General features: G+C 45.0%; 1 protein-coding gene and 1 long non-coding RNA gene across 4 annotated transcripts; one reads left to right on the top strand and one right to left on the bottom strand.

Moving 5' to 3' along the window:
- The first annotated feature begins 18238 nt into the window (after positions 1 to 18238).
- LOC144767854 (uncharacterized) lies at positions 18239 to 47899 on the top strand. Of its 3 annotated transcripts, none has more exons than XR_013598361.1 (4): positions 18239 to 18279; positions 19113 to 19200; positions 22452 to 22509; positions 47527 to 47899. It is a non-coding gene; the product is annotated as an uncharacterized LOC144767854 (long non-coding RNA). The 3 variants fall into 3 exon arrangements; XR_013598359.1 differs by lacking the exon at positions 18239 to 18279 and adding an exon at positions 18801 to 19019 and having other exon boundaries at positions 22407 to 22509; XR_013598360.1 differs by lacking the exon at positions 18239 to 18279 and having other exon boundaries at positions 18801 to 19200.
- LOC144767853 (olfactory receptor 1G1-like) lies at positions 26075 to 27811 on the bottom strand. Its single transcript, XM_078651215.1, has one exon. It carries the CDS (start codon positions 27809 to 27811, stop codon positions 26888 to 26890), a length of 924 nt encoding a protein of 307 aa, XP_078507341.1. The 3' UTR covers positions 26075 to 26887.
- Positions 47900 to 72089: the final 24190 nt, after the last annotated feature.

The following is a 72089-nucleotide window of genomic DNA, read 5'->3' as shown; positions in this document are numbered from 1 at the left end:
GTGTGACAGAGTTCTAAAGTGAGCGGGCTTACTGGGTCAGTCGGCAGAAGTGTCTTCCAGGCAGTTGCATTGGCGTGCCGCTAAGGAAGTCGTATATAATGAATTGTAAGAAGGCTCACAATAGGCTAGGGCTAAGCACCTGTGGTAATAAAAATAAGCGTAGGACAACGTGGCGGCCATCTTGGGATGAGTTAGATCCATGCACTAGAGGTGTGTATTGGAGTGGTGATTATAGAGGCGCCAGTGACCAAGTGGACAAGACATAATGAAAGATTAAAAAGGAAAGTGGAAGGGAAGTAATAAAGGATTTAAAAAGGGCTGTGCATATAATTTACATCATAGTAGAGCACAAAACACTGGCATATGAAAACGACAATTAGTTTAACAGGAATTACATCAAATTAGTTCAATCCTCTTGCAGATTTAGCCCCAAATTCAGGCTGTCGGTTCTCAGGATCCTTTTCAGTTCCTCTTTATTTAGCATTTTAGTCTAATCCCCTCCTCTTGGGGGTATGATCACCTGGCTGATTATAGTCCATCTGATCTCGTTTTCAGTGTGTCCTTTTTCACTAAAGTGTTCAGCAAGTGAAGCGTTGATGGTTTTACATCTAATCCTGCTCCGATGCTGCGAAATCCGTAGTTTGATCTTTTGTTTGGTCTGGCCGACGTAGATCATGTCGCATGGGCACAAGATAGCATAGACCAAGTTACAGCTGTTACAATTTGTAAAGGTTTTGAGTACATTTCTCGTTTCTTTGAATACAAAATCTTTACCTTCAATGCAAAAATCACAAACCACACAAGAACCACATTTAGAATGTCCCCTTAGGGGAGGATGTGACCAGAGGTCGTTCAGTGTGGTGTTAGCTGTTTCTGGGAGGGGGAGAGCCGCCCTCACCAGTTGGTCTCTCAGGTTTTTGCTTTTTTTAAAGAAAACATAGGTGTTTCTAGATCTAGATTCCCTGAGTTGAGAATATGCCAGTTCTTTTTAATACTTTTACGGATTTTGTTTGACACGGGGAAAAAGTAGTGACACAGACTAATTTGTCAGATGGTTTCTTGGGTCTAGGTTCCAGCAAAGTCTCGCGTGGACAATACCACGCCCTTTTCATGGCATTCTTAACTAGGCGACGTGGGTAGCCCCTGAATCTCAGTTTGCTTGCAAGTATATTCGGTTCTGTAAAATAGTCTGTTTTTAAGAAACAGTTTCTCATCAATCTCAAAAATTGAGAGTAGGGTAGACTGTCCCTCAGGGCTCTGGGATGGCAGCTGCTATAGCTAAGCAATGTGTCTCTCTCAGTTGGTTTTCGGAATAAAGACGTGAACAGTAAACCATTCTTATGTTGGATACATAAATCCAAAAAGGGGATACTGGTTTTGCTGTGGGTAAAAAGTAAAGGTAAGCCCATTACAATTATTATTCAACCAATGTAAGAATAATGTAAGACTTTCAACAGTAATCTAGTCATAAAGCCTGCTGACAAAGGCGGTGGTATTGTGTTACAAAGTATTGACAACTATAAAACTGAACTGTCTCTGCAAGTCTCCAAAACAGACCACTACTGCAGACTTCAAACTAACCCCACCAAAGACTTACAAGGCTTGATCAAACAAATCACCACTGAGGCGCTTTAAATTGGTTTCCTTAGCAAACACGAATTTAATTTCTTGAATGTTACCCATCCCAGGACACCGGTTATCTATACCCTCCCCAAGATCCACAAACGGCTTGATAACCCCCCTGGCCGCCCAGTTGTCTCCGGTTGTGGGTCTGTGTTGGAACCTCTTGGCCACTATGTCAACTTTTTCCTTAAAGATTTTGTACCTATCACAAACTGCTATGTCAGGGACAGTATGTTTATGATAAACTTGACTGAGAATCATCCTTTTAACCCAGAAAGCAAAACTTTATGTACCTTAGACGTCGAGTTGCTTTATACAAACATCCCACAATGAGATTCTTTGCTTGTCATGGAGAACATTCTCAACAGCCGGCCCCGCCCCCATACAGTACCCACACTTTTCATTATTCAATTGCTTGAAATTTGTCTTACTCGAAACTTTTTTATGTTTAATAATGAGTACTTTCAACAAGTAAAAGGTACTTCCATGGGCGCAATTTTTGCTCCAACCTTGGCTATTCTGTATATGGATTGGCTCGAATGTGACACTATCCCCCCCTCCACTAACCCGTTCCATCAAGGGGTTCATATGAGGAAGAGGTATATAGACGATGTCTTTCTGATCTGGGGTGGCCCTGTTGAAAGTCTTACATTATTCTTACATTGGTTGAATAATAATTGTAATGGGCTTACCTTTACTTTGACCCACAGCAAAACCAGTATCCCCTTTTTGGATTTATGTATCCAACATAAGAATGGTTTACTGTTCACGTCTTTATTCCGAAAACCAACTGAGAGAGACAGATTGCATAGCTATAGCAGCTGCCATCCCAGAGCCCTGAGGGACAGTTTACCCTACTCTCAATTTTTGAGATTGAGGAGAAACTGTTTCTTAAAAACAGACTATTTTACAGAAGCGAATATACTTGCAAACAAACTGAGATTCAGGGTCTACCCATGTCGCCTAGTTAAGAATGCCATGAAAAGGGTGTGGTGTTGCCCATGCAAGACTTTGCTGGAACCTAGACCCAAAAAACCATCTGACAAATTAGTCTGTGTCACTACTTTTTCCCCCGTGTCAAACAAAATCCGTGAAAGTATTAAAAAGAACTGGCGTATTCTCAACTCAGGGAATCTAGATCTAGAAACACCTATGTTTGCTTTTGAAAAAAGCAAAAACCTGAGAGACAAACTGGTGAGGGCAGCTCTCCCCCTCCCAGAAACGGCTAACACCACACTGAACGACCTCTGGTCACTTCCTCCCCTAAGGGGACATTCTAAATGTGGTTCTTGTGTGGTTTGTTATTTTTGCAGTGAAGGTAAAGATTTTGTATTCAAAGAAACGAGAAATGTACTCAAAACCTTTACAAATTGTAACAGCTGTAACTTGGTCTTTGCTATCTTGTGCCCATGCGACATTATCTACGTCGGCCAGACCAAACAAAAGATCAAACTACGGATTTCGCAGCATCGGAGCAGGATTAGATGTAAAACCATTAACGCTCCACTTGTTGAACACTTTAGTGAAAAAGGACACACTGAAAACGAGATCAGATGGACTATAATCAGCCAGGTGATCATACACCCAAGAGGAGGGGATTTGACTAAAATGCTAAATAAAAAGGAACTGAAAAGGATCCTGAGAACCAACAGCCTGAATTTGGGGCTAAATCTGCAAGAGGATTGGACTAATTTGATGTCATTCCTGTCAAACTAATTGTCGTTTTCATATGCCAGTGTTTTGTGCTCTACTATGATGTAAATTATATGCACAGCCCTTTTTAAATCCTTTATTACTTCCCTTCCACTTTCCTTTTTAATCTTTCATTATGTCTTGTCCACTTGGTCACTGGCGCCTCTATAATCACCACTCCAATACACACCTCTAGTGCATGGATCTAACTCATCCCAAGATTGCCGCCACGTTGTCCTACGCTTATTTTTATTACCACAGTTGCTTAGCCCTAGCCTATTGTGAGCCTTCTTACAATTCATTATATACGACTTCCTTAGCGGCACGCCAATGCAACTGCCTGGAAGACACTTCTGCCGACTGACCCGGTAAGCCCGCTCCACGTTAGAACTCTGTCACATTGAGGACTTTCCCTTATGGATGCACAACTGACCCGTTTTTCTTCCCCCACTCGTCTCCTCTAGGCGGACTTTCCCTCCTTAAACGCGACCGAGCACCCTGCTGGCGCGTTGCCTCAAGGCTCCCTTATTGCGGGTAAGATCCCTTCCTGCGTATGGTTTTCACTGATAATGCATGTAGAGGTTGAAAGTATTACAAACTATTTTACCTATCCTTGTATCCACAGGATGTCGGGCTAATTAACCCTCTGCCTTCCGTCTTGCCCAAACCAATTGTTCGGGCTTAACCGGTAAGCCTTGTTGGATATTGACCCCATTGCAGCACTGAATTGTGTTCGCTCGCTCACATGGGGATTTAGTCACCCTTTTATTCTGCCTCTCACTATTGGCCATTTTTTCACAGAGCTCACTCACCAATTTACGCCACCCCGTCTGAGTCACAACATCTTATCTATGACCATAGCACTCCGCTTCACTTTTCATTGCGCCGTCCTGACTCCCTCACTCTCTCTTAAGTTCCGCACACATTCTGCCTCCCTGCGCCACCCGGCCATTTTCACTTATTACTCACCACAAATTCTTAGGTATCTGATTCTTGCACCACCAGTCAATCAATGTGGTTATCTCCACCTTGACTCCCCTAGCTATATCACCATCACGTGTACGAAAGTATTTCGCGGACTCTCACGGTCAACCGTGTGGCTATCTCCACCACTTGACCTTCTTGTACCTCATCACCATCACTGGTACAATATTATTTCACGTACTTTCACATTCCTTGATTACCTTGTTTTGTAATCATTTTCAGATCCACTAACCTGTTCCTTTTATTCCTTTCTCTCCATTCTTTTTCCCCCTAGGCTATAGAGGCTTATACTGTTTAGGCATTATTTTTGTCCTGATGATGATCCCCCTGATTTTATAATGGGATCGAAACGCCGTCGACTTTTCTAAGCACCATATACTTAAAACGTATACCTTGTGTTACATGCTTGTAATGGTGTGAATTGAATTTCTGTTACAGTTCTAATCACAGAAATCCATAGCTTTTGCCTGAAAGCCTTGTTCTGTTTGTCGGTGAATTCTTCACCATGCCAATCTATATGTGGTAGGGTACAGGCTTGTGCCCCACTACGAAGAATTGTTGAAGGTATTTTATGTGATTTTTTTCAAAAAGTAAAAGATTGGGACCTCTGTCCGGCTGGACATGTCATAACCAAATATAGTATCCAATGTGTCTATATTTATTGTTGTCTTTAAATTGCTTATGCATGGGACCACTGTTGTTTTCTACAATAGGGATAGCTGCAACATATTGCATACATTCACCTCGTTCTACAAGGATTTATATAAAACGCACCGCACTTTCCCACCATCGACCTTTTGAGGACGATGAGCTCAGGGAGGCTAATATGCAGATGAGTTCGGGCAGAGCCCCGGGCTCTGACGGCCTCCCTGTGGATTTTTATAAACTATACATCGGACAGTTACTCCCTGTGTTGAAAGAAGTCTTCCTTGAAGCCCAGGAAACCCAAATCCTTCCACCTTCCATGAGGGAAGCCCTAATCACCTAATTTTTAAAACCAGGTAAACCCCTGACCATTGTGAGTCCTATAGACCTCTGTCTTTGCTGAATACTGATACCAAAATTCTTGCTAAGCTTTATGGCGAACCAACTGTGTCGCCTGCTAGACAAATTGGTCCTTCCCGACCAAGTGGGTTTCATACCAGGCAGGGCGACGTCACACAATCTCCGCACCCTTTTTTCCATCTTGTAGACAGTTGATCCCAAGCAGGCACTGGTGGCGGTCTTTATGGCACCTCCAAGGCCTTTGATTCTATCGAATGGGATTATTTATTCGCTGTGCTTCAATGTGTGGGACTACCCGTCGGTTTCCTCTCCTGGATTCGCTTGCTATACACATCGCCCACAGCGAGAGTACCGATTAATGGGCAAGCTTCACCATCTTTCACCTTATCCCACGGCAGCCGCCAGGGATGTCCCCTCTCCCGCCTCCTTTTTGTCCTCATTATGGAGCCACTGGCAGCGAGAATTAGGCAGCACTGCCAACATGTAGGTCTTTGTTGCCTGTTGCGCCCCAACCTCATATCCCTATATGCGGATGGCGTCATCCTTTATATAAAAGACCCCACCAAAATTTGAATCCACTTATGCGTAAATTTGGACGATTTAGTGGCCTTTGAGGCTGTTAGAACTGGGGGTCTCTAGTGGAGGGGGTAGGTACCACTGTCCAAATAGGGACCCTTGCTTCTAGTCAGGGTAAGGAGGAAACCCTCTGAGATAACCCCTGCTCACCCTCTAGGTAGCTTGGCACGAGCAGTCTAGGCTAGCCAAAGCCAATGTGTAAAGTATTTGTACCAACACTCACAGTAACACAGTGAAAACCCCACAAATTGACTCCACAACAGTTTAGAAAAATAAAGGTATTTAATCTAAACTACACAAGACCAAAACGACAAAAATCCAACATACACAGTTCAAGAATATGGTTTCAAAAGAGTTCTTTAGGTTTGCGATAAAGTTATTTAGGTTGCGATAGAATAATCCACAGATGCGTGAAAAGTTCACAGTTGCGTCACGTTTACTCACAGTACCTTTTAGTTGCGACAAAGTTCCAAAAGCAGAAGCTGGTGCAGTGGAAAACAAGCGATGCATTGCTCCTGAGACCCTGGGGAGGCATTGGCGACAGCCCCGCTGCAGCAGCGGGCGTGTTGCGACGTATCCGGTCTGTATGGAGAGGAAGGCCACTTGTATGGATTCCGGTGCGGAGGTTCCGTAGGAAGTTTGTTCTCGCAAAGGCACGATGCGACGATCTCTGGAGTTGCGACGATCTCCGGGGCGACGATGCGCGGACCAGCGGTGATCTTCTCTCTCGCAGCTCCTCGACGCGATGGTTTCTGCAATGACACTCGCAGCGACGTGATGCGTTCCGCAAGCAAGCGGTGCGGCGATCTCACCCAGCGACGACAGGCTCTGCGACGACACTCGCAGCGATGTTCGACTTTCCCACACCGGTCTGGTGCGTCCCGCAAACGAAGGATGTGACGGCGCTGCGACGATCTCAACCTTCGTAGCGGCGGGAAACTTCTCGCACTGTCGGGGATGCGCTCCGCAAGCAAACGATGCGACACTTTTCAATTGCAAAAGTCTCTCAAGCTTAGTTTCAAGCTTCCCAGCACAGGTGCAACTTCCAGAGGCCCCACAACTGGATCAAGCACTCTAGGAAGGACAGAACTCTCTCAGCAGAGTTCATGGAAGCTGGGGGTGAAGTCCTTTTGTTCCTGGGACTTCAGAAAAGGGAGCCAGCTCTTCCCAGGCCCTTGGAGATTCCTTCAAGACAGGGGACACAGCTCAACAGCAAAGTCCTTCCCCTCTCCTTGGCAGCAAAGCAACAGCAGGTCAGTCCAACAGAGCAACAGCAGGACAGACTTCCTTCTTCAGTTTCAGCTTTCTCCTTGGCAGAGGTTCCTTCTTGATTCCAGGATGATCTAGTTTTCTGTTGTCAGGGGTCCTGTACTTATACCCCTAAAAGTCTTTGTTCTCTTTGTGCAAGTGGGCCCTGAGCCCGGTCTGAACCAGTTCTGGGTGTCTCCTGAGTACTTTGTTTTCCTGGCTTCTCCTTTCCTTTCAGAGTGAGGGGCAGGGTCGTCAGCCGCCCAGCAGGAGGTGGAGCCAGCATTGTGGAAGGCAGGCACAGCCCTATTCAGGCCCAGGTGCTAACTCCTCCCACCACTCCAGTAGCAGATGCAGTCATTCAGCCTAGGGCTGACTCAGCCAGTCTCCTGGGGCATCCCCAGCCCCTGTCACTCTCAAACCAGACAGTCAATCCACAAACAGGCCACGGCACACAGAAGGGTCAGACAAGAGAACAGCAACTTTCTAAAAGTGCTGTTCTCAAACACAGGATTTAAAAACAACCTTTCCCAAATGATGTGTTATTAAATTCTGAGTTCAGGGATACTAGATACTTATGTCCCATCTTGTTCCTATGAGAAGAAATGCTGGAAGCCACTGTAGCCAGCATCCCCCATGTTAATCTATGGAGCAAGATAGCCTTACAATAGTGAAAAACGAAAATGGCTGCCATTCACTATCAGAGCATGTCACCTGCACTAGTACATGCTCTTCCTTTTACATACAATGCACCCTGCCCAGGGGGGTACCTTGGGCCTTCAATGGGGGTGACTGATGTGCACAAAAAGGGAAGGGTTAGGCCTGGTCAGTGGGGACACTGACCAGGAGGACATGGCAGTTTCTAAACTGCACATAGGCACTGCAGTGGCAGGCCTGAGACATCATTTTAGGGCTACTCCTGTGGGTGGCACAATCAGTGCTGCAGGCCCACTAGTAGCATTTGCCATCACCAGCCCTGGCACACCCAGTGCACTTTACTAGGGACTTCATGGTGATACAAATATGCCAAACATGTATATCCAATCAGAATAACACTTTACATAGGGAGCACTTCCACTCTGGCACTGATCAGCAGTGGCAGAGTGTCCAAAGCATCTAAACCAGCAAAAACGAAATCCAGCACAGCATCAAAAATACAGGAGGTAGAGGCAAAAAGATAGGGGAAAACCACGCCAAAGATGGCAGGTCTAAAATTGGTCCAAATCGCAAATCTTCTCCTTGATGAGTGCTGCTGTTCCCTTTGAGATGGACTACCCAATATTGTGGTGCGAGGACGAGGTCAAATATCTTGGGATCAAGATCACGACAAATCACGAGGAATTCATGCGTCTCAATTATGGATGCGCCATGAAACACATTGCTAGTCACATCACCCGCTGGATAGCCTCAACCCTAACCAAGGTGGGTCACATTTACTTTATTAAAATGGTCACATTACCGAAATTCCTTTATCTATTCCTTAATATAAGGGATATTCCTCAATATCCCTTAAAATCCCGGGCGCCACTTCTTCTGTTCCCTTCGGTCGGAACTGACTAGACTAGTGTGGGGGGGCAAACAACCCCGAATCCAATGGGACATGCTTGTACGACCATACGAGCAGGGAGACCTGGACATCCCAAACTTTGAGCTGTATTATGTCAGGGTACAGGCACATTTTGCTCTCTATTTGTTCCACCCCCCGCTCCACTCCTCATGTAGCTGCTGAGCAATTGGTTATCAGATCCTATCCCGTTCGATGGTGTTATCTAGTGTGCTTCCTCGCGAGAAGGAGCCGACCTCAATTGATTGCACAAACGCAGCCTGGGCTCGTATTCTAGCACACACGTCTGCACCCTATCTTTATTCTCCTCGCCTTCCTTTGACTTACCACCCTGATGTGGCATTGCTGCAAGAAGACATTTTTAAAAACATGACACGTGCACGGAACATTCGCACATGGGGGGGATTTCTCTTTGCACTCTCCAGCAGTTATGTCATGACCCTCTACCGTGGACACATTTCTGTTTGCCTGCCTGAGGCATGGGGTACGAGCGTGCCACGCCACGTTCGCCTCAGAACCTTCCACCCTGCCGCCTCTGCATCGTGTGCTTCAAGCTGAGAGCGCTAGCCATCTGGTGTCTGTACTTTACCATTCTCTGTACGCCGATCATGACGATTCACCTTGTACTTCCCACGCTAAGTGGGGATTAGATCTGAGTCAAGAGCTCACTGATGAGCAATGGACATATTGCTGTCAACAGACAGAGGGAGTCTCCTTGAACAGCAGGCTACGCATTATCCATTACTGTTATCTTCAACGCTATTACCACAATCCAGTGCGGCTACACAGGTACGGGCTGCGCGACTCTGACAGCTGTGCTAGGTGCCAAGCGGGACAGGCAGATTTCCTTCATCTTGCCTGGGCGTGTCCTGGGGTGTATGACTACTGGCAGCTGGTATTTGATGCTCTTGATTCCATGATTACTGCACCCCTCCCTAGATCTCCACTCACTGTGCTCCTGGGCTACACTGCGCCCGTCCCTACCACATACAGAAAGTTTGTTTCTTTCAGCCTGGTTCTGGCAAAACGGCTTGTGGCCTGCAGGTGGGGCCGTAGCCGCGCGCCTAAATTCAAGGAATGGTTGAGAGATATGATCCTCTGGCAGGACCAAATTTGCATGTATGCTGACTTATTAAATCGTTCTTCCCGATCCCGGGATGTATGGGTCCCGCTACAGTCCTATTTGCTTGAACATGCTCTCACTGTTCATTCCTAAACTTGCGCACCTGGTATGTGGTCCAGAGATATTCTTGCCATTCTTGTGGTTTCTGGGGTGGGACACACAGCCCTGTAGTGTTACATATACCATCATACACTGAGCAATGCACCCTGTTTCCTCCATTGTCATCAAACGCCCAATATATATACTATGCAGCTCTATTGTTGACTTTGCATTCCATGCGTCGTAAATCTTCAAATGTATGCATCCTTGCACGATGATAATGTAATTTGCTGTACCTTATGACTAAATCACTTGTACTCTGCTGACGGTTGTTTAATAAAAAAAAAAACGTATTTCTGTCTCACACAAACTTTTACTCTGTGTTCTTATTATGTTTCCTTTTGTTTGTTGGCCCCATCAGGGGAGGGTGTAGTGACTATACGGTTCTGTTTGCATACATTGCTATGTTAGCATAAGTGAGTTAGTTGCTCAAACGCCATGTTGCCGCTTTTGCACTTAACACTACATGCCTCTGTTCTTATGAAGACAAACTGCTTGCTTTCCTTCACATGAGAACAGTCTGTTTTTCACATCTCTAGATTTACACCGTGACCTCAAGTCTGTACAGAGTGTTCAAGGTTAAATAACAATGTATGCTGTTGACTGAGGTGGATCGGCCCATGCTCTAGACATAACACGCACACAGCTGCACATTACTGAAACTCGGGTGCTTTTAATATTGCACTGCATGCAGGAGATAGGCACCTTTGTAGAAAACCTTTCCATTGGCAAAGAGCTGTGCTGATCTGGGATGTGATTCACTTCACCTGATTTTGGAGGTATGGGGTTCCCTGTTTTTACCTAGAGATCTTCTATTATTATAATAGCTAGCTCCTAGAAAGGGAAGGGTGGTACACAAGGCGCTATAGACCTGGTTCCACTATCATTATAATATGCTTTCTCCCTTTGTATTTTATGGAATTGTAACAATGCTGATTGTATTGATTGTATGCATCTTTTTACTTATGTTAGCAAAGATACTGCATCTTAGAGCATGTAGTTATAATACACATTTTATCTCTGATTACTTACGTTGTGGACATTTATGAGAATAAAAAGAGTATTTTTGATTCCCACTATTCCTTAGAAGTTCCAAAGTCACTTGTTCAGGGTTGTCTAATCATTGGTAGCTTCGCTGTAGCACGGAGAACAAATGAGACACTGATGCTAGTTGGAATGGGCTTCTAGGCACTGAGGTGATTTTTTGGTACACCACAATACACCGAGGTCCTGGTTTCCTGCGCATAGTTCTGTGAATTAGCAGAATCCCCACAACATCAGTCTACTTAAAGTAGGTGCTAAGCCACTCGTAAACAGGAAGGTGTACCCAGGGGACCCTTTCCCCTTTGTGAGTGTGTGCAAAAACATTTTTTAGCAGCAGGCATCGGTCCCATGGACCACTGCCTACTCTTAAAAAATGAAACAGAAATGTTTCATTTTTCTTTTCTAAATGCTGCATTAAAAAACAAAATTTATTGAAAAAGCAGTCACAGACATGGTGGTCACCATCCCTGGGAGTGCTAGCTATTCCTAATGGTGTCTGAGACACTGTTGTAACTTACATTTTGCGAGTCGCATTGCAATTTGTGACTCGCACATTATAAGACTCGTACATCTGTCCCAATGTCTCTGCACTTGTATTCAATCTAATATCTGATCGCCAACCTGAAAGGCAAAATTATGATCACAAGGAGATGGCTGGAACTGTTCTCCAATTAAATTTTCCACATAGCTTCGGACGGGGCCCTTTGACTATAATTGTGTTTGAACTCAAACCATTATGGCCGGAAACACAAAAAGCCTTATGGGACTTGAAGAAGCATGAGTGATTTCATCATGCCCAGTCAGTCTTGACACTGTGTAGAAGATCGAGAAGAAGATGGCACAGGCATCAGTAAGGAACGTTCTCATCAGGGCTCCGCATACCATGACGCAAGGCAGCAGACACAAGCACTCCCAGCAATGCACAAGAGAGGTGAGAGACGCATGAGGTGAGTCAATGGTGTGTGAGGAAGTAGCACTTGAACATCTTGTGAAATAGTGCAGAGAAGAAGCAAATGTCAGTTAAAGCAAGGGTCCGTTAAACACTTGTGGTCACTGTAAACTCCTCACATGGAAATTATCACTGTGCGGCCACCTTGCCATTAATCAATGTTACCTGTGCGCAAATAGTAATGAGCATAAAAGGGGAAAGGGTAAATATAAACCCCCCATGGAGTGCGTGAGAACAGTAAGCAGAAATTATTAGGTCAGGAAATTCGCACTAGCATTGCTTAGCCAGAGAAACTTGACAGAAACTAGTTTAGGGTAGTGCACCAAAGTACTTCGCACCTACCGCACATAAATAGTCCTGGACAGGTTAGCACTGGAGAACACAATCTAGCGGTTTTGGTGAATCTAGGGGCATATTACCAAGGGCCTTATCGCCGCTTTAGCGGGAATTTTTCCCACTAAAGCAGCGATAATTTGATCGCCCCATTACCTAGCTGTCGCTAACACCAGTTAGCGACTACTAATAGGCGATAGCGGGCATTTAGGGGCCCACTTTGCATGTCAGCGATAATTATCGCTAATGACATGCAAAGTGGGCGTGCCAAGATGTTAGCGACTGGAAACAGTCGCTAACATCGCTATCTCCTATTACCAACTTTTGGAAATAATCGCACTAAGCGCGATTATCTCCAAAAGCTAACGCCTGCCCAGAGCAGTTCTTAGCCATGTTATCCAATGGAAGGTGGATAACATGGCTAAGAGTATTGTCACGATAATGCATGAATATCGCTGATTTTTCAGCGATATTCATGCATTTCCCACGATTTTTACCGCTTTTAAGATGAACCTTGATAATATCAAGGTATCTCAGCGGTAAAAATCGTCGGAGTGCGGCGATATTACTATACCCGCTAACCAAGCTTAGCGATAATTATCGCTATAGCTTGGTAATATGCCCCCTAGACTCCATCTGGGTCCTCAAGCTTGTTGTCACTTGTAATGAGGAATCAGAGGGCACAGTTATATTGCAGACAAAAGACAGTTATATTGCAGACAAAAGATTTATTTCATTGTCCAGAATAAAATACCCCATCCAAGCAAGAGTGAGGCCTCTCTATTTCTCCCCACAGCAACACCTTTCCTCTCCTCTCAATAGAATGTTTACGCATGACTTCACTAAACATTCTATTACAGAGGATACCACAACTTTTTTGGGTGAGTTACAATGTACTCTTAGAAGGAACTGTGACTAAGGATTCCAGCACCCATTTTGTGAATTTGAGGCCATTTTTATTCCGGAGACTCTGGAACGTACTACCCATGTCCATTTTACCAACTTTTATGAGGGTTATTTATGGAAGGTCAGCCTGTTTCATGACTCCCTCTGCTATTTTTTTCTTAATGTCTTTATTATAACTGTTCTTACTCGGCATTGAATGGTGGTTATATCAAATGTAATCACCATTGTTTGCTCTTCTAACTAAAGCCCAAAACCGCTCGCCATTTTTGGACTGGCTAGCCAGCTTCTGCTCTTCCCAGTGGGAGTCATCCCAAGCCCTCTTTGCCGCCAATAGTGTTCGCCTGTACGCGACTCGGGCTAAGCGAACCTCGGCTGCATTTAGGGTTTTGATGGCACTTATCAATTTAGATTTAGCCCCTCTACATTCTTGATTATACCACTTGGTTGTGGGTTTCTTACTCTTCAATTGACTTGACCCGTGAGAGTCAAGAAAGAGAGCAGCCATCTTGTCAATTGTCTCCACATAGACCACATCAGCCTGGGCAAGACCTAGATCGTTAATACAAATTGCAGAGAGCTTCTCCGTCTGAGCTCTTGCGATCTCCCCCAGTGCGCTGGTCTTTTGTTCAGTAATGGCAAATTTTTGCCATTTAATGAATCTTTTGCAGTTTGAAGGTGCAATTTCTCTGGTCGCCAGCGTTGATCTATTAGTGGGCAGGGGCTTCCCCTCAGTTATGAAATTCCGCAAACTAAGAGATACGGGGGGAATGGAAACTATGGATAGATGGAGTGACTATCATGTCTGACACATATCTCCACAGTCCCCTGTCGACCAAAATGTAGTGTATTCTGCTGGGACAAGTGACCCTGTTATAGGTGCAAGCACCCGCAAAATCTGATGGCGTGCGTCCGTTCACAGCAACCAGTGCATGCTCCATTACCAAGGCATTTAGTTGAATGACAACTGGTGTCCATTTTTTAATTGGCACAGTCGTCAGTTGCAGAATTCCCCATCTCGCGTCCTCATCTGAGAAACCTACCTCGCCGTCGACTGCCAGCGGTTCAAAAGTACAATTAAAATCGCCAGCAATTATGGGCAAAGAGTCTGGGGGGCAAGAATGGAGTGAATCTGCAAGCAAGGAGATAGTTGGAGATTTGCCCCCCCCTTGCAGACCTCTGGCATAGATATTAAAGAGCTCCAGAATCACTGCAGCTTGAGGAACCCGGATCGTTAGCCTCATCATATCAGAAGAGGTACTATAATGATGGATAATTTTACAGTTTAAAGAGATATTGACCCAAATTAACAGGCCGCCAGACGGGCGACCCCTTCCAGAAGAGGTGGCTGGAACGTAGAAAGTGGAATAACCAGACTTGTACATTGGTTCAAGGCACCAAGTTTCTTGAAAAATGCACAGGTCATATTTTTCAATTAAATCATTCCAGTCGGGAAGTAATATTTTTTTCCCCAAACCCGCTTTGTTCCAAGAGATGATATTCAGATAACTATTTTGGCCATTGGTGTGTATTAGGACAGGGTCTTTGCCACTACCATCGGTAGGAACCAGATGGGATGGGTTGTCAGATACTATGAGTTTCTTTTGTCCGCATTGGCCAATTCCTGTCAGGGCAGAGTGGTCCTCATCAATCATCAAACACATGGTGGGGTTTAAGCGCTGGGCATTAGAATTATTATCCCCGCATAATGAGGGAGACAATATTAGAAGTGGGTTGTCAAGACATTCTGGCGACCTAGATCGACTTCTAACTGGGTTGTCTAATACAGGAGGTGGGACAGGGACGGCCTGAGAGACCTTTACCTGTGCCGGGAGTCAGTCGACAGCTTCCAATTCGCTGTACTGGTTATAACAGGGGATAAGGGGGGGAATGAATGAGGGCCAAACCATTTTCCACTGCACTGATTACCACCATGGTTGGTCCTCCCAGCTCTTCGTTGCATTAAATTCCAACCCTCATCATCACCCCCTCCCCAACTATAGAGATTCAAGTCCCTGTGCACCTCACGCCTCCTCCCTCCTCTAACCTGGTTAATATCCCTCGTCCAACTCCATCCGTTATCTGGTCGCTCCACAGGCATGTAGAAATTAGACAGAGGTCTGGCCATAATCGTGGTACCGTTATTTCGGGAGGCCCCCAAGCAAATATGCTCCACCGTTCGGGGGTCCTCAAAAGTTACTACTACACAATCCCCCTGTGTTCTTTTCCTGTTATGTCCCACCCAAGGGACTCTCTCGACCATTAAGATATTACTATGGGTATTTAGTGGTAGAGGATAATTGTTGTCTAGCCAGTGGCATACCTTGTTTTTAAGTGCCCAAAAGGGTTCTGCAGTTGAGGTGGCCAGTTCCGGAACCCCTGTCAAAACTATCACATAGGGACAGGCATCTGGCGGTAAGTTAATATTTCGACGCTTCTGGGTTTTTTCTCGGTGGACTATATCAGGATTTAGAGCGGGGGCAATAGGACCATCTGATTAGCCAGCCCAAAAATGGCGAGCGTTTTTGGGCTTTAGTTAGAAGAGCAAACGATGGTGATATCGAACCATTACCCAATCATATTACGGATAGGGACTGGTTTGAACATTTCAGGAGGCTGTATGAAGGGCCAGGGGTACCCGATAGCAGCGAGCCCTCTGTATATTGTTCACCACCCCTGTCCGCCACCGCGACCCCCATTGATCCCGTAGGGCAGACAGAGGTTGAGTCAGCTATTAATAAAATTGTTCAAGGTAAGGCACCAGGCCAGGATGGCATCCCTGGCGATCTGTTCCGTGCCAGCCCTAAGCAGTGGGCCAAGTTCTTCTCCCTTTTGATGAACGCCCTTCTCCATGGGTCCCCAAGGTCATGGAAGGGGGCCGAGGTGATCCCTATTTATAAGAAGGGGCCCTGCCAACTATCGTCCAATCAGCCTGATCGATGCTGGTCAGAAGGTGGTTGGCAGGGTTCTTTTTGGAAAGGATCCTCTCCTGGGCGGATGAGAATAACATCATCTCCCATTTCCAGGCAGGCTTTAGGGCTTGCACAGGCACTGTCGACCAGGCATTTAGGCTGGTACTACTCCACTGGAAGACAGTATCCATTGGTAAAGGCGGTCTGTACTTGGCCTTCATTGACCTGAAGACCGCGTTCGATCTGGTCCCTCGAGAGCGCCAAAGAATAAGATCAAACTGAAAATGTACCTTTCATCACCCAATACAATGTGCAAAGTCATCATGTATATAACATCCTTAGACGTAACTGGCACCTTTTACAATCAGCAAAGCTGCCCTTAGGGACCATCGCTGTAAAACCCAAGGTGGTGTACCGGAGGGGTAAAACAATTAAAAACATGCTTTGTCCAAGCTATATTCAAAATTAAAAGAAAAAAAGTACAATAGCATGGCTTTCTGAGAAACCTAATGGTTTCTTTACATGTGGAAACTGTAATATGTGTGAACTTGGTATACAAAGAAAGTTTAAATTTAAACATAACACTGAAAATTAATTTTCTATAAATTCATTCATCAACTGTAACACTACCCATACTGTATATATCATTGTCTGTGCATGTGATAAAATATATGTGGGCAGTAGCATCAGGAATTTGAAAATCCGTATTCAGGAGCATGTGAGAGCCATAAAAAATAGAGCTGATAAATATCGAGTGTCTGTGCACATTCATGAAAATCACCCGGATCAATCAAATATCCATTTTTTTGGCATTGATCATGTAAAACCACCAATAAGAGGTGGTGATAGAACCAAAATGCTCAGACAGAGGGAAGCTGCATGGATTTGTCGGCTTCGCAGTATCTCTAAGGGACTTAACATTAATAATGAATTATATCATTTTCTTTGATAATGTTTGTTTTTAAGAGAAACATTAAGAAAAGAAAGTTATTCTCCCGCAAATGCCGTCTGAAATGATTGACCTTTTTGGTAAAATGATAAGCCACACTTCATTGACTAAAATCATCTGTAAACTACTCTTCAATGATGCTGTGTAGCAAAGGGTAGAAAACCATCTGATGTGATTAGTCTTAAAATAGTATAATCCTCAAGGGCTACATTATGTAAAGGATCACAGAATAATCAAATCAGGGTCGATAATAGTCATTCATATAAAAAATGCTTTCAATATTAACAAGAAGTACTTTTGTAATATGTAATAATGATAGCAGGGTCTCTGAATGAGTACTGGCTTATGAAATATTAAATATCAATGGTTTTATATGCACAGACCATCCTTAAACGTTATATTAAGTGAAATAACGATTAGTTTGCATTGCCCATTCCAACATGGCACCCGCAATCGGAATTAACATTTTACTATCTCCTCACTAGATGGAACAATGATAGTAGGATCTCTTAATGAGTTTTGACTTATGGAATATTAAACATTATTTGTTCTATATGCATAGACAATCTCCAAACGTTATACTAACCGAAGTAAGCTTTACTCTGTATTCCCCGTTCCAATATGGCGCCTGAAATCGGAACTAACATTTCAATATTGGTTCACTCGCTGTTTTAAGACTAAAAACACTACGCTAATATTAGGTCTTAATTGCGGGTTCACACACTGAGATTATGACAGTGCCAGTGATAATAGCTTTATAAAAAATATTATAACCATCATCTAACTGGAAGAGGTGTGGCGCCACGGCCAGGGCGACTGACTCCGGAATCTGGGGATCACGGTTCGATCCCCGGCTCCGGCGGCAGGTTAGCCCAGCACCATGTGACTCTGGGCAATAGCTTGCTTAATCTTCCTGAGGGCCCCCAGCACCTAGAGACCCTTACGGGTGATTGTGCGCTTTACAAATGTGGATTATAACTTTGAAAATATTTGGTAGAAAAAAAAATTGTAACGTAAAATAATACACCGTTTTTAAATTATTACGCATGGATTCCTTTTTTATCACAATAAACTTTAGGATTTCGTAGAATATGGCTTAAATTCCATAATATTTAGGTAATCCTTATCCACTCAAAGATGGCCGTCGCATTCACATGGTTTGTTGCGTCCTTTAGCCTAATTGTGAGCTATTTAAACTTGCCCTTCCCGGTCAGTGCTCGAACTATTAACTCGAGGCCGATACCAAGGGAAGACGTAGACGCTGCGATCACTCAAGTAAGTAAATACTCTGGGGGGCTGTTAAACTTTTGCTGATACAGGGCTTTTTCAATTCTTATGGACTTTTGTTCTGACCACACTTTAAATAAGGGTGGGCATTCCGTTTCCCCTTATCTTTCATGCCAGCATATTCTGCCTGCTTGAATGGTTGTTCAAGCACATTGGCAATACGTATTCTCTGGTTCAGGAGCATGACCTGATTAGAGAGTTCCCTTTCGTGTACTTAAAAATGTTTGAATAACAATAATATGGCCTCATATACCATTGCTCATATGCTATGTGTGAACCTAATTCGTTTTCCTAAAATTCTAAACTAGTTTTTTACCATATATTATATTTTTTTGCTCTGACTACACTTTAAATAAGGGCAGGTATTCCCTTTCCCCTTATCTTTTATGCCAGCATATTTTGCATATTTGGATGGCTGTGCAAGCACATTGGCATAACTTATTTTCAGGTTAAGGGGCATGACCTGATCAGAGAGTTCCCTCCCCTTTTGTGTACTTAAGAATGTTTGAATAACAATAATATGGCCCGTATACCTTTGCCCCGATGCTATGTATGAACATAACTCGTTTTTTAAATTCTAAACTAGTTTTCACATCATATATTATATTTTTAATAGGGTGACTACATATATCACTGAAATAGGATGCAAATAATGACACCATTCTAATCACGTATCTACCCAACCAAAATCCCTTTGAGGAGAACTGACTAGTGTATTTTAAAATAAGGTATGTGATATATTGGATTTAATAAACCAGCGTTGCCCCACTAATAAATGGATAAATTATAAAAAACTTATATTTAATCCTTTTCCACAATAGGCTATCTTTGCCATTTAATATTTGAAGAAGCGCCTCGAGATAAAGCCTTGGAATGATTAATCCATGACGTACTCTTTGACAATTTTCTGTAAGACATGGTTGTGTTTTTATTTCTTGTTATGACCAATCTGCGGACCTAGTTTAAAAAAACCTCTTTTCTCCTTTACTTAAACATAAGTTCCCTGCCTAACTAAAATGCAAAATACCTTAGAAAAATCATCAGCTTGGTATACTTCGCAACAATACACGGATACTATTACGTTTCATGCCCTTGCTTAAATATAGACCTTGTTGTTATTTTCTTGTGTAAGAGAGGATGAATTATGAATCTTGTCAGTAGGCTAATCTTGTTTATGAACTGTGTAGCAGGCACATCATGCCTTTGTACTCATGATTTATGAAAAATCCTGTTTTTAATTGTAATATAGCTTTGTATAATATGTATATTTTGTATATTTGTTTGTTGTAGCCCTGAAGAAGTCCTTCGGACGAAACGCGTTGGCTACTTGTATGTGAAGATTTTTGGGAATAAAAGCAAGAAAGAAAATTCTATGGCCTACTGATATCATTAATTTGATCAATACTGTTACTGTATATTGTATGATGTGCTGAATCATTGTGGTGTAGCGCCTGTGGGTGGTTTTGCAGGAGATGGGGTTCCCTTTGCCCATTCTGAACCTGTTGGCCCGCATGCACGATGGAACGTATGCATGCATCCGGTGGGGCACGCAGGAGCAGAAAACGGTTAAATCCCGGAAAACAGAGGTGCTCGTCAAGGATGCGTCCTGGCGCCGACCCTCTTTTCCCTGTTTGTAAATGGGGTTGTCTCCTTTCTATCTGACATCGACGCTGATGCCCCCAGCTTGGCCGGTGTTAAACTCCCCGCTATGCTTTTTGCTGACGACACGCTATTGGTTTCAAAAACGCCCATGGGGCTCCAAAAGCTGTTGGATCGGTTTTGTGTTTTTTGTAACTTAAGGGGCTTGGTTATCAATACTTCCAAAACAAAGCTCCTTTACTTTAACCCCAGTAGGAAAGCAAATCGTACGCTCACACTAAATGAGGAGCCACTAGAGCGTGTTAAAATGTTTGACTACTTAGGGATTAGGATATCCGATCAACTCAAATGGAATCCACATATTGAAAAAATGGCCCTAAACCATAAACGTGTTGCGGGCGTTATCGGTAGGGAGCACAGATCCTCATTATCCAGACCCATAGCCCCTGCACTGGAGATCCATTCCGCAAAAGCTATAGGCAGCGCACTGTACGGAACGGAGCTCTGGGGCTTCAACAATGTTGATTCCCTTGTTATGGCTGAAAATAATTTCTTTATGGAGCTTCTGTCCCTACCCAGGGGCACGCCTAACAAACCTCTCCAATACGACCTTTGCCGCAGATCTATTAAAGACCTTATGATCCTGCGTCCGCTTCTCTATTGGGTTCGTCTGTGGCGTACACCTGAGCTAACTAGCTACGCAGGCGGCCTTAGAGAAGTTATGAATATGCAGGGGTCTCATAAAATTGTTTGGCTATAAAAGGTTAAGGAGCTGTTAACGGCTATTGGTTATAGTGCTGCATGGGAGACCGGTGCACTGGTTTCTAAACTGGAGGTCAAGCGAGCATATTGGTTGTGGGTCGATGCCCAAGATTCTAGAGCTGAAAATCTGGGTAGACTCACAGACGAGTTTCGTCTGCACAAGACAGTACACTCTTTCGAACCTTATATTGACTTCATCAGAAAACCCAAAGATAGGGCCTTATACATCCAGTTTAGATTGGGAACCCTACTGGTTCGTGAACGCACTTCTAAGTGGAAACCCCCTCACCAAACACTTGCCACTTGTCCGTTCTGTAACGTTGCACTAGAAACTATTCCGCACCTTTTCTTCGTTTGCAGCGCCTATAACAAACCACGATTGAAATGGCTAAAACCTGTTTGTCGGCAGCTCGAGACTAGGAGCCATGTCTCTGCCTTAAGAATCTTACAGACAGATCCCAACACTACACTGGCCTGTGGGGTAGCTACATTCCTCAGCTGGTCATGGGTGATTAGACTTAGAGTCTTATGATAAATGTCATCATGTGACTCCTTTTTTTTAAATCATGTTCAAAGCTGTAAATGGTTTAATGTCTTTTTATTCTTATCTTTTAATTATTTATGAAGTGTTTTTCTAATCAAAAAATGTATTCTATTTTACTCGTTATGTGCTTTTAAGATATTTTTTATATCGAAATAAAGCTTTGATTGACATATAATTAAATGTAATCTTCACTGAGGTTCTTCTCACAGCCTTGAGACCTTGTTTTGATTTTCAGAGTATATATAATTATTTTATCATTTTCCTCATACCATTTTTCACTGATGGTGAAATAAATAATTTGTAATAGACCTCTGGAAAAATGGACTCTGAATATTAAATCTCCTTTTTCTTCAGCAACAGAAGAGGCTTATAAATTATTCCCCATTCTCCTTTTGCATCATTAAATATTGTACAACTTAAAAAGCACTCCGGAGAGCTAGAAAATCATAATCAATAAAATAATCATTATGTGATCTCCCAGAAGGAATTGTAAGGTCATTTCTGCTGGATTTGTTAGACCTCTCTAAATCACCAAATCTTGTGATTCACAGACCACATCATCTTGATCTTTTACTCCAATTCATTTTTCTAAGGCAAGGATGATAATTATGTTATTATTAGAATACACAGATTTATCATGAGACCTTAATGCTGAGGAACAAAATAGGAAATGACCTTGGTCTGACCAAAACATGTACATTTCTCTGACTCTCTCTACTGCTACCATTGCCAGAAAAATAATTTCTGGCCATCCTTCCTTTGCTAGACAGTTGAACATTTATTGCAAAGTCCTTCATTCATGCACCTGTACATTTACTGATAAAGGCGATTCCAATTTTTCCAAAAGTTATGATTTTTTCTCTTAAAATATAAACACTTTCCCGCACACAGTCACAATTTTTTAATACTATATTGCTCCTGAGCCTGAATTTTTCATTTCCTTCATTATATATGCTACGCTGATCATCTTCCTATGTAGCTACTTCATGTCTCCTTCAGATCTGGGTTCTGTCCCATGATCTGCCACTATACTATTTTCCTCTTACACTTTTTCTTGCTTGTTCCCTTCTCATTTGCTATCTTGTTTGGGTTTTTTCTCTGTTCTTTTTCTATTTTACACTTTTGTCTTTTTTCATGCTTTTTGAATAACATTTACTCTTATTTTTTTTATTGGTTATCACCGATTATTATTTCTTTATTTTATTTGCAGTTTACTAAAACCTGTTGTATATCCTCATGTGTTTTCTACACCCAGGATTAACAGTGTCTCATTGAATGTCTGTGGTATGGGTAATCCAGTCAAGCGTCAAAAGGTATTGTCTTATCTTTCTAAGCTTAATACTTATTTATTTTATTTATTTTGAAAGTTTTATATAGCGCGGACAAGATCCTTGCGGATATCAGAGCGCTTTACAAAGAGGAGTACCTGGGGACGCATAGTCAGACAGATAAATCAATAGGTCACATAGTATAAATGGTACAAATAGGTGGCTACAAGCCAACCTATGTACAAAATAGTACAAATAAATGGCGCACGTCAATGGCTACAAAGTTAAACATGTGGGAATCAGACAATTAATAAAAATGATTAAGGTTGAGTGAGAGAGTTCGACGGAAGGATGGAGGACCCGTTGGGCGGGGAGGTGTAGTTGTGTGAGGTGTTGCAGGGGCGACGAGGGGGACGAGGGTATTTGCTGCGTCTAAGAGCGGGGATTGATGCCCGGTTTGGGGCATGTTGAGTGAGTGAGTCAACCGGGTGGGTAGGGAATAAGTTGGGAAGGGAGGTGGGTGTATGGGGTGTGTGTCGAATAGTTCCTTGATGTTGTGTATGTCATCTTTGATCTGAGCAAGGGTGGCCATGATGTTGTCCACCGTGGGGTAGGTGGTGGAGGTGGGGGCGGCCGTCTGAGGGGAATGGCTGACCAGGAAATTCGTGTGCAGGTGGGAGCGTGGGCTGGTGTTCGAGGAGGTGTGCGTTGTGTTGGTGTACGGGAGGGTGTTAGGGAGAAGGGATGTTTTGGGCGGGAGGGGTGTGGATGAGGTGGGGAGGGGGTTGGTGGTGTGAGTGAGGGCAATGATGGTAGGTGGGTGGGTCAGGGTGTATGCTGGGAGACTGATAGTCGAGGTGGGGGTGCAGGAAGGGTAATGGGGGCTGAGAGTAGGAGGGGAAATGGGATTGGGAGTGGTCATGTTGTGGGGAGGGGGAGTTATACTAAGAAAGGAGGTGAGAGGGTAATGGGGACTGAGAATGGGGGGGGATGGGGGGATCCATGTTGCGATGACGGTTTAGGTGGGACTAGGAGAATGCACTATAGTGGTACACATGTGCAGGAAAAACAAAAACATACAGTAGGTTACACGGTGTAAGAATAGTACTAGTGATCAATCGGCGTATCCCAAATATAACAGTGTGCAGAGAAACATATACATACAATAGGTTACAATAGGTTATAGAGTACAACAGTGTCACTGGTGATCAACCAGATATATATATGGGGTAGTGCCACCTTAAACAATCCAAAATCATAGAAATCAGAAATGACATTAGTTAGCAACCAAGGTAAATGAAGTAGCATTGCATTACAAATGTTCGAAATACAGGTAGAAGAATAATACTGCGGTAAAAGGTATATGAGGTTGCAAACTGCGCATTACAAATGTTCAACATACAGGTATAGGTACAATACTGCAAAACTAGGCAAACATTCTTTCAGATATGGTGTAGCAATCTGTGCATTACAAATGTTCAGAGTAAAGCTAGGAGTGTACTGCAATAATAAGCAGACATTCTTGCATATATGAGGTGGCATTCTGTGCATTACATATGTTCAGAGTATAGTTAAAAGAATAATAATACAATAATATGCAGGCATTCTTTCACAAGAGGGTGTAGATACCTAACTGAGCCAAGTACACAGTAGTTGTGATTAGTCTAGAGTGATTAATTCTTGGCGAGTGTTCAGATAAAGAAGAAAATGACTAATCCAGGATGTCCGCCCATGAGAGAGAATAGTCAAACATGTCCGCCAAATAGGTGGGATAGAGACATTAGTCCTCTGTTTGTTGCTGTTGCTTAGCTAGCATAGAAGAGCAGTATCCCCTCTCCTTCATGCATGCAGGGGAGGTGGAGATATTAGTCCTCTGTCTGCTGCTATTACTTTAAGCCTAGGGGGAGGAGTTTCACTTTCTATCCGAGCCAGCAATGCTCCAGCTATCTGGGAGGAATGCTTATCTCTGTGTGGGGGAGTTAAATTGAGGAGCCTCGTGGACAGAGGTACCGTGGGGGGGGGGGATTTATTGTTACAGGTTTATGGCTCCAGCCATTTTGGATAGAGGAGGTAGTTTAAAAGTGAGCAGGCGGGTAGGAGAAATACAAATACCTCAAGTCTGTGTGCCCCCTGAGTCCGACCAGAAGCAATGCATTATTCCACAAAGTGTCTCAGTCCCTTCCGATTTGCTAAAATTTGTGAATTGCTTGTGATTGAACTCCACAGATTAGATCAGATCATGGCTCCAAGCCTGTATCACCATGAGACGCAGCGTAGGTAATCACCCGGTATCTAACGAAGCCGATGGGGGCAGGCTTCAGTCTTCTGTCGCAGAACCGCTCCCGTTGTTGGTCTCAGGGCTCTCCTCAGTCGCTCCCCTGGGCAGCGGCGGCGCAATACCCTTAGGGCGCATCCATCTCCTGAGCCCGTGTCCTGTCTCCGGTGCTGCGGTGCGGGGGGGGAGGAGGAGGGGGGGGGGACTGCTCCTTCGTAGCAGCCGGCGTCCTCCACCGTGGAGCGGACGGTGGGGGGGCCACTTTCAATCCTCTGGCGTTCGCTGTAGCTCCTCTGCTGCGGCTTTACTTAGCCCTCCGTAGCCTCTGAGACTCACTGCGTCTCACTGCGGTGGAGCGGGCGGGCGGTTCCGGCTCAGCAGGCTCACGGAGCTTTAGCCGCCTCTGCGCGGGGGGGTGCCCTCCTATGCTGCCGAGGGTGCCCACCGATGCTGCCGTGTATGCCTTTGGGCTTCCTTTGCAGCCTAGGGATTGATCAGCAACCGAGCTCCAGTGCCTTCCTCCGCCTTGTAGGGGGGGACCTCTTCCAGCCCTCCGAAGTCGTCGAGCTGTCTGGAACAGGCTCCTGGAGTTTCAGCCGCCCCAGTGACGCGCCGCTCTTATGCGGCCTTGGATCCAGTGCAGGGCTGGTGGCAGGGTGGTCCGCAGTGTCGGCAGGGTGGTCCGCGGTATCAGCTCAGCAGCACCGCGACAGCGATGAGGGTGTCAGAATCGAAAGTCCGATCGCGGGGCATTTCAGGGGTCATTAGTCAATCCAGTTACTCGATCCAGTTACTCTTTCGTTCCGTTCTTCTTTCTACTTTCGTTCCGTCGTGCTGGTAGGTGCTAACAGGGATAATGCCCGAATGGGATCCCCAGCACTGGGAGCTCCTCACAGGAGCTCCTACCAGGCGGCCATCTTGCATCAATTACTCAATTACTTTTGTAATGCAGATGAATCTCTAAACATAAAAAGATGTTGGGTAATTGGTAATGTTTTCTCTTCAGCAATGTGGAGGAAATGTGAACATGCTATTTTGCTCCATAAATCACTGAAACGTGCTGTGCTATCTCAAGAATGTGATAATGATGGTAGCTGGGTTTTGGTTATGTTTTAAATTGGATCAAGAATTCATTTTTTAATGTGTTATGTCCAGTAAAATGTGACCCTTCTTTTTGGAGGGATTTCAATGAAAAGCATGATCTGTTTTAGGATCATAGATCTAAATTTAAATCTAAACCAGCTAAATCTAAGAAATCTTTTAAAACAACAAATACATCACGTTCATTATTTGACTCATGGCAATCTTGTCACCCAGATTTATTAGAATCATTTTCCCCCTTTTGATTGCTGTTTAACCAGAATAAATGATTTATGTGTCTCCCATTCTGTACTACATCACTTACTCTCTTCACACATAAGTTCCATTTATGTTCATGTTCCTGTCATCTCTTGTTTTGATGCACTTTCTGATCTCCCCAAAGATCAAACCAATAGTGATTTAAGAATCATCTCACATCTGATAACGATTTATTAACTACATTTAAATGATTTGTTGCTCTCAGCTATCTGTTATCGAAAATGTGCACTGCCCACACATTTGCGGTTGTTTTGTTCTTCTTCCTCTAAATGCCAATTTACTATCCTCACAAAACACTACAGTTGAACATGATTACATTACAATATTTATTACAATCAAGTCACTAAAATGTCGAAAGTATCCATAGTAACTTTGGCCGCTGATAACTTTTCAACATTGACCTATTGCCCTCACTTAGGGACACCAAATACTCCTATTTGCTGCTGAAGAGTTAGAGGAAGTACAAGGAGGGGACACTACAGAAAGTAAACAAGATCCAGTCAACCCTGTTTACTTTTGTATACAACTGCCTTTATGGCTCCTGAGACCAGGGCTAGTAAGAGCAAAGCATGGAGGGCCAAAGGGAAAGAGAAGCAGCAGCTGCTACACCTGGCTACCCCTAATCTATGTGCATGCTATAAGGGTTACAAATAATCGTCCAAACGCCTGGCACTGAGTATTAAAGTGTTCTGTTGTACAGGATTCCATCCACAGTTTACAGTTACATTTTCACCTTAAAGTTTTTAGATGCCTTGCAAAAGTTGTGGATTGTTTTGGTTCTGTTGCCGATCATAATTTTCCTCTCCTTCTGAGGACATTTGTAAATTCTTTGTTTTTCAGGGTGTATATGATAGGGTTGCACAGTGGAGGAACAGCAGTGTACAGCAAAGCCAACATCTTGTTTTCTTTTATTGAAACATTTGATGTTGGTTTCATATACGTAGGACAAGCAGACCCAAAGTATAAAATAATCACAGTGAGATGCGAACCACAGGTTGAAATTGTTTTGCGCCTCCCCTCTGTAGACTTCATTTTAAGTATCGCTGAGATGATCTTCACATAAGAGGCGATGACAAAAATGAAAGGAAACAGTCCAAAAGTAGATCCTAATACATAGCTCATAATCTCAATACCGTGGATGCTGGTGCAAGATAGCTTCATCAGGGCAGTGACATCACAGTAGAAGTGGTTGATGGTGTGCGATTGACAGTAGGAGAGCCCGGAGACTACTACAGTGTACGGTAGAGGGATCAGGCCAGCACAAAACCAACTTCCAGTGGCCAGCTGTATGCACCTGTTTTTGTTCATGATGCTCATGTAATGTAAGGGATAACAGATGGCCACATACCGATCATAGGCCATAACTGTGAGAATAAAGAATTCTGTCCCCACCAAGAAGATAAAGAAATATATCTGCAGCAGGCATTTGGTGTGAGAAATGAGTGTTCCTGTCTGAAAGAAGTGTATCAGCATATGAGGGTAAGTGACTGAGATGTTAGTGATGTCAATGAAGGCCACGTTTATAAGAAAGAAATACATAGGGGTGTGCAGATGTGAGCTGGAGTATACTATTGATATGATAAGAAGGTTTCCAAGCAGAGTCATCACATAAATTAATGTAAATGTAATAAAAAGGGGAACTTGCAGCAGTGGAAGATCTGAAAACCCTATAAGCAGGAACTGTTCCTCTGAAGTCAGATTTTCTCCTTCCATTTGTCCAGATTTATTGCAATTTGAAGGCAGGCTGAAATAAAGCAAGACAGCAATGTGAATACATCTTTTGACTACCTGTTTTGTCTTGTAAGTTTCTATTTGTGGTCTTCTAAAAAGCTCCTGATTTCATCATTTGCATATTGTGAGAAGTTAGCCTGGCATATGATGTCCACTGGCTCTAGTGGGCACCTTGCACCAGTCTAATCGACCCTTATTGATGGTAGTTGTAAAGTCAACTTCATAGAAAGCTATCCTAGTGGTAGCAGTGGCCAGCAGTCATCAGCCTAAGACTTTAGTAGGCGAGTTAAGCAAGTTGTTTTACCAATTATAATCCCTTGAGTACCAAATGAAAGTACACCACACAAGGTATATATCAAATATATATATATATTTATTCTAAACACAACCCCTCTGCACTCTTTATGAGGTCAGAGGTCAAAGTACATTATAAGATTTCAATTAGTATACGATAAGTTGCACAATATACAGTAATGCCCCGGGGGCCTCACAAACCATATACTAAAATAGTGGTATAAGAACCACGTCTGGAATAGAAAGTAGGCTTAGGGCCTGGGGAATCGCTGGGGCTACTCTAAACAACCAAAGGTTAGGAAGGAGGAGGCCCACGGGAGACGCCGGCAGTGACTAAACACAGACGTGGGTCACCATTGACTTTCTATGGGAAACGCAGAAGTTACAAAAGTACAATTTAAGGACACTTCCGGATGGACTACGATGGAACCCTTTTAAAGTAGGACACTTCGAGAGTCAAAACCCACGGGAGCACCGGAGTACTCGTGTTACCTCACCCAGGGAAGCCGGGTGCATAGGTGCCTTTTCGTGTCGGGTTTTGTAATCGTTTTCAATGGAGAGCTACAAAGAAGTGCTGCAGGCAACCAGAGGAAAAGTGTCTGGGTGGATCCTGGGTGGATCAAAGATCTGAAGAACCTGAAAGCAGAGGGGACGGAGTCTGGGTCACTAGCCAGTGACCAGGAAGGTACCAGGAAGGAAGCAGACGATGTTGGGTGCTTGAAGGTGAAGAAGGTGAGATTGTCTCTTCTGCCCCGAGGTCCAGGAGGCATTGACAATGACCAGGCACTGGATTCGAGCTGTCCCACAAAGGATCTAGTTGACTGCGGTCTCAGTATCCAGATTGGAACCAACAAGGCTTAGCAAGCGCAAGCCACAAAGGATGTCGAGATTGGCTCTGTTGCAGACCAGCAAGGTCTGTGGTGCTTCTCCTTTGTAGGGAAGCTGGAGCAACCAGGAAAGCAAGTTTGTTGAAAAGGAAAGTCTTCAGGGGGCTCACTAGCCAACGGGCAACGAACCAGGAAGATGTGTCAAGCTGAAATGCAAAAGCGGGGTCCACTGGACACTCGGGGAGTGTGGGGGCCTGTGCATCAGTGCAAATGGTGCTCGGGTCTGGGGCTTCTCCTACCCCAATGCACAACTTACTGAGACTTCAGGAAAGGAGTGCAGGTAGCAAAATGCAGGATGTCAAGGGTGTCCGGTCCTACGTCTCTCATGTCCGCCATGGGTCTCAGCTTTGCTGTGGATGTGGGTAGGGGTCAGAGAATTCTGGAAGTCCAGTTTCTGTGTCTCAGATTCTTCGGGATCCGGCGGGAGCCTCAAAAATGCAGACTGGCAAAGTTGCTGTTGGTGCCTGTTTGCACAGGGTGGTCACTACTTGACCACAAGGGAAATGTCTTCCATCTTCCAGTCGAAATGGAATGTTGAAAGTTCAGGATATGTCTTGTGAAGATTCATCCAGGGTAATCTGAAGTCCTAGGGACACAGCTCCTATACTTATACTAAGTTTAGGGGTTGGACTTTCTTTAAGGTCCCTCCTATGGGTGGACCTGGGAGGAGGTTGTTACACCCCTTTCCCTTTGTCCAGTTTCACGCCAGAGTGGGGCTGGAGTGCCCCAGCAACTGGTTTGAACCAGGCTATGCATGGAGCACTTTGTGTGCCCCAGGCAGTGTCTGGAAAAGCATTTCTGATTGCAGCCCTCCCTGCCCCAATACACTACAGCCTGTCTGGGGAGGTGCCAGCACCTCCCTTGACAAGAAATCTATTGTCCAGGCATCCCCTGCTGGAGTTTCGTCCAGCAGCAGGAGGTCAGACTCATGTCTGTGGCAGCAGCATCCATTTTGTGATGCTGAGGCTCTGTTTCACTTTAACCGGGCTAAACAGTAACAACATGTCTTCTCCCTCTAGAAGGGTGGAATGCTACCCCTGCCGCCAGGACTGGTGGGGGGGTGGGGGGGGTTAGTATTCCAAAGTGTTGACACCTTACACGACATGTTTTGATAAAGCCAAACCAAAGTTAGCATTAACCGCGAGGATTATAATGCACTTAAGAGTATATTATATGGCTATATTATGGAACAGCTATAAGGAGATGGTTCATAAAGCTGCAGAGGGGCCCAGCTCATGCTAGGGCACCCTCTCACATAAAACCAAGCACTCTGCCTCCAGGATTGTCGAGGCCTACCATAGGAGTGACTAATAGGTGTATATGAGTCTTATCTCATTGTCAGTATTTTGGGACATGATCTAATTTTGCCTATTGGAAATTTTTACACAGATTTTAATTAATCGTGTTTGACAAATATGATTTCTTTTAAATGGCTAATGGATCAAATTGCTTTTATCATGGATACTTATTATAGATATTTATTGATAATTTGCACAGAGGATTTGCATTGCTATGCACAAATATATAATGTATTTTACAGCTACTATGAAACATGGCAGGTTGAAAGTCTTTTGTCCATGTCTATTTCACATTGTTGCACTGTCACTTTAAATTTGTGGCCTGCCCCATGTAACGTGTCATGTGATCAAGGTCCGAGTGGGACCGAAACGCGTCATGGCTGCGGTGCTGGGCGAGAGAGAATATTAAAATATTCAGCACGCAATTGAGTTTGCCTCGTCTTTTTTGGAAACGAATTCCTGTGGTGTGAGATGAGTATAAGGAAATGTGTCTATATATAGCAGTCAATTAGCGCGCGTCAGATAAATTCAGTGTGGACTACGTGGCCCAGCATTCCTCACTTCGCACGTGACAAACATTCTGAAAAGGGTGCTTAGAACGAAGGAGTGGCTCATACAGAGCGGACCATTTGAACATGATGTCCGGTCCACAAACACGCAATGCCAGCTCATCCTGCCTCTGAGGAAGAAGTTCGGAATACTTCGAAACGCGTCAGGCTCCTGAATGCGCTGGACTGTGGAAGCAATCGATGTTCATTTCCCCTTGTACCATTAAAGGGTGTGCCTGCAAGCGGTGTCAGAGTGCCTTCCCTTTTTGGAGACACCTTGGAGCTGTAATGTTAAGGCTGCGGTCCCAGCCGTCGGAAGTAGCACCGCCCCGTCCGGGGGAGCCATGGGGTCCAAATCAACTTTGGACCTCTCTGTGGACACCGCTATGGATAAGAGTGGGGCATGCACATTGAGGCCCATCCAGGGCTTGAAATCGGCAGCAGGCAATTAGCGTGCATCTGGTAAATTCAGTGTGGACTACGTGGCCCAGCATTCCTCACTCCGCACGTGACAAACATTCTAAAAAGGGTGCTTAGAACAAAGGAGTGGCTCATACAGAGCGGACCATTTGAACATAATGTCCGGTCCACAAACACGCAATGCCAGCTCATCCTGCCTCTGAGGAAGAAGTTCGGAATACTTCGAAATGCGTCAGGCTCTTGAATGCGCTGGACTGTGGAAGCAATCGATGTTCATTTCCCCTTGTACCATTAAAGGGTGTGCCTGCAAGCGGTGTCAGAGTGCCTTCCATTTTTGGGGACACCTTGGAGCTGTAAAGTTAAGGCGGCGGTCCCAGCCGTCGGAAGTAGCACCGCCCCGTCCAGGGGAGCCATGGGGTCCGAATCAACTTTGGACCTCTCTGTAAACACCGCTATGGATAAGACTGGGGCATGCACATCGAGGCCCATCCAGGGCTTGAAATCGGCAGCAGTCAATTAGCGTGCATCTGATAAATTCAGTGTGGACTACGTGGCCTAGCATTCCTCACTCCGCACGTGACAAACATTCTAAAAAGGGTGCTTAGAACGAAGGAGTGGCTCATACAGAGCGGACCATTTGAACATAATGTCCGGTCCACAAACACGCAATGCCAGCTCATCCTGCCTCTGAGGAAGAAGTTCGGAATACTTCGAAACGCTTCAGGCTCTTGAATGCGCTGGACTGTGGAAGCAATCGATGTTCATTTCCACTTGTACCATTAAAGGGTGTGCCTGCAAGCGGTGTCAGAGTGCCTTCCATTTTTGGGGACACCTTGAAGCTGTAATATTAAGGCGGCGGTCCCAGCCGTCGGAAGTAGCACCGCCCCGTCCGGGGGAGCCATGGGATCCGAATCAACTTTGGACCTCTGTGGACACCGCTATAAATAAGAGTGGGGCATGCACATCGAGACCCATCCAGGGCTTGAAATCGGCAGCAGTCAATTTGCGTACTTCTGTTAAATTCAGTGTGGACTACGTGGCCCAGCATTCCTCACTCCGCACGTGACAAACATTCTAAAAAGGGTGCTTAGAACGAAGGAGTGGCTCATACAGAGTGGACCATTTGAACATAATGTCTGGTCCACAAACACACAATGCCAGCTCATCCTGCCTCTGAGGATGAAGTTCGGAATACTTCGAAACGCGTCAGGCTCTTGAATGCGCTGGACTGTGGAAGCAATCGATGTTCATTTCCCCTTGTACCATTAAAGGGTGTGCCTGCAAGCGGTGTCAGAGTGCCTTCCATTTTTGGGGACACCTTGGAGCTGTAATGTTAAGGCGGCGGTCCCAGACGTCGGAAGTAGCACCGCCCCATCCGGGGGAGCCATGGGGTCCGAATCAACTTTGGACCTCTCTGTGGACACTGCTATGGATAAGAGTGGGGCATGCACATCGAGGCCCATCCAGGGCTTGAAATCGGCAGCAGTCAATTGGCGTGCATCTGATAAATGCAGTGTGGACTACGTGGCCCAGCATTCCTCACTCCGCACGTGAAAAACATTCTAAAAAGGGTGCTTAGAACGAAGGAGTGGCTCATACAGAGCGGACCATTTGAACATAATGTCCGGTCCACAAACACGCAATGCCAGCTCATCCTGCCTCTGAGGAAGAAGTTCGGAATACTTCGAAACGCTTCAGGCTCTTGAATGCGCTGGACTGTGGAAGCAATCGATGTTCATTTCCACTTGTACCATTAAAGGGTGTGCCTGCAAGCGGTGTCAGAGTGCCTTCCATTTTTGGGGACACCTTGAAGCTGTAATATTAAGGCGGCGGTCCCAGCCGTCGGAAGTAGCACCGCCCCGTCCGGGGGAGCCATGGGATCCGAATCAACTTTGGACCTCTGTGGACACCGCTATAAATAAGAGTGGGGCATGCACATCGAGACCCATCCAGGGCTTGAAATCGGCAGCAGTCAATTTGCGTACATCTGTTAAATTCAGTGTGGACTACGTGGCCCAGCATTCCTCACTCCGCACGTGACAAACATTCTAAAAAGGGTGCTTAGAACGAAGGAGTGGCTCATACAGAGTGGACCATTTGAACATAATGTCTGGTCCACAAACACACAATGCCAGCTCATCCTGCCTCTGAGGATGAAGTTCGGAATACTTCGAAACGCGTCAGGCTCTTGAATGCGCTGGACTGTGGAAGCAATCGATGTTCATTTCCCCTTGTACCATTAAAGGGTGTGCCTGCAAGCGGTGTCAGAGTGCCTTCCATTTTTGGGGACACCTTGGAGCTGTAATGTTAAGGCGGCGGTCCCAGACGTCGGAAGTAGCACCGCCCCATCCGGGGGAGCCATGGGGTCCGAATCAACTTTGGACCTCTCTGTGGACACTGCTATGGATAAGAGTGGGGCATGCACATCGAGGCCCATCCAGGGCTTGAAATCGGCAGCAGTCAATTGGCGTGCATCTGATAAATGCAGTGTGGACTACGTGGCCCAGCATTCCTCACTCCGCACGTGAAAAACATTCTAAAAAGGGTGCTTAGAACGAAGGAGTGGCTCTTACAGAGCGGACCATTTGAACATAATGTCCGGTCCACAAACAAGCAATGCCAGCTCATCCTGCCTCTGAGGAAGTAGTTCGGAATACTTCGAAACGCATCAGGCTCTTGAATGCGCTGGACTGTGGAAGCATATCGATGTTCATTCCCCCTTGTACCATTAAAGGGTGTGCCTGCAAGCGGTGTCAGAGTGCCTTACATTTTTGGGGACACCTTGGAGCTGTAATGTTAAGGCGGCGGTCCCAGCCGTCGGAAGTAGCACCGCCCCGTCCGGGGGAGCCATGGGGTCTGAATCAACTTTGGACCTCTCTGTGGACACCGCTATGGATAAGAGTGGGGAATGCACATCGAGGCCCATCCAGGGCTTGAAATCGGCAGCAGTCAATTAGCGTGCATCTGATAAATTCAGTGTGGACTACGTGGCCCAGCATTCCTCACTCAGCACGTGACAAACATTCTAAAAAGGGTGCTTAGAATGAAGGAGTGGCTCATACAGAGCGAACCATTTGAACATAATGTCCGGTCCACAAACACGCAATGCCAGCTCATCCTGCCTCTGAGGAAGAAGTTCGGAATACTTCAAAACGCGTCAGGCTCTTGAATGCGCTGGACTGTGGAAGCAATCGATGTTCATTTCCCCTTGTACCATTAAAGGGTGTGCCTTCCATTTTTGGGGACACCTTGGAGCTATAATGTTAAGGCGGCGGGTCCCAGCCGTCGGAAGTAGCACCGCCCCGTCCGGGGGAGCCATGGGGTCCGAATCAACTTTGGAGCTCTCTTTGGACACCGCTATGGATAAGAGCGGGGCATGCACATCGAGGCCCATCAACTGCTTGAAATCGGCAGCAGTCAATTAGCGTGCATCTGATACATTCAGTGTGGACTACGTGGCCCAGCATTTCTCACTCCGCACGTGACAAACATTCTAAAAAGGGTGCTTAGAACGAAGGAGTGGCTCAAACAGAGCGGACCATTTGAACATAATGTCTGGTCCACAAACACGCAATGCCAGCTCATCCTGGCTCTGAGGAAGAAGTTCAGAATACTTAAAAACGCGTCTGGCTCTTTAATGCGCTGGACTGTGCAAGCAATCGATGTTCATTTCCCCTTGTACCATTAAAGGGTGTGACTGCAAGCGGTGTCAGAGTGCCTTCCATTTTTGGGGACACCTTGGAGCTGTAATGTTAAGGCGGCGGTCCCAGCCATCGGAAGTAGCACCGCCCCGTCCGGGGGAGCCATGGGGTCCGAATCAACTTTGAACCTCCTTGTGGACACCGCTATGGATAAGAGTGGGGCATGCACATCGAGGCCCATCCAGGGCTTGAAATCGGCAGCAGTCAATTAGCGTGCATCTGATACATTCAGTGTGGACTATGTGGCCCAGCATTCCTCACTCCGCACGTGACAAAAATTCTAAAAAGGGTGCTTAGAACGAAGGAGTGGCTCATACAGAGCGAACCATTTGAACATAATGTCCGGTCCACAATCACGCAATGCCAGCTCATCCTGCCTCTGAGGAAGAAGTTCGGACTACTTCGAAACGCGTCAGGCTCTCGAATGCGCTGGACTGTGGAAGCAATCGATGTTCATTTCCCCTTGTACCATTAAAGGGTGTGCCTGCAAGCAGTGTCAGAGTGCCTTCCAGTTTTTGGGGACACCTTGGAGCTGTAATGTTAAGGCGGCGGTCCCAGCCGTCGGAAGTAGCACTGCCCCGTCCGGGGGAGCCATGGGGTCCGAATCAACATTGGACCTCTCTGTGGACACCGCTATGGATAAGAGTGGGGCATGCACATCGAGGCCCATCCAGGGCTTGAAATCGGCAGCAGTCAATTAGCGTGCATCTGATAAATTCAGTGTGGACTACGTGGCCCAGCATTCCTCACTCAGCACGTGACAAACATTCTAAAAAGGGTGCTTAGAACGAAGGAGTGGCTCATACAGAGCGGACCATTTGAACATAATGTCTGGTCCACAAACACGCAATGCCAGCTCGTCCTGGCTCTGAGGAAGAAGTTCAGAATATTTCAAAACGCGTCTGGCTCTTTAATGCGCTGGACTGTGCAAGCAATCGATGTTCATTTCCCCTTGTACCATTAAAGGGTGTGCGTGCAAGCGGTGTCAGAGTGCCTTCCATTTTTGGGGACACCTTGGAGCTGTAATGTTATGGCGGCGGTCCCAGCCGTCGGAAGTAGCACCACCCCGTCCGGGGGAGCCATGGGGTCCGAATCAATTTTGAACCTCCTTGTGGACACGCTATGGATAAGAGTGGGGCATGCACATCGAGGCCCATCCAGGGCTTGAAATCGGCAGCAGTCCATTAGCGTGCATCTGATACATTCAGTGTGGACTATGTGGCCCAGCATTCCTCACTCCGCACATGACAAAACTCCTAAAAAGGGTGCTTAGAACGAAGGAGTGGCTCATACAGAGCGAACCATTTGAACATAATGTCCGGTCCACAAACACGCAATGCCAGCTCATCCTGCCTCTGAGGAAGAAGTTCGGAATATTCGAAACGCGTCAGGCTCTTGAATGCGCTGGACTGTGGAAGCAATCGATGTTCATTTCCCCTTGTACCATTAAAGGGTGTGCCTGCAAGCGGTGTCAGAGTGCCTTCCATTTTTGGGGACACCTTGGAGCTGTAATGTTAAGGCGGCGGTCCCAGCCGTCGGAAGTAGCACCATCCCGTCCGGGGGAGCCATGGGGTCCGAATCAACTTTGGACCTCTCTGTGGACACCGCTATGGATAAGAGTGGGGCATGCACATCGAGGCCCATCCAGGGCTTGAAATCGGCAGCAGTCAATTAGCGTGCATCTGATAAATTCAGTGTGGACTACGTTCCCCAGCATTCCTCACTCCGCACATGACAAACATTCTAAAAAGGGTGCTTAGAACGAAGGAGTGGCTCATACAGAGTGGACCATTTGAACATAATGTCCGGTCCACAAACACGCAATGCCAGCTCATCCTGTCTCTGAGGAAGAAGTTCGGAATACTTCGAAACGCGTCAGGCTCTTGAATGCGCTGGACTGTGGAAGCAATCGATGTTCATTTCCCCTTGTACCATTAAAGGGTGTGCCTTCAAGCGGTGTCAGAGTCCCTTCCAATTTTGGGTACACTTTGGAGCTGTAATGTTAAGGCGGCGGTCCCAGCCATCGGAAGTAGCACCGCCCCGTCCGGGGGAGCCATGGGGTCCGAATCAACTTTGGACCTCTCTGTGGACATCGCTTTGGATAAGAGTGGGGCATGCACATCGAGGCCCATCCAGGGCTTGAAATCGGCAGCAGTCAATTAGCGTGCATCTGATAAACTCAGTGTGGACTACGTGGCCCAGCATTCCTCACTCCTGGTGGCCCCCTGCCCTGGGCACCACTCCCAACAAACGGACCATGCACGCAACCTCAGCTTCATTCTGGACTCCTCCCTCCCGATGACCAGACAAGTCAACGCCGTCTCCTCATCATGCTTCAACACCCTGCGCATGCTCCGCAACATCTTTCGATGGATCCCCACCGAAACTAGGAGGACCGTCACCCAGGCACTCGTCACCAGCCGACTGGACTACGGGAGCACCCTCTATGCCGGAACCACAGCCAAACTTCAAAAACGACCCCAACGCATCCAGAACGCCTCCGCACGACTCATCCTGGACATCCCACGACACAACCACATCTCCGGCCACCTGAGAGACCTGCACTGGCTCCCCATCGGCAAGAGAATCACGTTCAGGCTCCTCACCCACGCACACAAGGCTTTCCACAACCTGGGCCCAAAGTACCTCAACGACCGCCTGACCTTCTACACGCCCACCCTCCAGCTGCGATCGACCAGCCATGCCCTCGCCTCCGTACCACTCCTCCGCCGAGCCACCGCCGGAGGAAGATCCTTCTCCTACCTGGCAGTCAAGACTTGGAACTCCCTCCCCATCCACCTTCGGCTGACCCAGGACCACCTCTCCTTCAGGAAGCAGCTCAAGACCTGGCTGTTCGAGCAGTGACGTAACCCTCTCCCCCAGCGCCTTGAGACCCTCCCGGGTGAGTAGCGTGCTATACAAATGCCTTGATTGATTGATTGATTGATTGACTCCGCACGTGACAAACATTCTAAAAAGGGTGCTTAGAACGAAGGAGTGGCTCATACAGAGCGGACCATTTGAACATAATGTCCGGTCCTCAAACACGTAATTCCAGCTCATCCTGCCTCTGAGGAAGAAGTTCGGAATACTTCGAAACGCGTCAGGCTCTTGAATGTGCTAGACTGTGGAAGCAATCGATGTTCATTTCCCCTGTGTACCATTAAAGTGTGTGCCTGCAAGCGGTGTCAGAGTGCCTTCCATTTTTGGGGACACCTTGGAGCTGTAATGTTAAGGCGGCGGTCCCAGCCATCGGAAGTAGCACCACCCCGTCCGGGGGAGCCATGGGGTCCGAATCAACTTTGGACCTCTCTGTGGACACCCCTATGGATAAGAGTGGGGCATGCACATCGAGGCCCATCCAGGGCTTGAAATCGGCAGCAGTCAATTAGCGTGCATCTGATAAATTCAGTGTGGACTACGTGGCCCAGCATTCCTCACTCAGCACGTGACAAACATTCTAAAAAGGGTGCTTAGAACGAAGGAGTGGCTCATACAGAGCGGACCATTTGAACATAATGTCTGGTCCACAAACACGCAATGCCAGCTCATCCTGGCTCTGAGGAAGAAGTTCAGAATATTTCAAAACGCGTCTGGCTCTTTAATGCGCTGGACTGTGCAGGCAATCGATGTTCATTTCCCCTTGTACCATTAAAGGGTGTGCCTGCAAGCGGTGTCAGAGTGCCTTCCATTTTTGGGGACACCTTGGAGCTGTAATGTTAAGGCGGCGGTCCCAGCCGTCGGAAGTAGCACCACCCCGTCCGGGGGAGCCAGGGGGTCCGAATCAACTTTGAACCTCCTTGTGGACACCGCTATGGATAAGAGTGAGGCATGCACATCGAGGCCCATCCAGGGCTTGAAATCGGCAGCAGACCATTAGCGTGCATCTGATACAATCACTGTGGACTATGTGGCCCAGCATTCCTCACTCCGCACGTGACAAAACTTCTAAAAAGGGTGCTTAGAACGAAGGAGTGGCTCATACAGAGCGAACCATTTGAACATAATGTCCGGTCCACAAACACGCAATGCCAGCTCATCCTGCCTCTGAGGAAGAAGTTCGGAATACTTCGAAACGCATCAGGCTCTTGAATGCGCTGGACTGTGGAAGCAATCGATGTTCATTTCCCCTTGTACCATTAAAGGGTGTGCCTGCAAGTGGTGTCAGAGTGCCTTCCATTTTTGGGGACACCTTCGAGCTGTAATGTTAAGGCGGCGGTCCCAGCCGTCGGAAGTAGCACCACCCCGTCCGGGGGAGCCATGGGGTCCGAATCAACTTTGGACCTCTCTGTGGACACCGCTATGGATAAGAGTGGGGCATGCACATCGAGGCCCATCCAGGGCTTGAAATCGGCAGCAGTCAATTAGCGTGCATCTGATAAATTCAGTGTGGACTACGTTCCCCAGCATTCCTCACTCCGCACGTGACAAACATTCTAAAAAGGGTGCTTAGAACGAAGGAGTGGCTCATACAGAGTGGACCATTTGAACATAATGTCCGGTCCACAAACACGCAATGCCAGCTCATCCTGCCTCTGAGGAAGAAGTTCGGAATACTTCGAAACGCGTCAGGCTCTTGAATGCGCTGGACTGTGGAAGCAATCGATGTTCATTTCCCTTGTACCATTAAAGGGTGTGCCTGCAAGCGGTGTCAGAGTGCCTTCCAATTTTGGGTACACTTTGGAGCTGTAATGTTAAGGCGGCGGTCCCAGCCATCGGAAGTAGCACCGCCCCGTCCGGGGGAGCCATGGGGTCCGAATCAACTTTGGACCTCTCTGTGGACAACGCTATGGATAAGAGTGGGGCATGCACATCGAGGCCCATCCAGGGCTTGAAATCGGCAGCAGTCAATTAGCGTGCATCTGATAAACTCAGTGTGGACTACGTGGCCCAGCATTCCTCACTCCTGGTGGCCCCCTGCCCTGGGCACCACTCCCAAACAAACGGACCATGCACGCAACCTCAGCTTCATCCTGGACTCCTCCCTCCCGATGACCAGACAAGTCAACGCCATCTCCTCATCATGCTTCAACACCCTGCGCATGCTCCGCAACATCTTCCGATAGATCCCCACCGAAACTAGGGAGACCGTCACCCAGGCACTCGTTACCAGCCGACTGGACTACGGGAGCACCCTCTACGCCCGAACCACAGCCAAACTTCAAAAAAGACTCCAACGCATCCAGAACGCCTCCGCACGACTCATCCTGGACATCCCACGACACAACCACATCTCCGGCCACCTGAGAGACCTGCACTGGCTCCCCATCGGCAAGAGAATCACGTTCAGGCTCCTCACCCATGCACACAAGGCTTTCCACGACCTGGGCCCAAAGTACCTCAACGACCGCCTGACCTTCTACACGCCCACCCTCCAGCTGCGATCGACCAGCCACGCCCTCGCCACCGTACCACTCCTCCGCCGAGCCACCGCCGGAGGAAGATCCTTCTCCTACCTGGCAGTCAAGTCTTGGAACTCCCTCCCCATCCACCTTCGGCTGACCCAGGACCACCTCTCCTTCAGGAAGCAGCTCAAGACCTGGCTGTTCGAGCAGTGACGTAACCCTCTCCCCCAGCGCCTTGAGACCCTCCCGGGTGAGTAGCGTGTTATACAAATGCCTTGATTGATTGATTAATTGATTGACTCCGCACGTGACAAACATTCTATCCCATCCAGGGCTTGAAATGGGCAGCAGTCAATTAGCTTTCATCTGATAAATTCAGTGTGGACTACCTGGCCCAGCATTCCTCACTCCGCACGTGAAAAACATTCTAAAAAGGGTGCTTAGAACGAAGGAGTGGCTCATACAGAGCGGACCATTGAACATAATGTCCGGTCCACAAACACGCAATGCCAGCTCATCCTGCCTCTGAGGAAGAAGTTCGGAATACTTCGAAACGCGTCAGGCTCTTGAATGCGCTGGACTGTGGAAGCAATCGATGCTCTTTTCCCCTTGTACCATTAAAGGGTGTGCCTGCAAGCGGTGTCAGAGTGCCTTCCATTTTTGGGGACACCTTGGAGCTGTAATGTTAAGGCGGCGGTCCCAGCTGTCGGAAGTAGCACCGCCCCATCCGGGGGAGCCATCGGGTCCGAATCAACTTTGGACCTTTCTGTGGACACCGCTATGGATAAGAGTGGGGCATGCACATCGAGGCCCATCCAGGGCTTGAAATCGGCAGCAGTCAATTAGCGTGCATCTGATAAATTCAGTGTGGACTACGTGGCCCGGCATTCCTCACTCTGCACGTGACAAACATTCTAAAAAGGGTGCTTAGAACAAAGGAGTGGCTCATACAGAGCGGACCATTTGAACATAATGTCCGGTTCACAAACACGCAATGCCAGCTCATCCTGCCTCAGGCTCTTGAATGCGCTGGACTGTGGAAGCAATCGATGTTCATTTCCCCTTGTACCATTAAAGGGTGTGCCTGCAAACGGTGTCAGAGTGCCTTCCATTTTTGGGGACACCTTGGAGCTGTAATATATATATATATATACATATATATATATATATATATATATATATTTCCACCACACTCGTTCACCAATCCTTAAAGAACGACGTCCAGGCCAACAAGGTTAAAAAAACTGGTGTTTTTATTTCACAGCCCACTCAACGCGTTTCGGGAACCACTTCCCTTGCTCACGAGTAATTGTGTCTGTTTACACCCAGTATTTTAAGGTCTGTCATGTGATTGCAAACAACATAAACATAATAAACAGCTGTGAAGACAGATTCACATGACTTGTCAGCATTGCGTGGCACAATTAATACATCTCATTATATTTCTGTTAAATACATTCATGCATCGTTTAATTTTAACAAAAGTGACAAACTTAAATATTGGCGGCAAGGTTCGGCCAAAAAATAACTAAGTCCAAAATCATGATTTGATAGGCGTCTGTATGCCTCTGCTTATTGGTGACCGGTAACAGCACAGCATTTCATGCGTTCATGTAATCAAGCCCATGTGGGCTAAAAAATAATACATTGCGTCCCTTACGTTATTTACGTATCCAAGTACGGCACACTCCTGGCTGATCATAACAGATCCTGATGCTTTGTCGTGTGCTTATAATGCGGTAAAGCCCTAGTGGGCAACGGAATCACCTATATTCATTGGGTGTCAAATTTCAAACTGCTACCTATTTTCCTCTTGTCGCTCAAAGTCATAAACCTCATCATGCTGTGATTAACGGATCATCGCTCCTTTCATCACTTGCCACTTGACGCATCGTGCCACATTCTTTCTGTATTGCATGAGCTGTCTCACATTCTCCTAAAATTAACGCTTTAGGTACCTGTAAAAATAATAAATACAGTGATTATAAATCATACTCTTCTGTGCTGTCTTCATACATACCATTAAAAACAACAAAATACTTTGAAGCAGCTCGACCCATTGTTATTTAGTTCAATATCCTTTTCATTTAGTTCAATATCATTTTAACCAAGATGTACACTAAGAGCTTCATCACAGTTATGTCCTTGGGGTTGCATAGTATGGTACTTAATTATGAACCTAGATTCCAACCTCCTCAGTTCTTGCACCCTATTGCCACCTCTCTCTCTCGTGGGTATTTGATCTAATACCACAAATGAGAGAAGGTTACAATTACTTTGATGGTGTGTAGCAAAGTGCCTTGCTACTAGATATTGTTTGTCATGATTTTTTATGGCCCTTAGATGCTGCAACACCCTTTCTTTGGCAGGGTTGATAGTGCTGCCCACATACCACTTTTTGCAGGGACATTTCAGGGCATACACCACATATTCTGTGTGACAGGAAACATGTTTGGTGATTTTGTAGGGTTCACAATCACTGGATAACTTAATTTCTTTGGTACTATGGCTATATTTGCATGCCTTGCACCGCCCACACACAAAAAATCCTTGGACTGGATTCTCATTATGTTTTTTGTGCACTACAAGTGTCTGGCAAACTCTGTCTTTCAGAGACAGTGGTCTCCTGCATGTTATCTGCGCATGCTCCTGGATACCTACTCTGATGTCCTTATCTGTCATGAGGGCACTCCAATATTTGTTAATGGCACCTCTTACTTCTTTGGCTTGGGAATTGTGATCTGTGATGAACCTGACCCCCTCACCATCACTATTCTTGATTTCCGTGGTTGAAGGGTTTCTTTCTTTCTCCATTACTTTACGTACAGCTTCTACAATGCATTTGTTGCTGTACCCCCTGGCTTTAAATCTTTCGCACATGGTGGTTTTTTCTTTTTCAAAGTCCTCTACTTTAGTGCAGTTTCTTTTGGCTTGAAATGCTGTGCTGTTACCGGTCACCAATAAGCAGAGGCATACAGACGCCTATCAAATCCTGATTTTGGACTTAGTTATTTTTTGGCCGAACCTTGCCGCCAATATTTAAGTTTGTCACTTTTGTTAAAATTAAACGATGCATGAATGTATTTAACAGAAATATAATGAGATGTATTAATTGTCCCACGCAATGCTGACAAGTCATGTGAATCTGTCTTCACAGCTCCAGAGGACAAATGTAATGGTAGTCTGTTTATTATGTTTATGTTGTTTGCAATCACATGACAGACCTTAAAATACTGGGTGTAAACAGACACAATTACTCGTGAGCAAGGGAAGTGGTTCCCGAAACGCGTTGAGTGGGCTGTGAAATAAAAACACCAGTTTTTTTAACCTTGTTGGCCTGGACATCGTTCTTTAAGGATTGGTGAACGAGTGTGGTGGAAATACGTAGGGAGTGGCGCTCCCGTCCTGGCCCGCCGCTGTAAGCAGCCACCTATGCTTCGCGCCGACACAGGAGTTGGATTTGATTTAAGAAGCCGTGGCCCGCCTTGGTAACGTATACCGGATCTAATATCCCCGGAGGGACCTCCCGACTTGAAGTGAATTCGGGAGTTTCCGCGCTTTTGAACACCCTGGAGGCAACGCCGGAAGCCGATTTAATGTGCTGAAGTGAGGCGTAGACTTCCTTTGTTAATAGTGAGCGGGAGTCCCGGGATAACAAACTTTACCTGAAGGCAAGCGGAAGTCCGAGTGCGAAAAACTGTACACGCACGGACGTTCAAACAAACAAGGGGCGCGTTTGAATTTAGCGCTAAAACGTTAACACTTAAAAAATATCATGGCCGCATCCAGGAATTCAAAAAGAAACGAAGCAGCCAGACAAATGTTCAATGTCCAAACAAACTTGTCCAACACCGATGCAGAGTTGCGCAGTGGCGGAAGCGGGGAATCCAAGTCCAAACAAGACCTATGGGCCAAATTATGGAAACTATTAAAGCTTGAACAAACGAAGTGGTGGGAGGCCACCACACTGGCAAAATATATTGAGGTGGACCGGATTCCGCGAGGGCTCAGGATATATACGACACCCACATTCAATGACCCTGACCCTGATTTGGTGGACGAATGGTCCACAAACAGCCACCAGTGCTCTATAGTAATGCTAAAGCTCCTTGTGAAATGCGCGAATAAAGACTGTGAAAAATGTGCTTTGGAGATTGAAAAGCTGATGGATGAATTGAAATCCACATGCAGCAAAGAAGAGTTTGATACGGATATGGGTAAACTTGAGAAAAGACTGGAAACGACCGAAAAAGAAATAAAAGAAAAGAAACAAAGAAAGTTTCTAAGAGATCACGACGATTATGCGAAGGGACAAGTCCTGACCTTCTCAAAAAAATACGACCACCTATGTGCTGAGACCCAAACAAGCAAGGCCAAGCTATCCCTAAATAAAACTCCTGTGGAAATTACTGATGACGATCTAATTGATCAGGAGGATGACGGTGAGGTGAATGAAAACCAACCGGATGTAATGCGGGCAGGTTTTTTAAGCCCAAAAGACCAGATTTTAAAGGAATTCTCGCTCATGGCCAAAGGGAGAATGGAGTCCCAGAGCAGAACAAACGCAGGAGGAACAAGAGGACGAGGAAGAGGAGGGAGAGGAGGAAAGAAGCAAAACATTGCAAACACCAGCATATCGAGCCCAGTGGGAACAAGGACAAGGGGCCAAAAGAAGCAAAAATGAAAGACACCAAGACTGTGGTTAACCTCTCTAACAGGACACTCAATGACGCAGAAATTGAGGTACTTTCTTTTGGTTTATCTTTTTGTCCCTCCCCTAACTTTAATTACACCCAAAGCCGGATTGACCTTTTTCAATTCACAAGGAAACTCAGACTTAAAAAATGGTTCGCAACTAGGATGAGTAATGACACAGAAACTAGCACGATGTTACCGAGTACCATTCAGATTGGAGATGCTGAAATGTTACAAGTGATGCATGATCTGGGGGGAAACCCTAATGTTATTGAAAACCCAACCCTCAATTTAATTAATGAGAACATTAGGTTGGACTTAAACAGCAAAAGTGGGTTTAAACCGAAATCAATCTTTTTACCCATGATAAACAATGATGCAATTGATGTGTTTGAAAGAGGTGTGGTGTCAGAATTGAAAACACTAGCCCAAAAGAGAAATAGAGTGAAAAGTAACCTTAGTCAGGCAAATAGATCAGCCATTGACAGCTTAGCCAAAGACACAAGTATTGTCATAAAGAAATCGGATAAGGGTGGCAATATTGTCATTATGTCTAAAGAAATGTACATAAATGAAGGTATGAGTCAACTGAATGATACTACTAAGTATGAGAAAAGCAATAGGAAAATCAATGAGATCCAAAACCAAGCATATCAGGAGAAGCTTAATGAATGGCGTAATCAAGGACTTATTGAAACAGAAGAGTTCAATTTCCTTAAATGTAAATTTCCTAAAATTCCAGCGCTCTATTTGTTACCTAAATTACACAAGAACGCCAAAAACCCTCCGGGGAGGCCCATTGTGTCTTCTAGGAACAGTTGTCTGGAAAACACATCTAGATATGTGGATCATTTTCTGCAGCCAATTGTGCAGAACTTACCATCTTACTTAAAAGACTCAGGGGACTTTCTGCAAAAAATTACTGAAGTTAGATTAGACACAGACTGTATACTAATGACTTTAGACGTGAACAGTCTATATACCAACATTCCCCATGAGATGGGAATTAAAGCCTGTAGACATTTCTTTAAGAGCAGAACAGTCTCTTTCCTTTTTCATACAGACATGCTATTAGATATGATCTATATTTGCCTGACCCAGAATTACTTTTTATTCGATGGCACCATGTACCACCAGCTGCTTGGGACTTCAATGGGCACTTGCTTTGCTCCGAGCTTTGCTGGAATCTACTTAGGCTGGTGGGAAGAACAAGTTGTCAGACAGCTAGACCAATACCGTACCGGAGTACGAACTTGGCTCCGGTACATTGATGAAATTTTCATCGTTTGGAATGGCACAGTAAAGGAGGCAGAAGAGTTTGTGGACATTTTAAATGTAAATGACTACAATCTCTCCTTTACCAGCCACATAAACGAGGTAACTGTTGACTTTTTGGACCTAAGGGTTACAAGAGAGAATGAACGTTTAGTGACAACTCTGTATCGAAAGGAGACGGCTGGAAACAGCCTTCTCCACGCACAGAGCTGCCACCCTCAGAACTTGATTAATTCCATCCCCTATGGTGAACTTCTCAGAGCCAAAAGAAACTGCACTAAAGTAGAGGACTTTGAAAAAGAAAAAACCACCATGTGCGAAAGATTTAAAGCCAGGGGGTACAGCAACAAATGCATTGTAGAAGCTGTACGTAAAGTAATGGAGAAAGAAAGAAACCCTTCAACCACGGAAGACAAGAATAGTGATGGTGAGGGGGTCAGGTTCATCACAGATTACAATTCCCAAGCCAAAGAAGTCAGAGGTGCCATTAACAAATATTGGAGTGCCCTCATGACAGATAAGGACATCAGAGTAGGTATCCAGGAGCATGCGCAGATAACATACAGGAGACCACTGTCTCTGAAAGACAGAGTTTGCCAGACACTTGTAGTGCACAAAAAACGTAATGAGAATCCAGTCCAAGGATTTTTTGTGTGTGGGCGGTGCAAGGCATGCAAATATAGCCATAGTACCAAAGAAATTAGGTTATCCAGTGATTGTGAACCCTACAAAATCACCAAACATGTTTCCTGTCACACAGAATATGTGGTGTATGCCCTGAAATGTCCCTGCAAAAAGTGGTATGTGGGCAGCACTATCAAACCTGCCAAAGAAAGGGTGTTGCAGCATCTAAGGGCCATAAAAAATCATGACAAACAATATCCAGTAGCAAGGCACTTTGCTACACACCATCAAAGTAATTGTAACCTTCTCTCATTTGTGGTATTAGATCAAATACCCACGAGAGAGAGAGGTGGCAATAGGGTGCAAGAACTGAGGAGGTTGGAATCTAGGTTCATAATTAAGTACCATACTATGCAACCCCAAGGACATAACTGTGATGAAGCTCTTAGTGTACATCTTGGTTAAAATGATATTGAACTAAATGAAAAGGATATTGAACTAAATAACAATGGGTCGAGCTGCTTCAAAGTATTTTGTTGTTTTTAATGGTATGTATGAAGACAGCACAGAAGAGTATGATTTATAATCACTGTATTTATTATTTTTACAGGTACCTAAAGCGTTAATTTTGGGAGAATGTGAGACAGCTCATGCAATACAGAAAGAATGTGGCACGATGCGTCAAGTGGCAAGTGATGAAAGGAGCGATGATCCGCTAATCACAGCATGATGAGGTTTATGACTTTGAGCGACAAGAGGAAAATAGGTAGCAGTTTGAAATTTGACACCCAATGAATATAGGTGATTCCGTTGCCCACTAGGGCTTTACCGCATTATAAGCACACGACAAAGCATCAGGATCTGTTATGATCAGCCAGGAGTGTGCCGTACTTGGATACGTAAATAACGTAAGGGACGCAATGTATTATTTTTTAGCCCACATGGGCTTGATTACATGAACGCATGAAATGCTGTGCTGTTACCGGTCACCAATAAGCAGAGGCATACAGACGCCTATCAAATCATGATTTTGGACTTAGTTATTTTTTTGGCCGAACCTTGCCGCCAATATTTAAGTTTGTCACTTTTGTTAAAATTAAACGATGCATGAATGTATTTAACAGAAATATAATGAGATGTATTAATTGTGCCACGCAATGCTGACAAGTCATGTGAATCTGTCTTCACAGCTCCAGAGGACAAATGTAATGGTAGTCTGTTTATTATATTTATGTTGTTTGCAATCACATGACAGACCTTAAAATACTGGGTGTAAACAGACACAATTACTCGTGAGCAAGGGAAGTGGTTCCCGAAACGCGTTGAGTGGGCTGTGAAATAAAAACACCAGTTTTTTTAACCTTGTTGGCCTGGACGTCGTTCTTTAAGGATTGGTGAACGAGTGTGGTGGAAATACGTAGGGAGTGGCGCTCCCGTCCTGGCCCGCCGCTGTAAGCGGCCACCTATGCTTCGCGCCGACACAGGAGTTGGATATATATATATATATATATATATATATATATATTACCTACTGGCGGTCGCCAGTAGGTATATATAGTTAGGATTTTTTCTCTATGGGTTTTTTGAAAATTCTATGTCTAATAACTTTGGCGTTTGTGGACGGAATTGGCTGAAATTTTCAGGAAAATGGCACATTTTGTTTCTGAGCAGCCCTTGAAAATTTGGGGGGGGTTCGTCCAGTGGGGGCCGAGAAAAAAGGGGGGTCCCAAAACGTGTTTTTAACATTGAGTTTTCCATAGGGCGGTTGGCCTCACTTTTAGCCCGAACGGCTGAATGGATTTGCACGAAACTTGGCAAAATTGTAGGGACTGGTAGCCCGATGTGCCTTTTGTAGGTCTCAATATATGTGCTCCAGTGGATTTTGAGAAATTAACGTTTAAAAAAAGATATATATCTGTAACAGCGGACCGGTTAGCGCTCTGGTTCGCGGACTTTTCGCGCAACGGAGCTTTGTGAAGCGAAGCTGATTGGTTCTCCGGCGTCTGTCAACATTCCAAACAGTCCGTAGCGGCCGCCATCTTGTCTCTCGGTAGGATCGAGAGACAAGAGGAGGTCAAAACAAAGGGGGAAATAACTATAAGGGGGCATAGTAGATCCTCGCTGACCCCCTAGGTTTGATGTGGAGGTTTTAAAAGGGCCCCGCGGGGCAAAAAAAAATAATAAAAATAATAATTGAACGGCTGAATGGATTTGCACGAAACTTGGCAAAATATTAGGGACTGGTAGCCCGATGTGCCTTTGCTAGGTCTCAATATATGTGCTCCAGTGGATTTTGAGAAATTAACGTTCAAAAAAAGATATATATCTGTAACAGCGCTCCGCTTCGCGTAACGGAGGTTTGCGAAGCTGATTGGTCATTCTGTCACTGGGCTATAGTTGGGCTACATCTGGCTGATATTTGGGCTACATTTGTTTTTTTGTGTGTCTGGCGGCCATCTTTGGGCTACATTGGGCTACATTGGGCTTCATTGGGCTACATTCGGCTAATTAGCAAATAGCTCATCGCAAACTAGGAATGGTAAAGAATCGCTATTTATTCCTTAAAGTTCGCTATTTAGGAAATGCAAATAACTTTGATGATACATATGGCGGTTCATCTCTAACAAGATAAGAAGCATAGGGATAGATTTATGATGACTGGCGCATCACCAGGGATGTGTTAGTCATTCTGTGCCGCTGTTCCGTCACCTATGGTGTGCTGCATTTACAATGCGGCGCATCACGGGGCAAAAACAGCACAGATGCGTGATGTATCTGTGCCGTAAAGGTGGCGCATTGCTGGAGTTGTATCGCAAGTGTGATGAAGGTCCAGCAAGGGTCGGGGGTGCCCCTGTCGCAGGGTTTCTGTTCTCACACAGAACTGTGGACAGAGGATTGGAACCTCGGCGAATTAGGGTGTCCCAAAACTCACGTTAGTAATCAAAAACTATTTAGCAAGCTAGGTACAGTGTCACATTGGATATAACAAACTCTCAATGTTTAGACAATCCATAATATGAACTTATAGTACCTCAGGATACGTGGAACTCATGAACAGTCGGTCGTTATATATTTCTTAGAAACCAGAACATGGAGTTAAGAAGAACACATGTGTATTTGAAATGTTTATTTACTAATGCCGTCTTCTCAGGCGTAGTACCTTAGATAATAAAAGTACACATATTATCAGTAGCAAAATTACCAGCATAGTTACTAGTACATAAAAAGTGAATGGTGATAGTATGTTAACATGCTGTAAATGAATAAGAGTTAGCAACACTTATAAGCAGCCGCGGGCCGTGGAGGGAGTTACGGTGAGGCAGGGAGGCGGGGAGGGGGAGAAGCAGGGTGGAGAATACAAGTACACATATTATCAGTAGCAAAATTACCAGCATAGTTACTAGTACATAAAAAGCGAATGGTGACAGTATGTTAACATGCTGTAAATGAATAAGAGTTAGCAACACTTATAAGCAGCCGCGGGCCGTGGAGGGAGTTACGGTGGGGCAGGGAGGCGGGGAGGGGGAGGGGCAAGGTAGAGAGGGCTCCACCCTGCTTCTCCCCCTCCCCGCCTCCCTGCCTCACCGTAACTCCCTCCACGGCCCGCGGCTGCTTATATCTCACCCTCCCTAATACACATATTATATTATTTGCTAAGAAGGTCTCTTTGTGTTGGTTTAGGGCGTGCCCATACTTTAGTGTCTTAGATTTGAAGGAATCACATCAGCATACACCAGCTCTCTCTTCATGTGAACCGCATCAACTGTTGTGTATGTGTGTTCGGCAAAGCAATATAAAACCCGCCTCATGCCCAGAATTGGCAGAAGTTGCACTTATGTTATGAGTATGAAGTCGTGGAGATCAGACCTCATAACAATTCTGTATCGTGTTGTTCTTGAAACTTTAGCACTCGCTGTACAGATATAGTTTAACAAGTAAAGCAGATAGTAGACCAATAACATATTATTCTCATGTAAACCACGATGAACTACTAGGTGGAAAGCTAAAGCAACAACTAAATGTCGTGTGCAGAAGTTGCAAAAAAGGAAAAATGGCGTTTAAACCGGTAATGAGCCCATGCTAACTTAACACGGTGTAAAGATATCCAGGACCTAGATGACACCTCCTCATGATCCGGAAACGAACTGAATAAGATAATAGAAGTGCCATCTCATGAGAGCAGATTGCAAGTTTATATGTGGACGGTCCGCAAGGTAAAGCATTAAAAACTAGGAAAATTCAATGCTAAAGAAAAATAAAACAGCCAAGTACTTTATCGAGTCTTAAGCCAATAGGCAAGGTAAATAATAAAAACTTGACAATTAAGTCAATGAATTGTCAATGAAATGCTAGTACTCAGCATATGAAACATGAAAAAGGTCTATGACATAACTGTGTATGCAAAATAAGCTGCAACAGCCTCCAACAGGAAGTCACCGTCTTCATCCGAAAACAGTTCAGCCATCCAATTTAAAAGCGGAAAAGAACATACGTGCTCTCCCAGCACCGGATCCTCTATCACCATCAGAGGACAGCTCGGTGGGTTTTCAAGAAAGCTGTGTTCCAAGAAAGACTGTGCTGCCGCCAGTAAATTCCAGGGACCAAGTAGTCCATGCATCAATGCCACAGCCATAATCCTTTCGCCAGGACAAATCAACTCGTGAGTAATGATAGGAGTCATCAGCTGATTAAAGTCGACGTCAGGAGAAACCGGTCCGCAGAGACACAAATCAATGGCCCAATCGAAATCACAGGTCAGGCAGTGAAATACAGGCTGGACACAGGTGAAGTAGGAGAACCGAAAAGATAATCCATATGCCGTGCTTAATATCGCCAACGGCATTGTGCCATAATATTCTAGCATGCGATTGCGGAACAGTGTCAGCAGCTGCAGGGTCAGAGGTTGCATAGGAGGGACATCCATATTTAAAAATGTAAAAAAGCACAAGAGCGTCCGCTGGTAATGCAAGTAAAAATGCAATCCACGAACCAGAGTGGAGAAAATGGAATGAAAGGGAGCAGGGATGACTCCAAAGATTTTCTCAAATGAAGTCACGAGACCACTGGTAACAACTTTAAAAAAGTGTGCCAGGGATTTTGTGGAGGATGCGTTAAAGATAGTCGGAAACATGTTGCTGAAATTGAAAGGCAAACCTGTGTACGGGTGTTCGCTATGTGAAGTACGAAAGTTTCACGGGCCGAACTCAAGGCCACCTCTCTCTGAGACAAAAGAGCTCTTATTCTTGTCATGCCGTTGAAACGTGTCCCAAGGTTGGTATTTGTGGCCAGATTGAAAACTCCCTATGTTCATGTGTGGGAGGAAATAGAACATTTCTGCAGCAAATAACCCGTTCACTTACTGTTACGATAAAAGGAATACTTTTAATTAACTCAGAACAATCTTCATTATTGAGCATCAAATAACTACCATTTTCCAACAACTTGAACGTGGGGATGATAGCAGGAACTGGCGTGCCTTGCAACACGCAAGCCATATTTGGTCGGTGTTTGTTGCATGAATCGTGTAACTGTATGTGCCTACACATTAGTGAATGATCTGGCGTCTCAGTGCATTCCTCTCCATTCAGATAAACTTCTTGATCATCTTTGAAACATCTGTATGTGTATGGAAGCGACCAGACCTCATGAACAAAAGCACTACCTAAAGGTTCATAAAGACCTATTGGTATATATTTCATACAATTTGAAAACTTATATAAAGCAAAAGGCAGCGTTATTAAACCGTGGATAAGGCATGTTGCCAAAAAACCCGCAATCCTCTGCTGATGATGTCACTGAGCATGTCATGAATGATGTAATATGTGACATCATCAGTAGTGGATTATGGGTAATAGTATCTCTAGTTTACTCCCCTATAGCTGTCTTTCTTTTAACATAAGTGTGTGTTTCCTTCCCTTATACTTACTGTTTTTGGTTCGCTTCCAGTTCGCGTACCAGCGAGCGAACTAGGAAGCGAACTAAGAGAAATAGAGGTTGGCACAGTTCCAAATATTGTACCAATTTTTTAATAACGGGGAGGTAGTTCTGAAAAGAACTTTTTTTTTTATTTTTCTGAACATTTTTTTAATGTTTTTGAATTTTTCGGAACAGTTTTATATTTTTTTGGGTTTTTCTTGGAGGGGGCAATGAAAACGATTCATTGTAAAGGGCTCAACAGGAGCAACAAAACAAAAAAAAGAAGTATTTATTATTTTGGGCGTTTCGGACAAACTTGCATATGATAGTCAATAGCTCTGTTGATCAGAGTGATGCTTCTTTCTCCGTAGGAAATGAATCCATCGCAAAATACGCAGGTGTGTTTTACTTCACCAAATCTCATTTGTATATTTGGCACCATCTCCCTGCCCTCTGGTCCCGTTACTTCCGGTACAACAGATCTTCTGGCCATAATAGGGAGATTATCTAGGTCGTTCCGAAACTGTGCAGCACTGTAGTTGTTAGGATGCCACCTAGTCATATGGCGATGCATTGTGTAGTTTCCGAAACTGTATTTTTTGTCGGTCCCTCTGGACAGTCTATCTTGACATATAAGGCAAGTTACGTATCTTGCATTTACTTTTTTCTGACCTTTGGGAATTTTAAAAAATTGCCAAATGAAGTTTTCTTTCCGGTGAGACGTCTTGGGCTGCTCAGGCAAAAACTGCCTCTCTTCGTGCTCGTCCTCCTGTTCCTCTTCTTCTTCTTCTTGTTGAATTACAACTTGAGCAGGTGGTCCACTCTTCCTTGGATGTGGTGGAGGTGGTGGGGAAGCACCAGCTGAAGCTACTAAAGAAGCCATTGCTCAGTGATCACAAAGGGTCTTTCTCTCACAATGATGAAAGTCAGAGTGAGGAAAGAAGGAGGGATTTTCATCATTTGGGAAAAACAAGAGTTCTCAACCAATCAAAAGTGTTCATTTTAGATTATATGACCTAGTCTTACATCATTAGGAAACCAAAAGTGAAATGAACCAATGAAAAGTGTTATTACCAAGTCACATGACTTGCTGTGTTTACGTTAAGCGCTTTGCAGGGCCTCCCGGTTTGCTTCCAGAAACCTGCGCTTTGGCACTCGCTTCGCGTACCAGTTCGCTAACGTAGCACGTCATATGACGTATCACGCGACAACGTGGAACGTCATGCGGACGGGAGGCGTCACGATGTTGTTTTCTAACGCGGCACTTGCGGTAAAGAAACGTTTACCGGCTCGCGGTCTATTTCGCGGCATCAAGGTCAGCTAACGGGAAGCTTCCCGATTCGCGAAGCGGGAACGAAGAAAAAAAAATATTTTAAAAAAAAATTATTCATAAACATATAAAATATATTTTTGGATTTAAAGAAGAATACATTTTACAGCTACAGATATTAGCTGTTAAAAAAACAATGAAATTCACAGAAAAAACCATAGGTTATAGACCATATATAGTTAGGAATTAGCATTTACAAAACCTTGAAAATTCACTGAAAAAACCATAGGTTATAGACCATATATAGTTAGGAATTAGCATTTAGAAAACCTTATTTCACTCACACAAAACCATTGAAATTCCATATATAGTTAGTTGCACTAACTATATATCGCGCACCCGCAATCCACTGCTGATGATGTCACATATTACATCATTCATGACATGGTCAGTGACATCACTGATGACATCACTGATGACAACATCCAGTGATTATGTGTTTCTGTAAAGTTTAAATATGTTTTACATATTGAAGAATGAGTGGATGTATAAGTGTCTGAATGAAGGTTTTAGTAGGTGCGTGATTGACTGTATGAGTGAGTGATTAAATGCGTCTTACTAAATGCACGGGTTAGTGACTAAACTGTCTGAAAGTGTGCATCAGTATGTCTGTTGTTGTGCAAGCTGCTGCATGTGTTGATCAGTAGCTATATAAGTAGCTATATGGGTTATTGATTGGTTGCACAAGTATTTGTATGGGAGACTGAGTGTGTGTATGGCTGGCTGGGAGGTGTGTGACTCTGTGCAGATCAATGTGTACTTGTATCAGTGATTCTATAAGAGAGTAAGTATGTGTTAGTATATGTTTGAAAATGTAAGGTACTCTATGTTTAACTGTGTAGATTAGAAAATGGAAGTGTGATTGATTCTTTACAGGACTGACTAGGTGTGTGAGTAACTCCATGGATGAGTGGCAGAGTGTGAGTGTCTGTATAGGTGTATGAGTGCATATGATAGTGTTGTAAAGATGAGTGATTGTATGTATGAATGATTGTATGGGTGAATGAGTGAATGTGTGTGTAGACGTAGGAATCAGTGAATGCGTATGTAGTAACTAGTATTGGTGTGTCAATGGTTTCAAAAATTATACTCTGTATTTAACACTGGGTGTAACAGAGGTTATATTAAAGTTGAGGAGATGCATTGTATTGTCACATTAATGATATCATCATTGATGTGACCATTGATGTCAAAAGAGATATCATCAGTGATGTCATTTGAGATGTCATCAGTGATGTCATCAGTGATGTCACTGACCATGTCATGAATGATGTAATATGTGACATCATCAGCAGTGGATTGCGGGTGCGCGATATATAGTTAGTGCAACTAACTATATATGGAATTTCAATGGTTTTGTGTGAGTGAAATAAGGTTTTCTAAATGCTAATTCCTAACTATATATGGTCTATAACCTATGGTTTTTTCAGTGAATTTTCAAGGTTTTGTAAATGCTAATTCCTAACTATATATGGTCTATAACCTATGGTTTTTTCTGTGAATATATATATATATATATTACCTACTGGCGGTCGCCAGTAGGTATATATAGTTAGGATTTTTTCTCTATGGGATTTTTGAAAATTCTATGTCTAATAACTTTGGCGTTTGTGGACGGAATTGGCTGAAATTTTCAGGAAAATGGAACATTTTGTTTCTGAGCAGCCCCTGAAAATTTGGGGGGGGGGTTCGTCAAGGGGGGGCCGAGAAAAAAGGGGGGTCCCAAAACGTGTTTTTAACATTGAGTTTTCCATAGGGCGGTTGGCCTCACTTTTAGCCCGAATGGATTTGCACGAAACTTGGCAAAATTGTAGGGACCGGTAGCCCGATGTGCCTTTGCTAGGTCTCAATATATGTGCTCCAGTGGATTTTGAGAAATTAACGTTCAAAAAAAGATATATATCTGTAACAGTGGACCAGGCAGCGCTCCGGTTCGCGGACTTTACGCGTTACGGAGCTTTGTGAAGCGAAGCTGATTGGTTCTCCGGCGTCTGTAAACATTCCAAACAGTCCGTAGCGGCCGCCATCTTGTCTCTCGGTAGGATCGAGAGACAAGTGGCGGCCAAAGCGAAGGGGCAAATGACCATAAGGGGGCATAGTAGATCCTCCCTGACCCTCTAGGTTTGATGTGGAGGTTTTAAAAGGGCCCCGCGGGGCAAAAAAAAAAAAATAATAATAATCGAACGGCTGAATGGATTTGCACGAAACTTGGCAACATTGTAGGGACTGGTAGCTCGATGTGCCTTTGCTAGGTCTCAATATATGTGCTCCAGTGGATTTTGAGAAATTAACGTTCAAAAAAAGATATATATCTGTAACAGCGCTCCGCTTCGCGTACTTTTCGCGTAACGGAGCTTTGCGAAGCTGATTGGTTCTCCGGCGTCTGTAAACATTCCAAACAGTCCGTAGCGGCCGCCATCTTGTCTCTCGGTAGGATCGAGAGACAAGAGGAGGCCAAAGCGAAGGGGCAAATGACCATAAGGGGGCATAGTAGATCCTCCCTGACCCCCTAGGTTTGATGTGGAGGTTTTAAAAGGGCCCCGCGGGGCAAAAAAAAAAATAATAATAATAATCGAACGGCTGAATGGATTTGCACGAAACTTGGCAAAATTGTAGGGACTGGTAGCTCGATGTGCCTTTGCTAGGTCTCAATATATGTGCTTCAGTGGATTTTGAGAAATTAACATTCAAAAAAAGATATATATCTGTAACAGCGCTCCGCTTTGCGGAGATAAAATTATCTCTGTATTACCTAGCTGTTGCTAACACCAGTTAGCGACCGCTAGTAGGAGATAGCGACCATCTTGGGCCCCACTTTGCATATCAGTGATATTTATCACTAATGACATGCAAAGTGGGCATGCCAAGATGTTAGCGACTTGAAACAGTCGCTAACATCGCTATCTCCTATTACCAACTTTTGGAGATATTCGCGCTAAGCGCGAATATCTCCAAAAGCTACCACCTGCCCAGAGCAGTTCTTAGCCATGTTATCCAAAGGGAGGTGGATAACATGGCTAAGAGCATTAGCTCGGTAATGCATGAATATCGCTGAGTTTTCAGCGATATTAATGCATTGCGGTCGTTTTTTATGGCATTTGCGATAAACCTTGATAATAGCAAGGTTTATCTGCGATAATTTCTGACGATGCTTAGCGGTAAAAAATTCATTGCTAAGCATCGTTAGGGATAAATATCGCTTAACTTTGGTAATATGCCCCAACGTCTGTTAACGTTCGATTCGAAGGAAATCAGGAAGTGTTGAAAAACATTGTCTGCGCCATCTTGCCTTTTTTCAAATGCCACACTTTTGTCGTGCACGGCAGTCATTTTAGATGCCTTGACCAGACCCACTCTCTGCACGCTGTCGATCCTTAGCATGGCTCCCCACCCTCGCAAGTATCTCCCCCAGGCACTGGTCACCCCCGCTCTCTGTCTTATGCATGGGTAATAAACCTCCCCCCATCTGCGCTGCTCTTCCCTGAGAATCACACCATGTGCCCGCCCGACACCTCCCTTTCGCCCTATTCACTACCGCACCCTCTGACACTCCTTTTCCTCTGTGTCCGATTGTCCAGGCCGGTCCTAGGCTATCAGCTAGCCCTGCAGATGTAGTTTATGGCCCCAGCTGTAAAGAATCACCCCTCTTCAAAGGAGTTATAGTAGATCAAGGCCCACACTCGATGAGATCCGTCACAGCACACGCGTTCCTACTATCTGAAAACCATCCTGTATTGTGATTGGGGAGGGGACCGAGCCTGAAGCGGAAGATTCCAGGGATGACTCTTTGTACATCAAAGTTTTTACAATTATGTGTCACATTAAAAATATATAGCACTCCAACAAAGTAGTAAGATTATAAAACTTTAATAACTTATAAATATATACAACAAAACAAAAACAGTAAAAACATATAAACATTTTTAGGGAAAAACAACGAAGTAGCGGTCGGCTGTGCGAATAGTCCCAACGCAGCACAACGTCCAGATTTCTGGACGGCACCCAGGTGATGTTGCCTGGGTGCCGCACTGATTTCCGCATCCGGCGTGGGGCGTCGCGGGGGGTGGGTCATCAGTAGCAAACTGTTGTGCGAATAGTTCCAAGGCAGCAGAACGATGGCACCAAGGTGATGTCCAGTGAGTTGCCGCACTGGTTTTGGTATCCTACAATGCTGCTCCGAATAACGGCGTGGGGCGCCCCGGGGGGGGGGGGAGGCGGCGTGAACGGGCCTCTCCAGGTGGAGTCTCGTCTGTTGTAGTGGGGCGCCCCTTTACCGTTTCAGTTGCCATTCCGTCCGCTTTTGGTCCACTGTGTCAAAAGCCGCAATTCAGCTGAGTTGCGCCCACTCTTGTGGTGCAGCGATAGGCGGCTGCCACAGGACTCTCAAAATGGCGGCAGGCTCTTTTCTTTTTGGGCCTGGTCCACTGAAATGGCCTTGGGACACCTTGGAAATCGGACGACTGTCTGCTAGGTCTTGGACCCCATTCTCGAAAGCGTCCCCTCCGCCTTGAGGATTCAACAAAAGTTTTGGGGGCCCCCGACTCCTGCAGGCTTCTGGTGGGGAGCGGCTGCCATGATTGCTCGCGGAATGACCACGACGGAGCCACGAGATGGTGGTGCTTTCATGCTGACGCCAGCTTCAGTCTGAAACATCCAGAAACAAGGTGGGGCTTTCATCGTTTGGGAAAAAAAAAGTTTTCATCCAATGAAAAGTGTTATTTTTAGGTCATATGATCAAGCCTTCCATCATTAGGAAACCAAAAGTAAAATGAACCAATGAAAAGTTTTATAAACAAGTCACATGACCTGTTATGCGGCATAGGGTATAAAATGCGGAGAAAATACGTTGGCACGTGAGGCGGCGTCAGTAGCGGACCGATGTGCGAATAGGCCGAAGGCAACACAACGCGCCAAGATCCGGATGGCACCGAGGTGGTGTCCAGCAAGTTGCAGCACTGGTGTGGCCATCCTACAATGCTGAAAGTCGGCGTGGGGCGCCCCGTTGGCCTGTGAGTTCGCGTCAGTAGCGGACCGATGTGCGAATAGGCCGAAGGCAGCACAACGCGCCAAGATCCGGATGGCACCGAGGTGGTGTCTAGTAAGTTGCCGCACTGGTGTGGCCATCCTACAATGTTGAAAGTCGGCGTGGGGCGCCCCGTTGGCCTGTGAGATGGCGTCAGTAGCGGACCGATGTGCGAATGGGGCCAAAGGCAGCGCAACAATATTTTCGGAATAGATGACACCACAAGGCGCTGAGATGCCAACATCCGGATGGCACCGAGGTGGTGTCTAGCAAGTTGTGGCACTGGTGTGGCCATCCTACAATGGTAAAAGTCGGCGTGGGGCGCCCTGTTGGCCTGTGAGATGGTGTCAGTAGCGGACCGATGTGCGAATGGGGCCAAAGGCAGCGCAACAATATTTTCTGACTAGAAGACACCACAAGGCGCTGAGATGCCAAGATCCGGATGGCACCGAGGTGATGTCTAGCAAGTTGCTGTACTGGTGTGGCCATCCTACAATGCTGAAACTCGGCGTGGGGCGCTCCATTAGCCTGTGAGATGGCGTCAGTAGCGGACCGATGTGCGAATGGGGCCAAAGGCAGCGCAACAATATTTTCTGAATAGAAGACACCACAAGGCGCTGAGATGCCAAGATCCGGATGGCACCGAGGTGGTGTCTAGTAAGGTGCACTGGTGTGGCCATCCTACAATGCTGAAAGTCGGCGTGGGGCGCCCCGTTGGCCTGTGAGATGGCGGCAGTAGCGGACCGATGTGCGAATGGGGCCAAAGGCAGCGCAACAATATTTTTGGAATAGAAGACACCAAAAGGCGCTGAGATTCGGTTAGCACCGAGGTGGTGTCTAGCAAGCTATGCAGCTGAGTTGCGTGCGCACTTGCGGCGAATAGGTCGAAGGCAGCACAACAATGTTTTCTGAATAGAAGACACCACAAGGCGCTGAGATTCGGTTACCACCGAGGTGGTGTCTAGCAAGTTGCTGCACTGGTGTGGCCATCCTACAATACTGCTCCGAATAACGGCGTGGGGTGCCCGAAGGGGGGGGGAGGCGGCGTGAACGGGCCTTCCTAGGTGGAGGCTCGTCTGCTGTAGTGGGGCGCCCCTTTACCGTTTCAGTTGCCATTCAGCTGAGTTTTGGCCGCTCTTGATGCTACAGCGACAGGCTGCTGCAACAGGACTCTCAAAATGGCGGCCTGTTCTTTGGATTTGGGCCTGGTCCACTAAAATGGCCCTGGGACACCTTAGTACTCGGACGCTCGATTTTTTTTTCCTTTCCTCTACATGCAAAAAAAGGTAAATGCCCGGTACCTTATACGCTTCATCTGCCACGATGTACTCTCCAGAGGAACCGAAAAAAAATATAGTTATGGTAACTATACCATGCATCGTCATATGGAGAGGTGGCACCAATTAATTATAGTGCTGCATAAAAGAGAGATTTGGAGGAGAACCCCAGACCTGCCAGTACATTCATCAAAGAAGTGGCACTGACAGCATCAGAGGCAAGGGAAACGGTCCCAAATATTTAGAAGAACTTTGGAAAGATTAAAATGACATGTTTAGATTGTGGCAAATTAATTTCATGTGGACAGATGAGTGTTACTCTATGAATACAGCATATGAACATCATCATAGTCGATGGTTGGTAGAGACATTTTGACTATATCCTGGACCTGCCCGTCCTCGCCCAAAATGGCGCCGGAATAAATGGGACTCGTAACTCCTTGTTGTGTACTGGTTGCAGAACCTTGAAATCACGAGATACGTATGCAGTTTTGAAGCACATGGCGGGCGGGGACGAGAATTGATTGAGTATTTCGACATCCCTATTGATATTAAGTTCTGATGTGTTATTGATTACTGTACTATTGAAAGTTCGAATTAACGTCACGCATGGTACTTGCCCGCAAATGTATATCTAGATAATTTTATTGTAATTGGCCCTGTCGTATTTTAATTATAAAATGTACGTCCACCGATTCCGCAACTGTTAGACACCTTAGTTCTTGCAACCTAATGGCCCGCCCGTTACGTTCCTCTACAGTGTAAATGTCTACTCATCATATACGATTACAGTTTGCTCCGTGGCCGGCCCACGTGGTTATAGGCTCGTATTTGTATAATGAAATTTTCACAATAAAGGTTTTTAAAAGAAAACATGGTAGTAGTATATACATTGGTAAAGTTTTTAATAATAGTCACTGTTTTAGAATCATTAAAAGGCAAGTGAAATAAAGCAGACCAATTACATGAAGGGTAAAAGGTATAATACGCAGGAACGCAGTAAAGATAAATGGTCAAGGGCTGTTGTGTTTTCTACTCCTGCAACATAAAGTGATCGATAAGAATCTCATATTCAGGCGTATCGGCGACTAAGACAGCAGGTCGACCCTCTTTTGCTCAACGGCTCCGTCATGGGACAAAGAAACGCCCATTTTCTCGAAAAAAGAATATATTTTACTTGCAGGACAGTTGTAAATTTTCCGGGAAAGTACATTAGCCTGGAACATTATAACATATATTTAAGAAAAAATAATGTTCGGAAGTAATAAAAAGCGTAATTTTTAGGTCATATGACCAAGCCTTTCATCATTAGAATAAGAAAAGTAAAATGAACCAATGAAAAGTTTTATTAACAAGTCACATGACCTGTTATGCTTACGTTACGCGCTGCGCGTCGCACCCCGGATGACTTCCGGATGCGCTAACGCGGCGCGTCATATGACGCATTACGCGACAACGCAGGTCCAGAATATAGTCAAAATGTCTCCACCAACCAGCGGTCGGAACACAACCCCTTTCAGCAGGCTAAATAGTTCTGTTTAATGACAACAGAAGGGACAGGCAACAAGAACCATCAGTCAAAGAGGGGAGGGCTAGTTCTTCTCTACCGGGTTACATTGGGGCGCTACCGGAACTGATCGAATTGGTAGTCTACAGTGCTTCTGGATGTTTCAGACTGAAGTTGGCGTTAGCATGAGAGCACCACCATTTCGTAGCTCCGTCGTGGCCATTCCGCGAGCAATCATGGCAGCCGCTCTTTATCGTTATTTTGGGCGGGGTGGGTGGCGGAGCCGAGCTGTATTGCAGCCATCATGGTGTGGAGTTCAGTTCATCTCACTAGTTTCGTATTTGTCATGAGGGGTTGTTCTTAATGTTTCTATTTTAGCGAGGTCAAAAAGAGATCCCATTAGTGGCCTACTGATTTTGCTCGATTCCTTTTGTTTTTTTACACGATTTTTCGTTATCTGCAAAGACTAAACAGAGTATTGCGACTCTGTGTTTGTTTGTAAATAGAGAATGAACCAAAGAGAACCAATTCTAAAACAGTAAATGCTTGGATAACAATCAATCAAATGGAGAGAGAAGCAGGCACGACGTATTACAACGGGGGCAAAGGCCTGCGTTAACTACCTTTCACTATCTGCAAAGAGAGAGTACTCCTAATAGAAATGAGGGGGGGGGCAGCATTCAAAGCAGATCAGTGTGCATAAACACGAAAATGTTTTTACTTACCACGTACTTGACATTCGACAGCTTATGATATTTGCTATTAAAAAACCATTGAAATTCACTGAAAAAACCATAGGTTATAGACCATATATAGTTAGGAATTAGCATTTACAAAACCTTGAAAATTCACTGAAAAAACCATAGGTTATAGACCATATATAGTTAGGAATTAGCATTTACAAAACCTTGAAAATTCACTGAAAAAACCATAGGTTATAGACCATATATCGTTAGGAATTAGCATTTAAAAAACCTTATTTTACCCACACAAAACCATTGAAATTCCATATATAGTTAGTTGCACTAACTATATATCGCGCACCCGCAATCCACTGCTGATGATGTCACATATTACATCATTCATGACATGGTCAGTGACATCACTGATGACATCACTGATGACATCTCAAATGACATCACTGATGACATCACTGATGACATCTCATTTGACATCAATGACCACATCACTGATGATATCATTTATGTGACAATGCAATGCATCTCCTCACATTTTAATATAACCTCTGTTTCACCCAGTGTTAAATACAGAGTATAATTTTTGAAACCATTGACACACCAATACTAGTTACTACATACGCACTCACTGATTCCTACGTCTACACACACCTTCACTCATTCACCCATACAATCATTCATACATACAATCACTCATCTTTACAACACTATCATATGCACTCATACACCTATACAGACACTCACAGTCTGCCACTCATCCATGGAGTTACTCACACACCTAGTCAATCAATGACACTTCCATTTTCTTGTCTATACAGTTAAACATAGAGCACCTTACATTTTCAAACATATACTAACACATACTTACCTTCTTATACAATCATTGATACAAGTACACATTGATCTGCACAGAGTCATACACCTCCCAGCCAGCCACACACACACTCAGTCTCTCATACAAATACTTGGGCAATCAATCAATAACCCATATAGTTACTCATATAGCTACTGATCAACACATGCAGCAGTTTATAGAACAACAGACATAATGATGCACAAATTAAGACAGTTTAGTCACTAACCCATGCACTCAGTGAGACACATTTAATCACTCAGTCATACAGTCAGTCATGCATCTACTAAATCCTTCGTCCAGACACTTACACATCCACTCATTCTTCAATATGTAAGACATATTTAAACTTTACAGAAACAAAAAATCACTGGATGTTGTTATCAGTTATGTCATCAGTGATGTCATTTGAGATGTCATCAGTGATGTCATCAGTGATGTCACTGACCATGTCATGAATGATGTAATATGTGACATCATCAGCAGTGGATTGCGGGTGCGCGATATATAGTTAGTGCAACTAACTATATATGGAATTTCAATGGTTTTGTGTGGGTAAAATAAGGTTTTTTAAATGCTAATTCCTAACGATATATGGTCTATAACCTATGGTTTTTGCAGTGAATTTTCAAGGTTTTGTAAATGCTAATTCCTAACTATATATGGTCTATAACCTATGGTTTTTCAGTGAATATATATATATATATATATATATATATATATATATTACCTACTGGCGGTCGCCAGTAGGTAGTTATAGTTAGGGCCTAGTTTCCATAGGAAATCCTCAACATTCTATTTGGATTAACTTTGGCCCTGGTGGATGAATCTTTGCGAATTTCTCAAAGAAGATGGCTCGGTCCGCTGCGCTCCTTCCCTGAAAGTTTGGGGGGGATTGGTGAAGTGGGGGCTGAGATAAAAGGGGGTCCCAAAATGTGTTTTCTCCATGTTATTTTCCATAGGACGTTTAGACACGGCTACAGGTCGAACGGCTGAATGGATTTATAAGAAATTTGGCAAAACTGTAGAGTCCGGCTCGCAGATTACGCTTTTTATGGAATGGTGTAAATCCGTTCAGTAGTTGCTGAGATAATTAAAGTTAAAGTCAATTATATATCTATACGCGCACACGGGTGCGCGCACTCAAGCGGCTGCGCGCGAGCGGAATTTTTTTTTGCTGCGTGACGTCTGTTAACGTTCAATTCGAAGGAAATCAGGAAGTGTTGACCGCCATTTTGTCACTGCGAGTAAATATATTGTCATTTCAAAGCGTTGGAACATGGAAAGGGGAGAAGGTAGAGATTGTTTTGCTGCGTAGGTTTTCTCAGGGTGTGCAGTCAGGTCCTTAAAGGCGAAAATATATATTTATTTTTTTTGAAAAAAGTTGCGGGGTGCGCGCACTCGGGCGCGCACACCTATTTACAAGAGTGTGAAAATGGAGATAAATCAGAAGTTTGAGTGCTTTGATATAAGGTGGCTCTGAAAAGAGCCCTTGAGTTAATTGAGTTGTTTCTGCATTTATAAGTAAGTACCGATGCAGAGTCTGATGTTGCAGAGGAAGATTTTGTTTCCCTCATCCGTGAAATGAACACCATCTGTCCTATAGATGTCTTGCATGTGGTAACGCAAGTTGTTGTGGTAAATAGAACCCATGCTATAATCTCTGAGGAAAGCAGAAACAGATTTATTAACATGTCTCCTTGCTTTCTCAATTTGTGCACAATGTTGATTAGACCAATTCCATTTCTGTCTTTGGCATATATTGGAATATACCAAGGCAGTTCTGGCTTCGTTATTACGAGCACTAGAAAACAAGACATTCTGGGCAATACCATCCTTGACGTAGCCTTTTATTCTACAAGATGGTGTCTTTCAAAAGCCAGGGGTATAGGAGTATGTAACAAACGAGCCATTTAATTGAAAAAACTAAACGTGACAAACGGTTGCAGGATCAGTGAAGGTTGATTTTTTAATTGAAAGTATAACAGGATCAGTTACAATAAAATCGTCAATACGCATACCATGGGCGAGTATCATGGGTAACAATATTTCGAAGCTTTATTAATACAATAATCAATAATGAAAAATCGACATCAATAGGGTTGTCCGTATTCCTAGTCAGTACCCTTCCCCGCCCGCAATGTGCATAAAGACCGCATACATCCCCCATAACGTCAAGGCTAAGTAACTAGAACGTCATAAGGAGTTGCAATTCGCTCCCATACTGGCGCCATTTTGGTCGAGGTCAGGCAGGACCAGAGTATAGTTCAATGTGTCCAATAAGTAGCGGCAGGACCAGAATCCCTTTCGGCAGTTCTGGCTTCGTCATTACGAGCACTAGAAAACAAGACATTCTGGGCAATACCACTCTTGACGCAGCCCTTTATGCTACAAGATGGTGTCTTCCATTCAGAAAATATTGTTGGCAGCATTTTGAAAGGAAAGATAAACGGCCGTTCTCCTAGTGAGTCTCACATTGTTACATTTATGAAGAAAAAGCCTGAAGAATGTACAAACTGAAAACCAGTTTTTGTCTGCATAGCATCAGCAGCAACACTTGAGTCAGCTTTGTGTGAAGCCGCCATCTTGATCCAATCAATACTGTCCCCCTGCACACATTCAGGGACCAGGCCGCATTGCGAGGGCACCGCAGGACGTGTCTTCAGGTCAAACGGATTGTGGGACAAGGTCCAGAAGACAAGAGTCACCAAAAGGCTAAAAGTCCCGCCGGACCCCGGGGGCCGGCCGCCTATGTCGGGGGCGATCTCAGATGGTGTCTTCCATTCAGAAAATATTGTTGGCAGCATTTTGAAAGGAAAGATAAACGGCCGTTCTCCTAGTGAGTCTCATATTGTTACATTTATGAAGAAAAAGCCTGAAGAATGTACAAACTGAAAACCAGTTTTTGTCTGCATAGCATCAGCAGCAACACTTGAGTCAGCTTTGTGTGAAGCCGCCATCTTGATCCAATCAATACCGTCCCCCTGCACACATTCAGGGACCAGGCCGCATTGCGAGGGCACCGCAGGACGTGTGTTCAGGTCAAACGGATTGTGGGACAAGGTCCAGAAGACAAGAGTCACCAAAAGTGTGGTAAATAAATAATTAATTACCGGTTCTATTTTTGGAATACAATGAATAAAACAGATAGCTCAATAAATAAGAGACAGGATTCGAGGTATCTTGAGTCTACAGGCTTTAATCAGGCATAAGGGACAGGAACAGGACAGCCTGCACGAGAATGATGGCAGCTGCCAGGGAAAATGGAAATCGGGAATCTGGGATCACTTTCAGTAACAGTGCACAATATATATATACTTAACAATTACATTACATTCAATACAGTAGGCGTAACAGTAGGCGTTTCTCGTAGCAGTCGCGAAAGATAAGGGCAAAATGATGTAACAAGAAGGCGTGTACAGGGGGTATACATAGACATGTGATGTAAATGTAACAGAAGTGTCATAAAAAGGGCGGAAACATGGAGGGGGCTACCTGAGCAGCCGGGACCTTTAACCTAGTGGTGCGCGCAAACGGGCAATGACGTGTTACCAGGGAACTGGGGGCTATGACTTCTGCGCTAGAAGAGGAGACTAAAGTCTGGAGTGTCAGAGCGACATGTACCTAAAGCATATCTAGTATCTGGTGTTTGGAGTACATATTGATAGAATCCAAAAGTTATCAGGGCAAAGGCTACTAGACACTAAGACTGGTGCGTGCATAATTCTACATGTATTGCGTGTGCTAGGAATATTCTATGAATATTAATACAGTATTTCTCTTACATAGAGACATAAAGGCTAGACCATGACGGAAACTGTTGATGCGATTCAGTAGCTTAGGAATGCAGAGAAGGAGGGCTGGACTGATAACTGGAAGCATAACATACTCTTGGCAGACTGGCAGTCAGAGCCAGGCCGGGCCGGGCACTGTGAGGCAGTATGTAAGCGAAGGGTCAGGGATACAGGTGGGGGCTGTATCGCTCCTCGGAGAGGGTTCAGAAGACAAGAGCTGAATCTGGTGTCCGGGCCCTTTTGAGGCCTAGAAACGGGGACAATTCAATGAATTAACGTGCACACTGTAAAATGTGGCAACATAGGTTTACATAGGCCTAATACTCGTTGTTTTCACGAGAACTTAAAACTGGCATACCAGAGATGGACACAACTATAATTGCGTCTTTAATCGCTCATAGGGGAGTACATGCATATCGATCATGCACATATAGCATAAGATGGGGAACACGTAGGCACATACAACATGGCAAAATTTACTTTTCCACATTCCCTCCTTGTGCCCTACGTTTCCATCAGGAAACATCAATATTCATGATACCATCTATCTGTTCATATAGCATCATTTGTTCGTCTCGAATTGTCTTGGAACGGGATTTAGGACTAGGAATACAAGAGGTAGCACACATGCCGCAAATCGCAGGGCCACATTGTATACAGAGGCAGCAACTGAATATGATCATTACTGCAATACCTACAAATGACAATACTTTCCATCCCCAGGCAGATATGATACTCCAGAGCCAACCGGACCATGTCCAGGTGCCTGGATTCTGGTGTAACATATGGGCAATTTTATGGAGTCTGGTTATAGCTGAATAAACAGACGGCGCGTTATTAGGAATGAAAATGCAGCAACTAGATCCGATGACTCTACATGCTCCTCCTCTATCGGCCAGTATGACGTCAAGAACGAGACGATTTTGGAGCACGACAAAACGCATAGCAGATTGCTCTTCAGTTAAGTTACCTAGAGCAGAAGTAGTCTCATTCACTACTGCTTCAAGGGTTCTGGTTAACCTACGTATTAACTTACTATTCTGGACAGGTCCTATAAAGAAGAAGAAACCTTTATTGAAGTCTTGATATTGTTCTAGAGTAGTTTCAGTTTGATCGACAATTGGGGACTCGATCTCCCTTCTATGTCTGATGTGTACTAGATGTGTGTTTCTGTGATAATCAGATGGGGCTAGGAAAACTGGTGGCAGTAGGAAAGCAATATAACATGTTCCATCCCAATCGAGGGGCAGACGAACATATGCGGTCTGACCTCAAACAAAATAAGAATGACGTGAGGCTTTGAAAATAGATTTCCCACTGTCACTATACTCGACAATAGTAGTACAATCACTATGTCCTACATGTGCGGAACCATTCTTTCTGACACATAATTCGCCTTTGACTGGTAATACTGAAATAGCAGGCAAATCTGGAGTAGTATCGGACTGAACATTCAGGACCATGAAATTCGAAGAATAATTACCTAAATCATACACTTCATTTTCTAGATCTAACCCTGTTCTATGGGGAAGACCTTGCTTGTCTGGGAAACATGTTCGATTCAGAAGGGACATATCATTCGAGGATGACGTTAACGTGGACCATGCTCCACACGAACCATTATGTGAAAATGGATAAGGAAAAAGTGGCAGAACTCCCTTCGGTGTCTGGAAAGGGGGGAGTCGACCACACACCCAACAATTAGTGGCATTGCTGGTCTGGTGTGAATAGTGTAACATTCGGATGAATGTGTTATTACGCATAGCAAGATGATAGGATAGCTCGTGAGGAGGCAGATCACTAAACGTGTGCTCTACTGTTGAATTAGAAAACATATGTACATGTGGAATTGGAAAACATAAATGTAAAGCATAACTTATGCAGGTAACCATAAGACTCAAAAATAACAAGAAGAATAGAACAATAATACATCTTTTAGAGTTTTGACTAACTCTCTCACTGTGTGGGTCTGTCTCATACATGTCAGGAACCTGTCTAACCGTTTCACCCGAGAGGGACTTAGACAATTAAACTGGCTGACTTATTTTACTAGACCTGAGTTTATCTTTATACTCCTGCTGCGGAGTTTTCTCTAACAGGGGAGGCTTGAGTTCAGAGTCTGTTTTTAGGCAGTCTTTAGGAATAAGGCAGTCCTTAGCAAAAGTCTTTTCTCGTAATCCATGGAACTTCTTTATATGGCTGAGGTGGACCCACCCCTTCCTGCCTTCAAGTTTCACGGCGGTCCTTGTTGTTAACAACACCATTCGAGGCTCCTTCCACCGGGGCTCCAGCGGACTTGAACGATCAAAATTTCGGACCAATACGTGTTCACCAGGAACGACTTCATGCGGTTTCACCTCGGTGTTGTCTGGAAATGCAGCGGCAACCTGCGAACGACAAGAGTGTAGGGCAGACATCAAGGAAGCTAGGTAATCTGTCAGCATATTACTGGAAACATCTGTAATACTACGGGGTCTAGGTGTACCCCACATGTTTGGAGGGCAGCCGAATACGACCTCATAAGGGGACAGACCTGATCTGGAATGCGCAACCATCCTCATATAGAATAGAGCAACTGGCAGGGCTACTAACCAGTCTACACCTTTTTCTCTACATACTTTAGCAATGCGGATTTTCAAAGTCTGATTATGTCTCTCTACGAGACCGGCTGCTTCAGGATGGCGTACACAATGGAACTTCCACTGGTACCCTAACAGAAGGGAAACATGTTTCATAAGCTCGGATGAGAATGGCTGGCCGTTGTCTGAATACACGACCCTAGGGAGTCCATAGCGGGGAAAGAACTCACGAACCAACTGCCTGGCAGTGGTCGCGGCTGTGTAATCTGGAACCGGATATGCTTCTGTCCACCTGGACAAAGCGCATACAACCACGAGGACATACTTGAAACCTCGACATCGCTCCATCTGAATATAATCCATCTGGAGGACTTCAAAAGGGTGGTCAGGAGGTTGGAATCCACCTTGTTCCACCGGCACACTTTTACCTGGATTGAACTGACAACATATCATACAGGTACGGACTTTCTGCTTGGCTGCAGCTCGTAAATGCTTGTTGAACCAAAGGTTCTGAATACTGTCTAACATAGCTTTTTCTCCTAGATGTGCTGGACTATGTGCGGTATTGATAATGACTTGAACCATAGAGTCGGGGAGAAACCATGTGGCTTTTCCCTTCGTCAACCATCCTTGATCTGTCTGGACCCCTCCTTGTTCGGACCATTTCTTGATTTCTTCAGGAGTAGCATGTAACTGTATGTCTATGACATCTTGTGTAGGGTCCTTAACTGTCATACAAGTAGTCTGATCTGGAGTGAGTGTCTGTGTCGTGTTAACTGGAATGTCTGGAGTCTGAGCTGTAAGCTTGGCTGTTCGATCTGCTAGATCGTTACCTTGGGAAATGATGTCAGTGACTTTCGTATGTGCCTTGCACTTCATGATAGCGATAGCTGTCGGTAAATGTATTGCATCTAACAGAGCTTGAATGAGAAGACCATGCTGAATCTTGGTTCCATGAGAAGTCATGAAACCTCGTTCTTGCCAGAGCACTCCGAAGTCGTGTACGACTCCGAATGCGTAACGTGAATCTGTGTATATGTTTACTTTCTGGTTCTTGGCACGTATGCAGGCTTGGGTCAGAGCGACTAGCTCTGCTGCCTGAGCAGACAGGGTGTCAATACGATGTGTTTCTATAACTTCGGTTTCAGTAGTCACTGCATACGCGGCTACTAGTTCTCCTGTACATGTTCTCATACATGAACCATCCACATAAAGTGTCAGGTCGGGATTAGGTAATGCAATGTCTGTCAGATCTTGTCTTGGCTTAGTCATAGTGTTAACAACTTCCACACAGTCATGTGTGGCAGAATTTGAAGTAACTGACGGTAACAGTGTAGCTGGATTTAGAATGTTGCAGCGTCTGATTTCTATGTGTGGCTGGAACAGTGTCAATTCATAACCTGTTAAACGTGCAATTGTCAAGTGCTGAGTCTGTGTTCGGTTTAAAAGAACTTCCACGGAGTGTGGAACTTGTACTGTCAGGGAGTGTCCTAACACTATGGAATCACTTTGTCTGATAGCTAGAGCTGTGGCTGCAACTGACTTGAGGCATGCAGGCAGAGCCTGGGCCACTGGATCTAATGTGCTCTAGAAATAAGCACAGGGCTTGTATTGTCCTGCTTGGTCTTGTGTGAGAACAGATAATGCAGTACCATCACGTTCTGTGACAAAAAGTGTAAAAGACTTACTGTAGTTCGGTGTTGCTAGAACTGGTGCTTGACATAAGGCTTTCTTTAACTCATTAAAAACAAGTGTATGTTCCTGGGTCCAAGGGAGGACAGTCGATGCGGCTGCCTCCTGTGTCGTTAACTGTATCAGTGGCTTGGCTAGAAATGCATACTGAGGAATCCATTGTCTGCAGTAAGAAGTAAGGCCGATAAAAGCTCGTACCTCCTTCTGTGTCTTGGGCTGTGGAAGACTCGCTATTAACCGGCTACGGTCAGGTGTCAACTGCCTACCCCACTTGGACAGTAAGTGTCCCAAGTAGACCACTTGCTGGACACAGAATTGTAATTTGGAAGGGGACACCTTGTGCCCCATCTCGGCCAGAAAATACAGGACTGTAAGTGACGCACGCTCGCAGTCACGTTCAGAACGGGCTGTGATCAGTAGATCATCGACATACTGGAGCAGGGCAGTGTCAGTTGGCATGTGAATATTGTCTAGTTGTCTCTTGAGTGCTTGACTGTAAATGCT

The sequence above is a fragment of the Lissotriton helveticus genome, chromosome 7 (assembly GCF_964261635.1).
Source record: "Lissotriton helveticus chromosome 7, aLisHel1.1, whole genome shotgun sequence".
Taxonomy (NCBI): Eukaryota; Metazoa; Chordata; class Amphibia; order Caudata; family Salamandridae; genus Lissotriton; species Lissotriton helveticus.
This window is presented reverse-complemented; position numbering and strand designations above follow the sequence as displayed.

Coding starts and splice junctions, on each gene's coding strand:
- LOC144767853 (XM_078651215.1), bottom strand. CDS start 27,811: ATGGAAGGAGAAAATCTGACTTCAGAGGAACAGTTCCTGCTTATAGGG.